Here is a 72089-nt window from a genome sequence, read left to right as displayed (position 1 = left end):
TCATAACGAATTTTTGAAAATCCGTATGGAGGGAACACAAAGAAGGGGCGCAGCAAGAGCTGCGCCTCTTGGAAGAGGCGCAGCGCCTGCTGCGTCTATTCCCCCAAAGTGTTATTTCTGCGTAAAAACGCGATAATCAGAGGTTTATGTTCATTATTTCGAAACACAAATCACACAATTTCTCTCTCAAATCTTCACCATTTCCGCCAAGGTTTGATCCAAAAGCTTTCATTAATCATGACTAATCAAGGTATGTGTCTCATTCTTGCATTAATCGTCTACATTTACTCAATTTTGAGCCGAAAAAATTAGGGTTTATGACCCATTTGATCGAAATTTTGGGGCTTTTCCCCCAAACGCATTTGCCTTGTCAAATTGACATTAGAAATGGATAGTAGGTAATATTAGGAACATAACCATGTATTTGTCTCGGATTTTTTGTTGAGTTTTGAGCCTTTGAGTGAGATTTGAGACGGTTTCACAGCTAAACCGTAAATTGCTTCGAAAATAGCCTTAGGATTGCCCATTTGCGACAAAACTTGATATTTGGGATCCTTGAATGATGGGTAAACTTTCTACCATCTCGTAATTTTGGTTTGTGACAGCTTTTCCAGGACACTTTTCTAGGGCATAATCGCCGTTATAACGAAATGCTGCCGAAATTTCGACTCGAACCCGAGACTAGGCTTCAAATTAGGCTTGACTTGACCTAAATTACCACATGAGTGATCGGGTTGGTGGGAATATGGCCAAGGATGGCAAGAAAAGAGCGATTTCAGGGCTTCCGAAGGCTCGAAAATCCCTTAACCAAGGCTTGTCGTCACGTGACGCGGCCTAAACTTGCTTTAATGTTGCAGGTGATGAGGCTTCTACTTCTGGTAGAGCTCCCATGGAGATAGACGTTGCTACTGTCGAGGAGGCTTTGGAGCAGGCCTTCACCGCCGCGGTGATGGCTGCTGGGGACGAGGTTCACGAGGAGGAGGCTGTTGAGGAGGAGGAGGCCCCGAGACGGGCCAACGTCGGACGAGGAGGTCGTCAGCTGAGAGGAGCTCCTGCGTGGGCTGAGACTTGGGAGAGCAGGCACCTGCTGTGGGCTGCAGAGGGTCACCTGTCCTACAGGACGGTGAAGAGTTTGGTAAATAGGAATTCACTACTCATTACTCATCCTCTTTCATTCATTTGTTCAAATTCCTTTCAAATTTTATTCAAAACTAAAGATAGCTTTTGTTTCAAGTCACAATAGGAGGCCGGGAACATCAGGTTGTTCTCGAGTTACACGACAGCGATGGAGCACTACGAGCGGCTGTCGGCGGAGGAGCGGGCCATGATCGAGTGTGGAGCGTTCGGTCCTTTGGTGTAGGTCTGGAGGGACATCGCGAAGAGGAAGCTGCGGGCTAACCTTAGCCTGGTCCGCGCTTTCTTGGACCGATTCTGGGATACGACTTCCACGTTCCACATGCCTTTCGGTGAGGTGAGAGTCACTCTGGAGGACTACGGCATAATTTCTGGTCTGTCGTGCGGGACCAAGGAGGTGGAGTGGCCAGAGACTGCCATGAGGGTGGACTCGGCCGAGGAGAGGAGATTGATCGGCTGGAACTTGTCGCCGAAGGCTGTTCTGATCTTAGGGTTTGATACCCAGTTCCTACGTTCGAGACTACTTTGCGGGAAAGACCCGGCGGTGACGACGATTGACGGGAGGGAGACGGCTCCTCCTCCTGTACAGGTGAGCGAGAGGGCTCGTTTGTGGCTCGGTGGTTTCGTCTTCGATTTACCTCCGAGACAAGGGCGAGAGGCTGTCGACGAAGCTTCTTCCCTTCCTTTCGACCTTTGAGTTCCCTAGGGCGTTGGGACCGGGTCACTTTCTTGGTTTCGCGGTCCTCATCCGCTTCATGAGGGCCATGGTTCGTCTGGGAGGTTGATGGAGAAGGGGACTTCTCTTGGTGCTTTGTCGGCCTGGACTACTGCTGGAGGTATGAACCTTCCTTTAGACCAAAGTAAATTCCTTTCTTTATCAAATCACGAAAGATCGTCATTGATTATTCTGCTTTACAGGCGTGGGTGTACTCCTACTTCCCGAGCCTCGCGCCCAAGAAGACGGAGCCGGCTGGAGAAGGCCTATCCCGTGGTGAGGATTAGGTGATGTCTTGGGGACGAAGAGCAAGCGTTCTTCTCACAACGTCTACCGGCGGGACGTGAACGCTCTTCAGCTAGACAACGTGAGTATCTCACTTATATTCACTCGTGCTTCTTATATTTACTTTTAATTGATCATAGGAATGATCCTTTTTTATCTTGTCACAGTGGGTGCCCAGAGCTTGGGCGGAGTACGCTGGAGCGCCTCCTTTCGTGGCTGAGGTCCTTCGGCCTAGGAGCTCGAGCCGACTGCTGTTGAGGACGTCGATGGGTCCTGTGTGGTACTTGGGCGAGCGCTTGGCTCGTCAGTGTTTTCGGGACGTGTTGACGGTTCTCGTCGATCCTCCCAGGACGATGTTTAGGGAGCCTTCTGAGGCTGAGAGGGAGGCGGACTTGGCTGGTGCCAGTGGTGAGCATCTACGGGAGGTTGGCGAGGACTACTCCTGGCGAGGACTACTCGGTGTTCCTCTACGGGAGGTTGGCGTACTGGCCGGTAGTGGTGAGCATCTTTTATTTTTCCTCTTGATTTGATTTTGAGAATTATGATGAAAGATCATCGATTAGTGAGAACCATTTGACTTTGTAGGAGGTCGAGGCGGCGGGCATCGAGCCCCCAGAGTACCCCGAGACCCTCGAGTACACTGACGCGACCGGGAGGACGACGATCTCCGAGTTGCGTGACTTTGACGTAGCTGTGACGGATGCTGGCCTGGACGATTGGCAGCATCTGATTCGGAGGGTGAGCCTCTAACTTGTATAACTTTTGTGTAAGAACACATTTGATTGAGTTTGTTCAATTGTTGAGAATTTCTTTTTGAAAATGCAGGTTGCGCCGTCTCGGTTCGTGGCGCTATGGAGGGTGGCCAACCGGCTGCGAGCTACTGCCGTCGAGGCACTTGTCGGCGGTCGAGGTCGTCAGGTATGAACCTTACGCCTATTTCATTTTTGATTTTTGATTTTCCGATTTTGCTTGAATCGATTGACATGAGCCAATTTATTGTTTACATGGTGACCGCGAGCTGGAGCGAGAGTTGACCCAGTCTCGGGAGGAGACAGCTCGCTTGTCGAGGGAGCTCGAGGTTCGGGACGCCGAGATCGCCGTTCTTGCGGCAAGAGTTGCAGAGTTGGAGGGCGCCCAACAGTAGTTTTGTGTAGCTGTTTGACGTATTTTGTACATTTGTACATTTGGACATTGATTTTGAACATTTTTGGACTTTGTTTGGGGCTCGAGCCCCCAGTTTGTTGTACATTTCCTTTGTTTGGTGTATATACGACGGCCTGAGTGCCTTTGCTGTTGGGTTGTGTTGCTTGTATCTGCAGGTTAGTTTTGAACAGGTTTGGTAGATGACGGTTTACGCCGTCATGCTGCCGAAATTTACATAGAAAACACGCAAAGCATACATTTATATATACATATGGCCTTAATTAGCGCAAAACGAGTGACTCAAAAGGATGCAAAAATGCAAAATTTTTGCCGGAAATGACCGGACGGTAGGGAGGGTTACCCCCTAAAAAAGAAAAAAAAGAAGAAATCTATAAGTTAGAAATGTAGAAATGAAATTAAGAAATTGAAATTAATATAGAAATGTTGAGATTCGGTAAAATGAATTAAATGAGAAATATTAAAACGAAAATTACTCTCTAAAATGATGAATTAAAATGAAAACTGCTTCCTAAAATGAAAATATACAAGTGTGATAAAATGGCGAAAATGTCGACGTCGCCTCGAAATACATGCCCGCGAAATTAGGAAACCTGAAACATGGTAATTTTCTCGTATTTACCAAAATAATAACCCGTAGGAATAGGAAATTATTCGTCATGGAATTAGGAAAGATCCAACGCGAAAATCACGAAGTGAAGGCGAGGAAGAGGCGCGGCATGAGCTGCGTCCCTTTGAAGAGGCGCAGTGGCCGTCTTTGCTGTTCAAGGTGTTCTGCTCTGATGGATTTTTGGAAACTGAAATTAGTATAAATAGAGACGTCGACGGAGCTTTTATTCACATAATTCTTCCGTCTCTTCTTCGTCTACTTACATAAAATTCTCAAAAGAAATTTTTCATCATGAATACTTTGGAGATCCGCTTGAAGGAATGGACCAACGAATTTTCGAATATGGAGAAGCATGATATGGGTGCTTATAATTTTGGGTCTTTGTTGAGTTTAAAACTCATCAAGGTTGTTAAACCGTTCTTGGATGCTTGCCTTGACTATTGGGACCCGAATTACCATGTTTTTGCGTTCCCTGGAGGTGATATTTGCCCATTTCCTGAAGAAATTGCTGCTATTGGTGGATGGGATCCTGAACACTTGCCCGCCATTCCTTCTACTTCGCAAGGGTACAAGAGCAAATTTAGAGACTAGCTTGGATTGACTAGATTTGAGGTGGATCGTCTAGTTACCTCGAAAGGCGTGAGAATGTTGGACTTCATAGATCGATTCATCAACAGGGCCGACCCCACCGTTTCTCATGTTGCTAGGCGGAGGGCATTTGGCTTTTGCTTGTTGCATGTGTATGTCTTCCAAGGGCATGTTGATGAAGACTTGAGAGGTGATCCCCGTCTTGGGCCTTGTTGAGCGGATGGAGAGGCGCAGAGCCCGCTTGCTTATGATTAGGAGAGATTATTTTGGGCTTGGATAGTAGGAAATCCAACCGCGATCTACCGTATTTGGGAAGCCCCGTCCTTCTGCAGGTAAAAGACGTTTTTTTTTTTTTTTTTTTTTTTTTTTTTTTTTTTCCGTTTTTATGATGTCTAATACCCGCTTTTGGTAGGTTTGGCTTATGGAACGGCTCCGATTGATCGAGCCCCCAGTTCATGTGCTTTCCTATCATGCACGCTCGATTGCGATGAGGACGAGGTTGTACATGGTGGACTTCACTCGGGTCTGTGATTATTGGAAGAACAAGCTGAAGAGCGACAATGGCCCGTTGATTAGGTGGGTCGTACCGTGGTGGCACCTCAAATCCGTCACTGGAGTGTCTTCTTTGGATCCCACTAGGTCCGTGCGCATTCCTGGATTGGAGTTTATGGTGTGCATCTTCCCGGAAAGGCTGATGAGACAAGTTGGGCTGAAACAGACGATCCCGAGGCTTGACACCGTCCCGCAGACTGCTATGGCGCTTACTACAGAGAGCCGAAGAGAGTGGGCCATTAAATGGACCCAAAGAAACATGTGGTTCTTGAATTTCTCTGCCAATGCCTTGTGGGTGTCGGATTCTTATCTGAGATGGAGAAAGGCTACTACTCCGGAAGAGCGCGAGAGACTGAGGAAGCGCGAGCCCGTTGACTACAAGGTGCGCGAGGTAGAGAAAGAGAAAGAGAAGCACCTGATAGAGGGAGAAGAAGAAGCCGGGTTTCAAGTTGTTCATCCTTCGAAGAAACCAAAGACTACTCCTGTCGCGGAAATGGTGATTGACAAGAATGGAAAGTCTAGGCCTCGAGAAAGACCGTTGGTGATTAGGTCTGAAGTGGCGCAAGAGCGTCCGGCTCGAGGTCGTGACAAGAAATATGACAAGAACGACAAGGGCAAGGGGAAGATGGAAGAATAGCCCGAGTCTTTATTTATTATTTGATTATTATTATTATTTGTTGTTGTAATAAAAAAGGTGGGGTTTTTAGAATCCTAGCCTATTCTATTTTTTATTATGTAACGTACTATTATTATCAGAAAATGAATGAAATAAAAAGGTTAAATGGTTATGAAACCGTTGTGATTTTCTATTTATTATTCTTTTCGAATTTCAAATGCAATGCAAATGTCCTTCTATTTACATTTTAAATATAACGGGTTGAATCCTGTGAAGGATTGCCTACGTATTCACTTAAAAAAATGAAATCAAACCCTTGCGCGTAGTTCGAGTAAATGTAAAAGAATAATTGTTCTAAGCAAGAGCTTGTAATAAACTGAGAAAATAAGCATGAGCTTTTGCTTACTCTGAAGGTGCGAATTTAGTTTATTTGATGATACGAGGATGACAAATTTGTCAAAATGCAAGAGCACAGTGACATTAGCTTATTTCAGCTTGGCCAGGGGCCGTTTATTTAGTGCCACAAGAGCGACACGTGGGGTTACGCGAGGCGCGTTTTTGTTCCTATTCTAGGCATAGTATCGTTTTAGTTGGTCAAGGTTTGTTGGGTTCGAAAACTCATTCCCATCTAGGTCTGTGATTCTAACCGCACCCCCTGGGAGTATGGATTTGACTAGAAATGGTCCGGCCCAATTAGGTTTGAATTTTCCTCGTGGGTCAACAGGTAAAAGAGCTCTAACCGATTTGAGCACTAAGTCTCCCTCTTTGATGTTTCTTGGCCTAACCCTTTTGTTGAAAGCTCGTTTGATACGTGCTTGATATGTTTGTACATTATGTAAGGCGCGTAGCCTACGTTCATCTAGGAGGATGAGTTCTTCATATCTATCCTTCTTCCAATCGGCTTCCGGGATTTGACTTTCTAGTAAAATACGCAAGGATGGTATTTCTAGCTCGACTGGTTGTACAACTTCCATGCCGTATGTCAAATAGAAAGGAGTAGCCCCAGTGGGCGTCCTAACAGATGTACGATACCCCCACAAAGCAAAGGGTATCTTGCTTGGCCAATCTCTATAGTTGTCAATCATTTTCTTGAGAATCGTGACAACATTCTTGTTTGCCGCCTCTACCGCGCCGTTAGTCTGTGGCCTATATGGCGAAGAGTGGTGATGCTTAACCTTGTATTTGGCTAGCAATTGGTCGGTCTCAGCTTGGAAGTGTGATCCATTATCACTAATGATTTCGTGTGGGCAACCATATCGACAGATGATGTTGTTTTGTATGAACTTTGCCACATTTTTAGCTGTAAGACTAGTGTAGGAAGCCGCTTCCACCCATCTGGTGAAATAGTCGATTGCTACTAGAATGAAACAGTGACCTCCTGTTCCGGCTGGGGTTATCTTCCCGATTATGTCAATTCCCCATGCAGAAAATGGCCAAGGGGATGTCATTGTATTAAGTAATGAAGGAGGGACATGTTGTACATTCCCGAAGATTTGGCAATTGTGGCAATGTCTTACGTATTTGATGCAATCGGATTCCATTGTGGTCCAATAATACCCCAGACGGGTGATTTTCTTTGCCATCATAGGCCCACTCATGTGAGGACCGCATTCTCCATCGTGGACTTCTTCCATCACCTTTCGTGCCTGTGAATGATCAAGGCAACGTAGGATTACACCAAGAGGTGTTCTTTTGTATAATTTTCCTTTCATGAGAACGTATTGGGAAGCTAGTAGGCGTATAGCACGTTGTCCCCTCTTGTCCATATCCGGTGGATAGGTACCATTAAGCTTAAAATTCAGGATTGCTTGGAACCAGTGTTCCTGCGCGATCTCTTCTTCATCGGTGATTTGGTGGACATAAGCCGCTCGACCGACCGTCGTTCGATGCACAAAGGCATTTCCATCATGTGATCCGGCATATTAATCAGAGATGCAAGTTTCGCAAGAGCGTCTGCAAATTGATTTTCTTCCCGAGGTAGGTGTAGGTAGGTTACGTGATCAAAGAATTGAGCGACTTGGTCTATTCTAGCCTGATAAGGTGCGAGGCTTTCGCTTCGGATTTTCCAAGATCCTGTAACTTGGTTGATGATCAGTGATGAATCCCCATGTACTCGGAGGTTTTTAATGCCTAAGCTCACTGCCGCTTGTAGTCCAACGAGACAAGCTTCGTATTCTACAGCATTGTTTGTCACCTCGAAGTCGAGTTTGACAGCAATTGGTGTATGCTCGCCTTCAGGAGAAATGAGCAACACTCTTATTCCGAATCCTCTTAAGTTCGATGCTCCATCAAAGTATAGGTCCCAGGAGTCTACATCAGTTTGGAGTATATCCTCGTCTGGAAATGACCAAGTATCTATTGTTTGTGCGTCATTGATAAGATTTTCTGCGAAAAATTCGGCGACGGCGCGACCTTTTATAACTTTCAGTGGCACGTATTTGAGGTCGAATTCTGAGAGCATCAGGGCCCATCTTGCTAGACGTCCGTTGAGGACGGGTTTCTCGAAGAGGTATTTGACTGGATCCATTTTGGAGTATATTTTGACGGAGTAGCTAAGCATGTAATGGCGTAGCTTCTTTGTTGCCCACACAAGAGCGAGGCATGTCTTTTCGAGTTTTGAGTATTTGCACTCGTACCCCAAGAACTTCTTACTAAGATAGTAGATAGCTCTTTCTTCACTTCCTACAGTTTGAGCCAGCATGGCACCCATGGCTGTTTCGGTTACTGTGAGATATAAACCAAGAGGTTGATCTTGTTGTGGTGGCATGAGCACTGGTGGTTTAGCCAATATCTCCTTGATCCGGTTAAATGCCTTTTGACAATCATCATCCCACATGGTGTGGTCTGTTTTCTTGAGCTTCTTGAAGATAGGCTCACAAATCATCGTAAGTTTCGATATGAATCGACTTATATATTGTACTTTTCCCAGGAATCCTCTGACTTCTTTTTCTGTGTGAGGTTGTGGCATTTCGATCAGAGCTTTGATTTTGGAAGGATCTATTTCTATACCTCGTTGGCTAAAAACGTATCCCAGGAGTTTGCCAGATGTTACCCCGAATGTGCATTTCTGAGGATTGAGCCTCATGTTGTACTTTCGTAGCCTTGCGAAGAACTTGCGAAGGTTCGCAATATGTCCCTCTCTTTCCTTGGATTTGACAATCATGTCATCTACGTATACCTCAACTTCTTTGTGCATCATGTCATGTAGGAGTGTAGTTGCGGTGCGTTGATATGTAGCTCCGGCGTTGATCAATCCAAACGGCATTATCGTATAACAATAAGTTCCCCATTGGGTGACAAAGGCGGTCTTATGCATATCTTCCATGGCCATTTTGATTTGATTATAACCCGCATACCCATCCATGAAGGATAGTAACGCGTAGTCTGCAGTATTGTCCACCAATATGTCGATGTGAGGTAGAGGGAAGTCATCTTTTGGACTTGCTTTGTTTAAGTCCCTAAAGTCAACACAAACACGGATTCTCCCATCCTTTTTGGGTACGGGTACTATGTTAGCTACCCAGTCAGAATACTCGGAAACTTTGATGAACCCGGCTTTGAATTGTTTGTCAACTTCTTCCTTAATCTTTAGAGCCCATTCTGTTCTCATTCGTCGAAGCTTCTGTTTTACAGGTTTGAAACCTGGCTTAATCGGAATCCTATGTTCGGCGATATCCCTGTCGATCCCTGGCATGTCTTTGTAGGACCAAGCGAAAACGTCTTTGAATTCATTTAGGAGGTCTATGAAATCGGCCCTTTCGGTAGAGCTCAAGGTAGTCCCTATCCTAAGTTCTTGGGGTTCTAGTTCGGTTCCTACATTGATGGGTTCGGTGTCCTCTATTACTGGTCCCCCTTCCCCTTCCTGTAGTATTTCTTTGGCTACGTAGGAGGTATTTCGATCAAGTCCGGTCTTGGTCATCCTCGGTATCATCGTAAACAGAATTGCACTCAAGATAACACAAAGAGTAAGCAGAACCTGATTTATTCATATTAAAATTTGAGTAAAGTTGAAACAAAGAAGCCAACTGATCCATGGTCAGTGGCGGCAAAGGGACAGTGGTTGGGGCATTTCCCGAACTAATGTGACTACTTGAGGCTAAGCTAGGAGAAACAAAGGGAGTGGGGATGACGACAGGAGTAGACTCTCTAATGACTTCTCTAGACTCTGACTCTGACTCCGACTCCGACTCGAACTCATCGTCTTCTGGTTCTCCTTTGAACATCTCTCCTTCTCCAGTGGTGAGCTTGAAGAGTCTTCCTTGATGGTTGGTCCATTTGATTGATTTTCTCCATCCTTTCTGCTGTCTTGCGTTGGTTTCTGCACTCCCAAGCGTGGCAATGATCTCATCTATGATGCTTTCAGCGCTTTTGATTAAGGGAAGATCTTGGAGATAGACGTCCTCCTCACTATCCGTCCATATCCCATTAATGACCTCTTCTTTCGGGGAGATGAGATGCGAGCAATCTAAGGTAGATTCGTCACTTGTAATCACCAGAACTCCAAGAGGATTCTCAGTGTAGTTGGGCTTACCTCCTGGTGGTATTGGTAGTCAACCATCTTCAATCATGTCTTGAAGCACGTTTTTCAACTTGTAGCATTTTTCTGTGTCGTGTCCCTTGCCCCTATGGTATTCGCAGTACGAATACTCGTCCCAGAATTTGGACTTCCTTTCTGGTTCGGGAGTAGGTCCGATGGGTTGGAGTTTACCTTGCTTCATTAACCTTTTTAGAGCGTTGGAGTAAGTGTCCCCAAGATTTGCGAATTTCCTTAGTGGGGTGCTTTTCTTGGATGGCTCGAGAAGGTTAACTTCATCGGTCTTGCTAGTAGAGCCGTATGAACGACTTGTGGACCCTTGATATCCTCGACCTACTGTTTTGGACAAGAGTCCTTTACGGATGTCATCTTCAATCCTTTTCCCTAGTACGGTTAAGTCCTTGAAAGTTTTGATGTTTTGGTATCTCAAATGATTGGCATAGATGGGTTTGAGATTATCCACAAACTTCTCCACAAGGGTAGCTTCATCCGGGCGTTCAACTAGTCGGGTGCTAGTCTTCCTCCACCTACTTAGGAAGTCGGTGAATCCTTCTTTGTCATTTTGGGTAAGAACCTCTAGAGTACGCATGTTTACTTGGATCTCGACATTATCCGCATATTGTTTAGAGAACTCGATTGCGGCATCTTCCCAAGTAGCGACCTTCTTGTGATCCAAGGAGTAGAACCATTGCTTCGGGATGGTGTCAAGAGATGAAGGAAAGATCCTTAAGAACATCTCGGGTTTGATGCCTTTGATAGACATGTAATCCTTGAAGGCACGGATGTGGTTCAAAGGGTTCTCGTGTCCCTTGAATTTAGGGATATCCGTCATATTGAAGTTAGTTGGCAATTTGGAATTGACGGCCTCATACTTGCGATTATTCTCCCTATAAATGTCATCCCCCTTAAGGTACATCAATTGCTCCTCTAAGTATTGGAGTCTTTTCTCAGCTACAGTCATCCCCATGAGAGGATTTTCATCCTTAGATTCATTATCAGAGTCACCTATTACTTCACTTTCATGAGGAGGCAACCTTCCCTCTACGGTATAGATACGGCCTTCGATGAGCTCAAGGCGGTCATAGACTTGGTCTTGGGTGACTTGCATTTGGGCTAGCCGGCTAGGATTCGATCATTACCATCTTGAAGTTGGCGGAGGTTTGTTTCGCTGGATCCAGGCATCTTGAAATCTGGATAAGAGATCGGCGACGAATCAAAACACGATTGACCATTCTAACACACTCGCTTAAAAAAGAAATGTTTTGACTCGTGAAGTGGGTGTGTGCCACTTGTGTTGAGTGAGCTTTGAAGAAAGACAAGGTTTTTAAAAATGTGTGTCCTAGTCAACTATAGTGTTGTTGTAGGAGTGGACTCGAAGTGAGGTTTTGAAATGGGCTTGTGGCCTGAATTTTGACATGACAAACGGACAGAGTTTTGACCGGATTTTGCGCTAATTGAAAGCCTATTTCGAAATTTTGGTTGAAAATGGGTTTTGATTTTTGAAAGATCGTCATGGTTTTGTTTAGAAGTGGTGATCACGTAAGGTACAAACATTTATACAAGCATTATAACGGGATGCTGAGTGCATTTAAAAGGGTTTTGGTTTAAAGGGTGGGTTGCCATACCGAACCATCAAACCCGAAGTCTGTGGAGAGGCTCGTACCAAACAAGAGTAAGGCTGATTCCTAGTCCATTTCCTCAAGTAGTGAAGGCCCTTGGTACAAACAAGAGTAAGCATCATGGTATGGATGACGTCAATCGCTATCCATCCTTAGGCCCAAATAAGAATTAGGACCGTTTAGACGGGACGATTGGTCGAATGGGTTGGGTTGGGCCTAGGAAGGCCGAATCAAACGGTCTAGGAAGACCGAGTTATGAAAACCGACAATTGTCTTGTACAAACTATTCCCTAACCTTGTTCAAGTTTCACCCTTGCTACACGTAAGTGTATCGTCCCCAGCAGAGTCGCCAAACTGTGGACAGCGGGGGCCCACGGGGGCGCTTGGGAGGAAAAGAGAAACAAGCGTTTGCATTTTTGTATGGAGTCGCCATCAATTTTTATGGGAAATTGGAACCGTTCGAATACCTCGTGTCATGTCAAGACACAAAGTAGAGACATGAACACTAAGCAATCGTTACCCTTAGCATTCTATGTCTAGAATGACTCTCGTGGATGCCAATGAACACGGGTGTTCACGGATATCCTGGAGTAAGGGTGAGGTACATATTAGGAAGCTCTTTTGATCGAACACCTAATCCCGCACGCCTCGATAGCGGCCTCTACTAATGATTAGGGAAGTTATTCGTACTTGATATATCGTCGGCTATATGCATGCAATGCAACATCCAAGTTTTAATCCTAGCATGTGAGAATTAGACTAAGTCGGTGAAACGTAATTAGCATACAATTAATGTCGAAGTAGGATTTAGTGTTCAATTACATGAGAAAACATACAAATGGTAAAAGAAATAATGATAGATACAATAAAGAAAATTACAATAATTACATCGGATTAGGCGATTTATGTCGAAAATACCTTTAAAACGGATAATTTGAGAAAAAGGATAAAAGAAAGAATTACGAACAGAACAGAAGGTGATATTACGGTTAATAGTTAATTATACGTATGCTAATTAAACTAGGTCAAGGCAAAAACGGAGTTCAGGGACAGAATTCAACCCGGAACAGGCGCAGCAGAGCTGCGTCCTTTGAATAAGGCGCGGCCAGAATCTTTGCGTCTCGTTCTGGATCGAATTCTGGCTGTGAAGCCGGAATTGCGCGTTGTTAGTATTCGTTGGTGAATTTAATGATTGATTAAAATTATTTACTCGGATGGAAGTGATTAGTAGGTTATTTACATATGAATGGGTCATGAAAACGATAAAACATGAATAAGACGGAATTAAACGAATTAATATAAGATGGATTAATTACAGGAGTGAAAGATATTAACAAGCTAAATTAAATCAATGGATTAAGTTAAACACGATGGATTAATGACGAATATGTGATAAATATGACAAAGGACAGATGATATCAAAGACGAATTTCAGAAACCCAATATTGATGAATTGAATCTCTATAACCCGGAATTGAATTTAATTGACGAAAACCCACAAATATTGGATTATAAGGGATTTAAGTCGGATTTGTGATGATTTAAAACATATTAATGATGATGATTATAATATACATGTGAATTATATGCTATCACGATGAAGAATTAACAAACAAACGAAAACAAATAGACACGACGAATTACAGAGGACGAACGAAGAAGAAAGGAAGCAGGAACTGCGGCAGCCTCACGAAGAGGCGCAGCAGGTACTGCGCTCCTTCGAAGAAGCGCGGCGATTCTTTGCGTCCTTTCTCGACGGTTATCTACTGGAAATCCGTAAAAAGAGGTTTTAAAGCATGGTTTTAGAAATCGGTTTTAATGGTATTTTCGACATAAACCTTACAATTGATGATACAATAATTAAAATACAATAAATAAAAAAGAGATTACACCCTCAGACTTACATGTTGACGAAACGAGAAGGACTAAGATATCGATTAGTGATGCTCGACGCGAATGCAAAGAAAGTGCCCTCGTAAGAGGAAAACGATTAAGTTAATTAAGTTGATTGATGTGGAGTTGGTCAAATTGGTCGGTCATGCAAACGAGGCTGGTACTCAGAAGGATCCGAGCTTACGTGGTCGAATGTTCAAGCACGTAGACGCCAAAAAGTAAGAACAAAGTCTAGAATGCAAAGGGAGAAGAGAAGGGCGGACACTCGCGTGAGAAATATGAGGAGCGAAGGCTCCTATTTATACTAATCACGTGGAGGAATTAGGGTTTCGGAGACTCTTTGGAAGTGAATCTCGGAAAGATATGAAAAAGATACGAGAAATTGTGGACAGCGGGCCGCCCACGGGGGCGCTTGGTGAAAACGAAACAAGCGTTTGCATTTTTGTATGGAGTCCCCACCAATTTTTATGGGAAATTGGAACCGTTCGAATACCTCGTGTCATGTCAAGACACAAAGTAGTGACATGAACACTAAGCAATCGTTACCCTTAGCATTCTATGTCTAGAATGACTCTCGTGGATGCCAATGAACACGGGTGTTCACGGAGATATGGACTAAGGGGTGAGGGTACGTATTATGAAGCTCTTTTGATCGAACACCTAATCCCGCCCGCCTCGATAGCGGCCTCTACTAATGATTAGGGAAGTTATTCGTACTTGATATATCGTCGGTTATAATGCATGCAATGCAACATCCAAGTTTTAATCCTAGCATGTGAGAATTAATACTAAGTCGGTTGACACGTAATTAGCATACAATTGGGTCGAAGTAGGATTTAATGCTCAATTACATGTGAAAACATACAAATGATACAAGAAATGTGATAATTATGAACTACAATAATGAAAATTACAATAATTACAATGGAATAGGCGATTTATGTCGAAAATACCTTTAAGACGGATAATTTGAGAAAAAGAATAAAAGAAAGAAAGAAGGAATTAAATAAACTAACGAACAGAAATTAGCGTGATATTACGGTTAATAGTTAGTTAATACGTAAACTAATTAAACTATGTCATGGCAGAAACGGAGTTCAGGGACGAACTCGGCCCGAACAAAGCAAGAGAGCGTCCTTTGGAATAAGCGCGGCGTGAGACGCCGCTGCGTCTGTTCCTTGGCTCAGTTCTGGTTGTGAAGCCGTAATTGCAAGCCGTTAATGTTAATTGGTGAATTTAATTATCAATTGATGATATTTACTCGGATGAAAGTGATTAGCATGTTATTTAACATATGAATGGGTCGTGAAAACAGTAAAATATGAATGAGATGGATGCAAACGGATTATTACATGATGGAATAATGATAGAAGTGAAAAATATTAATGAGTCCTACGAATTAAATCAATTAACTACGTTAGATATGATGGATTAATGACAAATATGCGACGAACACATGAATAAACAGATGAAAACCATGTCAAAGACGAATCCCAGAAACTCAACATGAACAAATTGAATCTCTACAACCTGGATTGAACTTAATGACGAAAACCCGCAAATATTGGATTATTAAGGATTTAAGTCGGATTTATGACAAATTAGACATGAGAATGACGGTGATTATAACACATGTGGAATTATTATGATATTAAGACGAAGAATTAACAGACGAAGCAAGCAAAAGAAAGAATTTGAACACGAATTACATAGGGCAAACGAAGAAGAAAGGAAGCAGGAACTGCGGCAGCCTCACGAAAAGGCGCAGCAGGAACTGCGCTCCTTCGAAGAGGCGCAGCAGTTGCTGCGTCCTTTTTCGACGGTTATCTACTGGAAATCCGCAAAAACAGGTTTTAACAAAGGGTTTTAGAAATCGGTTTTAATGGTATTTTCGACATAAACCTTAAAATTGATGATACGAAAAGTAAAAAACAATAAATAAACAAGGATTATACACCCTCAGACTTACATGTTGACGAAACGAGAAGGACTAAGATATCGATTAGTGATGCTCGACGCGAATGCAAAGAAAGTGCCCTCGTAAGAGGAAAACGATTAATTAATTAAGTTGATTATTGGTGTAGTTGGTCAAATTGGTCGGTCATGCAAACGGAGAGGCTGGTACCCGGAAAGATCCGAGCTTACGTGGTCGAAAGTTCAAGCACGTAGGCGCCAATAAGTAAGAACAAAGTCTAGAATGCAAAGGGAGAAGAGAAGGGCGGACACTCGCGTGAGAAATATGAGGAGCGAAGGCTCCTATTTATACTAATCACGTGAAGGAATTAGGGTTTCGGAGACTCTTTGGAAGTGAATCTCGGAAAGATATGAAAAAGATACGAAAAACACGCAGAAAGGGCACGGGAAGAGGCGCAGCAGCCATGCGTCTCTTGGAAGAGGCGCAAAGACTGCCGCGCGTCTATTCCCAGAAGGTTTCCTCCTGCTGAAGAAAGATTTCCGCGTTTGAGTTATGGTAGGACAGAAATAATTCGATTTCCTTAATATCTTATATGAATATTACGGGATTTTATTTGCCAAAAGATAAAATTTGTGAAATATGGAATAGAAATATCTGGAACATTCCAGAACATTCCGACTCGGGATTTAACGGTTATCAGAAAATGGAGACGGTTTTAGGCCCGGACCCCGAATGTACTCTAATTACTGCCAAAACGACCGTATCGGGACGTAGATGACAACCATGAGGTAGACATTAATATTTGAGCAATCACTTGACGATAATCTTACGAACTGTCACAAATCATTCCGCGTATCAAACATGCGGCCCAATCATCACCGGGTGGTTTGCGGGAGGTGTAGAAATGAGGTATCTACAGAGCCCCCACTTTGACTGAGGCTTGGACAAGGTGAAAGTCAAAGTATAGCCATCAGGTCAATCGAAGATTACAACCTGACGACTATGGCGACGCGAGGCGGCTCAAGGGGTCTGAGCCAAGGACCTGTCGTCGGGAACATTTTAGAGTCTGTCGACTATCGGGGAGGGTCGTTTAAAGTCCATTAGACTACGTAAGGAGGCTCGCCAGCCATAAGAAGAGACCATACCTGAGACTTCTTCCTCGAGATGCTTCCGGAGTTGCGTAGGAGCTAAGGTTGAGCATGGGAGCTAAGGGTAAGACCTAAAGGATATATAAGGATTGTGCTAGGGTATGGGGCCCTAAAGGAAAGCATTGACGGGAAGGAGGTCAAATAGTAAGTTCGACTAAGGATAGCTAAAGTTTGGATACTTCTGGAGAACGACACCTTCGTCGAACTCCGCGGGGAAACACGAAATATTGCGGGTAGCAGGACACGGCTGGGAACTGCTGGAGGGAAAACTGTTTGGATAATCTTCGGGAAAATATTGCAAGTAGCAGGACACGGCTGGGAACTGCTGGAGGGAAAGATCTGCTTGGGTAGATGTTAATCCTCACGTCTTGAGAGAGACAAGATCGTCCGCTTACTCGCTTTGGAGACATCATGGGGAATTATTCTTCTTGTCATGAGAGGGAAAGTATATCCGCTTACTCTCGCTTGAGACATAATGAATGTGTGTCGAATTCTTGTGAATAAGTAAATGCTCGTTGCGACAAGCAAAAACGGGTCTTGAAAGGAATAAACAGTCTGCTGCTGGCTTGGAAATGCGAGTCGGAACGAAAGAAAATCGTCGAACGGACCAAAAAAGTAAAATAGCATCGGGGAAGAGGCGCACCAAAGATGGGCCCACAAATAACGAACTTATAACGAATTTTTGAAAATCCGTATGGAGGGAACTAAGGGAAGAGGCGCAGCAAGAGCTGCGTCTCTTGGAAGAGGCGCAGCGCCTGCCGCGTCTATTCCGCAATTTGGCTTTCCTGCGTAAAAACGCGAAAATCAGAGGGATTGTATTCATTTGTATTCGAAACACAAATCACTCATTTCTCTCTCAAATCTTCACCATTTCCGCCAAGGTTTGATTCAAAAGCTTGCTTTAAACATGACTAATCGAGGTATGTATCTCAATCTTGCATTAATCCTCTACAACTGAATTTTGAGCCGCAAAATCTAGGGTTTTCGACCCTTTTGATCGAAAATTTGGGGCTTTTCCCCCAAATGAATTTGCTTTGTCAAATTGAAGTTAGAAATGGATAGTAGGTAATGTTAGGAACATAACCATGTATTTTTTTCGAATTTTCATCAAGTTTTGAGCCTTTGAGTGAAATTTTGAGACGGTTTTACAACTAAACCGTAAATTGCTTCAAAAATAGCCTTAGGATTGCCCATTTGCGATGAAATTTGATATTTGGGATCCCTGGGTGATGGGCGAACTTTCTACCATCTCGGAATTTTGGTTTGTGACAACTTTTTCAGGACACCTTTCTAGGGCATAATCGTCGTTATAGCGAAATGCTGCCGAAATTTCGACTTGAACCCGGAACTAGGCTTCGAATTGGACTTGACTTGACCCAATTTATCACATGAGTGGTCGGGTTGATGGGAATATGGCCAAGGATGGCCAGGAAAGGGCGATTTCAGGGCTTTGAAGGCTCGAAAGCTCCTTAACAATGGCTCGTCGTCGTATGACGCGGCCTGAATTTGCTTTAACGTTGCAGGTGATGAGGCTTCTACTTCTGGGAGAGCTCCCATGGAGATAGACGCCGCTACTGTTGAGGAGGCTTTAGAGCAGGCCTTCACCGCTGCGGTGATGGGCCGCCGAGTTTCACGAGGAGGAGGCCGTCGAGGAGGAGGAGATCCGAGACAGACCAACGTCGGGCGAGGAGGTCGTCGGTGAGGGGAGCTCTGCGTGGTGAGACACAGGAGAGTAGGCACCTCGTGTGGGCTGCAGAGGGTCACCTGTCCTACAGGACGGTGAAGAGTTTGGTAAATAGGAATTCACTACTTACTACACATCCTCTTTCATTCTTTTGTCCAAATTTCTTTCAAATTTCGTTCAAAACTAAAGATAGCTTTTATTTCCAATCATAATAGGAGGCCGGGAACATCAGGTCGTTCTCGGGGTACACGACGGCGATGGAGCACTACGAGCGGCTGTCGGCGGAGGAGAGGGCCATGATCGAGCGTGGAGCGTTCGGTCCTTTGGTACAGGTCTGGAGGGATATCGTGAAGAGGAAGTTGCGGGCTAACCTTAGCCTGGTCCGCGCTTTCTTGGACCGATTACTGGGATACGACTTCCACGTTTCACCCGCCTTCGGTGAGGTGGGAGTCACTTTGGAGGATTACGGCATGATTTTCGTGCAGGTGCGGGACCGAGGAGGTGGTGTGGCGGAGACGCCATGAGAGTGGATTCGGCGAGGCGAGGAGATTGATCGGTGGAACTTGTCGCCGAAGGCTGTTGCGATCTTGGGTTTGGTACCCGATTCTTACATTCGAGACTAATTTGCGGGGAAGACCCCCGTGCGCTGGTGACGATTGACGGGAGAGAGACGGCTCCTCCTCCTTGTCAAGAGAAGAGGGCTCGTCTGTGGCTTTGGTGGTTTCTGTCTTCGATTTACCTCGGAGATAAGGGCGAGAGGTCATCGACGAAGCTTCTTCCCTTCCTTTCGACCCGAGTTCCCTAGGACGTTGGGACTGGTCACTTTGCTGGTTTTGAGTTCCTCATCCGCTTCATGAGGGCCATGGTTCGTCCGGAGTTGATGGAGAAGGGGACTTCTCCCGGTGTCTTTGTCGGACACGGACTACTGCCGGAGGTATGAACCTACCTTTAGACTAAAGTAAATTCCTTTCTTTATCAAATAACGAAAGATCGTCATTGATTATTCGCTTTACGGGCGTGGGTGTATTCCTACTTCCCGAGTCTCGCGCCCAAGAGGACGGAGCGGCGGAGAGGGCCTATCCTGTGGTGAGGGATTGGGTGATGTCTTGGACGAAGAGCAAGCGTTCTTCTCACAACGTCTCCCAGGCGGGACGTGAACGCTCTTGGTGAGCAGCGTGAGTATCCCATTTGTATTCATTTATACCTCTTATACTTTGCCTTTAATTGATCATAGGAATGATCTTTGCCTTATCTTGTCATAGTGGGTGCCCAGACCTTGGGCGGAGTACGCTGGAGCGCCTCCCTTCGTGGTTGAGGTCCTTCGACCTAGGAGCCCGAGTCGACTGCTGTTGAGGACGTCGATGGGTCCTGTGTGGTACTTGAGCGAGCGTTTGGCTCGTCAGTGCTCTCGGGACGCGTTGACGGTTCCGTCGATCCTCCCGGGACGATGTTTAGGAGCCTTCGAGGCCGAGAGGGAGGCGGACTTGGCCGGTGCCGATGGCGACGCCCTTCTTCTTACGCTTGGCGAGGACTACTCAGCATTCCTCTACGGGAGGTTGACGTCCTGGCCGGTAGTGGTGAGTATTTTTTACTTTTTCTTGATTTGATTTTGAGAATTACGACGAAAGATCATCGATTAATGAGAGCTATTTGTCTTTGCAGGAGGTCGAGGCGGCGGGCATCGAGCCCCCAGTGTACCCCGAGACCCTCAAGTACACTGACGCGACCGGGAGGACGACGATCTCCGAGCTGCGTGACTTTGACGTAGCTGTGACGGATGCTGGCCTAGACGACTGGCAGCATCTGATTCGGAGGGTGAGTCTCGAACTTGTACAACCTTCGTGTAGGAACACATTTGATTGAGCTTGTTCAATTTGCTAAGAATTTCCTTTGAAAATACAGGTCGCGCCGTCCCGGTTCGTGGCATTATGGAGGGTGGCCAACCGGCTACGAGCTACTGCCGTCGAGGCGCTTGTCGGTGGTCGAGGTCGTCAGGTATGAACCTTACACCTATTTCTCTTTTTGATTTTTGATTTTTCTATTTTCAATTTTGCTTGAATCGATTGACATGAGCCAGTTTATTGCTGTTTACAGGGTGACCGCGAGCTGGAGCGAGAGTTGACCCAGTCTCGGGAGGAGACAACTCGCTTGTTGAGGGAACTCGAGGTTCGGGACGCCGAGATCGCCGTTCTGGCGGCGAGAGTTGCAGAGTTGGAGGGCGCCCAGCAGTAGTTTTGTGTAGTTTTGTAGACTTGTACATTTGGACATTTTGATTTTGAACATTTTTGGACTTTGTTTGGGGCGCAAGCCCCCAGTTTGCTTGTACATTTGCTTTGTTTGGTGTATATACGACGGCCTGAGTGCCTTTGCTGCTGGGTTGTGTTGCTTGTATCTGCAGGTTAGTTCTGAACAGGTTTGGTAGATAACGGTTTGCGCCGTCATGCTGCCGAAATTTACATAGAAATCACGCAAAACATACATCACGCAAAACATACATTTTTTATACATATTGCTTTAATTAGCGTAAAATGAGACTCAAAAGAACACAAAAAAAAGCAAAAATTTTGCTGGAAATGACCGGACGGTAGGGAGGGTTACCCCCTAAAAAAAAAGAAAATAAATAAATCTATAAGTTAGAAAATGTAGAAATGAAATTAAGAAACTGAAGTGAATAAAAATGCTGAAATTTGTTAATAATGAAAACAAATGAGAATTATTTCCCAAAAAAAAGAAAATGAATTAAAATGAAAAGTACTTCCTAAAAGAGAAAATGAATTAAGATGAAAGTTATTTCCTAAAAAAAGAAAATGATTTAAGTGTGATGAAATGGCGAAGGTGCCGACGTCGCCTCGAAATGCGTGCCCGCGAATTTAGGAAACCTGAAACATGGTAATCTTCCCGTATTTACCAAAATAAAACCCCGTAGGAATAGGAAATCATTCGTTATAGAATTAGGAAAGGTCCAACGCGGAAATCACAGAAGTGAGACTGGGGAAGAGGCGCAGCATGAGCTGCGTCCCTTTGAAGAGGCGCAGCAGGTGCTGCGCCTGTTCCCAAGCTGGTCCGTTCTGACGGATTTTTGGAAACAGAGAATAGTATAAATAGAAGCGTCGATGGAGCTTTAATGCACATAAATCTTCCGTCTCTTCTTCGTCTATTCACATAAAACTCTCAAAATAAATCTTCAAAAGAAAATTGTCATTATGAATACTCTGGAGATCCGCATGAAGGAATGGACCAACGAATTTTCGAATATGGAGAAGCATGACATGGGTGCTTATAACCTTGGGTCTTTGTTGAGTTTGAAACTCATCAAGGTTGTAAAACCGTTCTTGGATGCTTGCCTTGACTATTGGGACCCGAATTATCATGTTTTCGCGTTCCCAGGAGGTGACATTTGCCCATTTCCTGAAGAAATTGCTGCTATTGGTGGGTGGGACCCCGAACATTTACCTGCCATTCCTTCCACTTCGCAAGGGTATAAGAGCAAATTTAGAGACTTGCTTGGACTGACCAGACTTGAGGTGGATCGTCTAGTTACCCCGAAAGGCGTGAGAATGTTGGATTTTATAGATCGATTCATCAACAGGGCCGACCCTACTGTTTCTCATGTTGCTAGGAGGAGGGCATTTGGCTTTTGTTTGTTGCATGTGTATGTCTTCCAAGGACACGTTGATGAAGACTTGAGAGGTGATCCCCGTCTTTTGGGCCTTATTGAGCAAATGGAGCTGCGCAGGAGCCCAGCTTGCTTATGCTTAGGAGAGATTATTTTGGGTTTGGATAATAGGAAATCCAACCGCGATCTGCCGTTCTTGGGGAGTCCCGTCATTTTGCAGGTAAAAGACACTTTTTTGTTTTTTTTGTTTTTTTTGTTTTTTTTGTTTTTTTTTTTTGATGTCTAATACCTGCTTTTGGTAGGTTTGGCTTATGGAACGGCTCCGATTGATCGAGCCCCCAGTTCATGCACTTTTCTATCATGCTCGTTCGATCGCGATGAGGACGCGGTTGTACATGGTGGACTTTACCCGGGTCTGCGATTATTGGAAGAACAAGCTGAAGAATGATGATGGTCCGTTGATTAGGTGGGTTGTACCGTGGTGGCACCTCAAGTCTGTCACTGGAGTGTCTTCTTTGGATCCCACTAGGTCCGTGCGCATTCCTGGATTGGAGTTTATGGTGTGCATCTTCCCGGAGAGGCCGATGAGGCAAGTTGAGGGGCGCACGATCCCGAGGCTTGACACCGTCCCGCAGACTGCTATGGCGCTTACTACCGAGAGCCGAAGGGAGTGGGCCATTAAATGGGCCCAAAGAAACATGTGGTTGAATCCTGTGAAGGATTGCCTACGTATTCACTTGAAAAGCGAAATCAAACCCTTGCGCGTAGTTCGAGTAAATGTAAAAGAATAATTGTTCGAAGCAAGAGCTTGTAATGAACGTAGAAAATAAGCATGAGCTTTTGCTTACTATGGAGGTGCGAATTTAGTTTATTTGATGATATGAGGATGACAAACTTGTCAAAATGCAAGAGCACAGTGACACTAGCTTATTTCAGTTTGGCCAGGGGCCGTTTATTTAGTGCCACAAGAGCGACACGTGGGTTTACGCGAGGCGCGTCTTTTGTTCCTATTCTAGGTATAGTATCGTTTCAGTTGGTCGAGGTTCGTGGGGTTTGAAAACTCATTCCCATCTAAGTCTGTGATTCTAACCGCACCCCCTGGGAGTATGAATTTGACTAGAAATGGTCCGGCCCAATTAGGTTTGAATTTTCCCCTTGGGTCGACAGGTAAAAGAGCTCTAACCGATTTGAGTACTAAGTCTCCTTCTTTGATGTTTCTTGGCCTAACCCTTTTGTTGAAAGCTCGTTTGATACGTGCTTGATATGTTTGGACATTATGTAAGGCGCGTAGCCTACGTTCATCCAGGAGGATGAGTTCTTCATATCTATCCTTTTTCCAATCGGCCTCCGGGATTTGACTTTCTAGTAGAATACGCAGGGATGGTATCTCTAGCTCGACTGGTTGTACGGCTTCCATGCCGTAGGTCAAATAGAAAGGAGTAGCCCCAGTGGGCGTCCTGACAGATGTACGATACCCCCATAAGGCAAAGGGTATCTTGCTTGGCCAATCTCTATAGTTGTCGATCATTTTCTTGAGAATCGTGACAACATTCTTGTTTGCCGCCTCTACCGCGCCGTTAGTCTGTGGTCTATAGGGCGAAGAGTGGTGATGCTTAATCTTGTATTTGGCTAGCAATTGCTCGGTTTCAGCTTGGAAGTGTGACCCGTTATCGCTAATGATCTCATGTGGGCAACCATATGGACAGATGATGTTGTTTTGTATGAATTTTGCCACATTTTTAGCCGTGAGACCAGTGTAGGAAGCCGCTTCCACCCATTTGGTAAAATAGTCGATTGCTACTAGAATGAAACAGTGACCTCCTGTTCCGGATGGGGTTATCTTCCCGATTATGTCAATTCCCCATGCAGAAAATGGCCAAGGAGACGTCATCGTGTAGAGCAGTGAAGGAGGGACATGTTGCACGTTCCCGAAGATTTGGCAATTGTGGCAATGTCTTACGTATTTGATGCAATCGGATTCCATTGTGGTCCAATAATATCCCAAACGTGTGATTTTCTTTGCCATCATGGGTCCACTCATGTGAGGACCGCATTCTCCGTCGTGGACTACTTCCATCACCTTTCGTGCCTGTGAATGATCAAGGCAACGTAGGACTACACCAAGAGGTGTTCTTTTGTATAATTCTCCTTGCATGAGAACGTATTGGGAAGCTAATAGGCGTATAGCACGTTGTCCCCTCTTGTCCATATCCGGTGGATAGGTACCATTAAGCTTAAAATTCAGGATTGCTTGGAACCAGGGCTTCTGTGCGATTTCCTCTTCATCGGTGATTTGGTGGACATAAGCCGGCTCTGACCGTCGTTCGATGCACAAAGGCGTTTCTATCATGTGATCTGGCATATTTATCAAAGATGCAAGTTTCGCAAGAGCGTCTGCAAATTGATTTTCCTCCCGAGGTAGGTGTAGGTAGGTTACGTGATCAAAGAATTGAGCGACTTGGTCTATCCTAGCCTGATAGGGTGCGAGGCTTTCGCTTCGGATTTTCCAAGATCCTGTAACTTGGTTGATGATCAGTGATGAATCCCCATGTACTCGGAGGTTTTTAATGCCTAAGCTTACTGCCGCTTGTAGTCCAATGAGACAAGCTTCATATTCTGCAGCGTTGTTTGTCACCTCGAAGTCGAGTTTGACAGCAATTGGTGTATGCTCACCTTCAGGAGAAATGAGCAACACTCCTATTCCGAATCCTCTTAAGTTTGATGCTCCATCAAAGTATAGGTCCCAGGAGTCTACATCAGTTTGAAGTATATCCTCGTCGGGAAATGACCAAGTATCTATGGTTTGTGCGTCATTGATAGGATTTTCTGCGAAGAATTCGGCGACGGCGCGACCCTTTATAACTTTCAGTGGTACGTATTTAAGGTCGAATTCTGAGAGCATCAGAGTCCATCTTGCCAGACGTCCGTTGAGGACTGGTTTCTCGAAGAGGTATTTGACTGGATCCATTTTGGAATATATCTTGACGGAGTAGCTAAGCATGTAGTGGCGTAGCTTCTTCGTTGCCCACACAAGAGCGAGGCATGTCTTTTCGAGTTGTGAGTATTTGCACTCGTACTCCAAGAACTTCTTGCTAAGATAGTAGATAGCTCTTTCTTCACTTCCTACGGTTTGAGCTAGCATGGCACCCATGGCGGTTTCAGTTACTGTGAGATATAAACCAAGAGGTTGATCTTGTTGTGGCGGCATGAGCACTGGTGGTTTAGCCAATATTTCTTTGATTCGGTCAAACGCCTTTTGATAATCATCATCCCACATGGTGTGGTCTGTTTTCTTGAGTTTCTTGAAGATAGGCTCACAAATCATCGTAAGTTTCGATATGAATCGACTTATGTACTTTTACTTTTCCCCAGAATCCTCGACTTCTTTTTTGTTTGAGGTTGTGGCATTTCGATCAGAGCTTTGATTTTGGAAGGATCTATTTCTATACCCCGTTGGCTAACAACGTATCCTAGGAGTTTGCCAGATGTTACCCCAAATGTGCATTTCTGCGGATTGAGCCTCATGTTATACTTTCGTAGCCTTGCGAAGAATTTGCGAAGGTTCGCAATATGTCCCTCTCTTTCCTTGGATTTGACGATCATGTCATCTACGTATACCTCAACTTCTTTGTGCATCATGTCATGTAGGAGTGTAGTTGCGGTGCGTTGGTACGTAGCTCCGGCGTTGATCAATCCGAATGGCATTACTGTATAGCAATAGGTTCCCCATTGGGTGACAAATGCGGTCTTATGCATATCTTCCATGGCCATCTTGATCTGGTTATAACCCGCATATCCATCTATGAAGGATAGTAATGCGTGGTCGCGATTGTCCACTAATATGTCAATGTGAGGTAGAGGAAAGTCATCTTTTGGACTTGCTTTGTTCAAGTCCCTAAAGTCGACGCAAACACGGATTCTCCCGTCCTTTTTGGGTACGGGTACTATGTTAGCTACCCAGTCAGAATACTCGGAAACTTTGATGAACCCGGCTTTAAATTGCTTGTCCACTTCTTCCTTAATCTTTAGAGCCCATTCTGTTCTCATTCGTCGAAGCTTCATTTCACTGGTTTTGAAACCCGCTTAATCGGAATCCTATGTTCGGCAATATCCCTGTCGATTCCTGGCATGTCTTTGTAGGACCAAGCGAAAACGTCGTTGAATTCATTTAGGAGGTCTATGAAATCGGCCCTTTTTCGGTGAGAGCTCAAGGTAGTCCCTATCCTAAGTTCTTGGGGTTCTAGTTCGGTTCCTACATTGATGGGTTCAGTGTCCTCTATTACTGGTCCCCCTTCACCTTCCCCGTAGTATTTCTTTGGCTACGTAGGGAGGTATTTCGATTGAGTCCGGTCTTGGTCATCCTCGGTATCATCGTAAATGCAATGCACTCAAGATAACACAAAGAGTAAGCAGAACCTGATTTATTCATATTAAGATTTGAGTAAAGTTGAAACAAAGAAGCCAACTGATCCATGGTCAGTGGCGGTAAAGGGACAGTGGTTGGGGCATTTCCCGAACTACCGTGACTACTCGAGACTAAGCTAGGAGTAACGAAGGGAGTGGGGATGACGACAGGAGTGGACTCTCTAATGACTTCTCTAGACTCCGACTCTGACTCCGACTCCGACTCGAACTCATCGTCTTCTGGTTCTCCTTTGAACATCTCTTCTTCTCTAGTGGTGAGCTTGAAGAGTCTTCCTTGATTGTTGGTCCATTTGATTGATTTTATCCATCCTTTCTGCTGTCTTGCGTCGGTTTCTGTGATCAACGCGGTGGGGTTGAAGCGATCGTCTTGAAGTATCATAGTAATGATCTCATCCTGCGCGGCCCTTACGAATCGATCTTCTCCAAACAATAGGCTAACAGCTTGTTCGTCTAAGCAAGGTGTTTGACGGGTTTTGGCGGTAGGAACCGTTTCTGGAGGGATGAAGTAGCAATCGTGAAAGATCTCGATTCCGGCTAACTTCCTCTCGAGATAATGCCAAGGTTCGGGAAATCCGTGAAAGAGTTCTGAACTTCCTTCTTGAACAAAATACCCATTTAAAGTAGGGAGATATGGTCTCATTTGGATTCCTACGTGCTTGCGGTTTTGGACTTGGGCAAGCATTTCGGGAACTTCCTCTTTTGTAGGTTTGTATCCTAGTCCAAGTGGTATCCTCGTTGATTTGCCTTCCTTGTATGGTGCGAAGGTATTTTTCCGAATAGGGTTCAAAGGCATTCCAGGGAAGTATCCCTGGGATTTGAGTATGTGGTTGACCACCAAGTTAGAGTAGGGATTATAGTATAAGGGTGCCAATTCGCTTTCTATGACCCTTACACTTTGGAAGCCCCCAAGTTCGTATACAGGATCCGCAAGGACTTGATTGTTCGACTGTTTTTCGATTATTGCCTTGATGGGTGATGAAGTGATCGTCACTACTTTGCCGTTTAGTGGGATCTTGATCTTTTGGTGAAGGGTGGATGTTACCGCTTTGGAAGCATGAATCCAAGGCCTTCCCAGAAGTATGTTGAATGAAGCTTCAATGTCCACTATTTGGAAGTTAACCTTTCGTTCAATTGGCCCCGTGGCTATGGTTAAGTTAGCAAGTCCTACCACTTTTCGTCGTGTACCGTCATATGCACGCACACCTTGATTGGTAGGGGTCCAATCCGACTCTTTCATGCCTAGCTTGTATGCCATTTTGAGGGGTATGACGTTGACCGCGGAGCCATTATCCACCAAGGTCATTGGCACATTCTTCTTTAGACAAATGACAGTGATGTATAGAGCAAGGTTGTGACTAGCGCCAAAAGGTGGCAAGTCTTCGTCTGAGAAAGTAATAGGATTACTTAGCTTAGGTGATTCTTGGAAGACCAAGTTGACTACATCTTCAGGAGTGGAGTTATGTGCTAAGCTTGGCCAACGCTTGCAGTAAAGCTTGGCGATGTGGGAATGAGCTTGCTACTAGTTGCCAGACTGAAAGATCACCTTTGTTTTTCTGTAATTGCTTGAGCAAATGATCAGTGGGGTCATCTTCGTTGTCATTTGGTGTGATGACGTTGGTTGGACCGTTTTGAGTAGTGCTTTGATATGGGCGACCCGAACGAGTTAGGTGATCCACATCTTGGTCTTCACCATTTTGGACTATTTCCTTGACTAAAGAGTTTTCAATGAGATATTCGTCCTCATCATCATCGGCCCAAACCCCATTGACTGCAGCTAGTTCCCTCATTCTCATGATATCACCTTCTAGCCGTATGATTTGATCGACTAGTTTATCAACCACGGTGATTATTTCTTGCATAGTGGCATTTTGAGAGAAGATCAATGGTACACGTTCTTCGGGTATTGCGTTGGGATTGCGTAAGGTTGTTACCATGCTTTCTAGTTCCCAAACTTGTCTATCTACACTCCTTGCCCATGTGATGAAGTCGGAAATGGTAGGGGAGATAGTAGAGTAGAGCCCTTCATTCTCGATTGCATGAATTTCATTTTCGGTGGGAGAAATGAGGTGCGAGCAATCTAAGGTAGATTCATTACTTGTGATCACTAGAACTCCAAGAGGATTCTGAGTGTTGTTGGGCTTACCTCCCGGCGGTATTGGGAGTCGACCATCTTCAATCATGTCTTGAAGCACGTTTTTCAACTTGTAGCATTTTTCTGTGTCGTGCCCCTTGCCCCTATGGTATTCACAAGACACAATTTTCATCCCAAAACTTGGACTTCCTCTCGGGTTCGGGAGTAGGTCCAATGGGTTGGAGTTTACCTTGCTTCATTAGCCTTTTTAGAGCGTTGGAGTAAGTGTCCCCAAGGTTTGTGAATTTTCTTGGTGGGGTAGTTTTCTTGGATGGCTAGAGAAGGTTAACCTCATCGGTCTTATTAGTAGAGCCGTATGAACAACTTGTGGACCCTTGATATCCTTGACCTACCGTTTTGGACAAGAGTCCTTTACGGATGTCGTCTTCGATCCTCGTTCCTAGTACGGTCAAGTCTTTGAAGGTTTTGATGTTTTGGTATCTCAAATGGTTGGCATAGATGGGTTTGAGATTATCCACAAACTTTTCCACAAGAGTAGCCTCATCCGGGCGTTCAACTAGTTGAGTGCTAGTCTTCCTCCACCTACTTAGGAAGTCGGTGAATCCTTCTTTGTCATTTTGGGTAAGAACCTCTAGAGTACGCATGTTGACTTGGATCTCGGCATTATCCGCATATTGTTTAGAGAACTCGATTGCGGCGTCTTCCCAAGTGGCGACCTTCTTGTGATCTAAAGTGTAGAACCATTGCTTCGGGATGGTGTCAAGAGATGAAGGAAAGATCCTTAAGAACATCTCGGGTTTGATGCCTTTGATAGACATGTAATCCTTGAAGGCACGGATGTGGTTTAACGGGTTCTCGTGTCCCTTAAACTTAGGGATATCCGTCATGTTAAAGTTAGTTGGCAATTTGGAATTGACGGCTTCATACTTGCGATTGTTCTCCCTATAAATGTCATCCCCCTTAAGGTACATTAATTGCTCCTCTAGGTATTGGAGTCTTTTCTCAGCTGCAGTCGTCCCCATGAGAGGATTCTCATCCCTAGATTCATCATCGGAGTTACGTAGTACTTCACTTTCAAGAGGAGGCAACCTTCCTTCTACGGCATAGATACGGCCTTCGATGAGCTCAAGGCGGTCATAGGTTTGTTCTTGAGTAGATTGCATTTGGGCTAGTGCGGCTAGGATTCGATCATTACTATTCTGGAGTTGGTTGAAGTTTGCTTCATCACTTGATCCGGGCATCTTGGAAACTGGATAAGAGATCGGCGACGAATCAAAACACGATCGACCATTCTATCACACTTGCTAAAAGAGGAAAAGTTTTGACTCGTGAAGTGGGTGTGTGCCACTTGTGTTGAGTGAGCTTTGAAGAAAGACAAGTTTTTTGAAAATGTGTGTCCTAGCCAACTGTAGTGTAGTTGTAGGAGTGGACTCGAAGTGAGGTTTTGAAATGGGTTTGTGGCCCGAATTTTGACACGACAAACGGACAGAGTTTTGACCGGATTTTGCGCTAATTGGAAGCCTTTTTCGAAATTTTGTTTGAAAAAAAGGGTTTTGATTTTTGAAAATTCGTCATGGTTTTGTTTAGAAATGGTGATCACGTAAGGTTTACACATTTATACAAGCATTATAACGGGATGCTGAGTTCATTTAGAAGGGTTTTGGTTTAAAGGGTGGGTTGCCATACCGAACCATCAAACCCGAAGTCTGTGGAGAGGCTCGTGCCAAACAAGAGTAAGGCCGATTCCTAGTCCATTTCCTCAAGTAGTGAAGGCCCTTGATACAAACAGGAGTAAGCATCATGGTATGGATGACGTCAATCGCTATCCATCCTTAGGCCCAAATAAGAATTAGGACCGTTTAGACGGGACGATTGGTCGAATGGGTTGGGTTGGGCCTAGGAAGGCCGAATAAACGGTCTAGGAAGACCGAGTTATGAAAACGGACAATTGTCTTGTACAAATTATTCCCTAACCTTGTTCAAGTTTCACCCTTGGCTACACGTAAGTGTATTATCCCCAGCGGAGTCGCCAAACTGTGGACAGCGGGCCGCCCACGGGGGCGCTTGGTGAAAACGAAACAAGCGTTTGCATTTTTGTATGGAGTCGCCACCAATTTTTATGGGAAATTGGAACCGTTCGAATACCTCGTGTCATGTCAAGACACAAAGTAGTGACATGAACACTAAGCAATCGTTACCCTTAGCATTCTATGTCTAGAATGACTCTCGTGGATGCCAATGAACACGGGTGTTCACGGAGATCTGGAGTAAGGGGTGAGGGTACGTATTAGGAAGCTCTTTTGATCGAACACCTAATCCCGCCCGCCTCGATAGCGGCCTCTACTAATGATTAGGGAAGTTATTCGTACTTGATATATCGTCGGTTATAATGCATGCAATGCAACATCCAAGTTTTAATCCTAGCATGTGAGAATTAATACTAAGTCGGTTGACACGTAATTAGCATACAATTGGGTCGAAGTAGGATTTAATGCTCAATTACATGTGAAAACATACAAATAATACAAGAAATGTGATAATTATGAACTATAATAATGAAAATTACAATAATTACAATGGAATAGGCGATTTATGTCGAAAATACCTTTAAGACGGATAATTTGAGAAAAAGAATAAAAGAAAGAAAGAAGGAATTAAATAAACTAACGAACAGGAATTAGCGTGATATTACGGTTAATAGTTAGTTAATAAGTAAACTAATTAAACTATGTCAAGGCAGAAACGGAGTTCAGGGACAGAACTCGGCCGAGAACAATGCGCAATGAGCGCGTCCTTTGGAATAAAGCGCGCAGACGCCGCGCCTGTTCCTTTGGCTCGATTAAAGTCGTGAAGCCGTTAATGTTAATTGGTGAATTTAATGATCAATTGATGATATTTACTCGGATGAAAGTGATTAGCATGTTATTTAACATATGAATGGGTCGTGAAAACAGTAAAATATGAATGAGACGGATGCAAACGGTTTATTACATGATGGAATAATGATAGAAGTGAAAAATATTAATGAGTCCTACGAATTAAATCAATTAACTACGTTAGATATGATGGATTAATGACAAATATGCGACGAACACATGAATAAACAGATGAAAACCATGTCAAAGACGAATCCCAGAAACTCAACATGAACAAATTGAATCTCTATAACCCGGATTGAACTTAATGACGAAAACCCGCAAATATTGGATTATTAGGGATTTAAGTCGGATTTATGCCAAATTAGACATGAGAATGACGGTGATTATAACACATGTGGAATTATTATGATATTAAGACGAAGAATTAACAGACGAAGCAAGCAAAAGAAAGAATTTGAACACGAATTACAGAGGACAAACGAAGAAGAAAGGAAGCAGGAACTGCGGCCTCACGAAGAGGCGCGGCGATTCTGCGTCCTTTCTCGACGGTTATCTACTGGAAATCCGCAAAAACAGGTTTTAACAAAGGGTTTTAGAAATCGGTTTTAATGGTATTTTCGACATAAACCTTACAATTGATGATACGAAAAGTAAAAAACAATAAATAAACAAGGATTATACACCCTCAGACTTACATGTTGACGAAACGAGAAGGACTAAGATATCGATTAGTGATGCTCGACGCGAATGCAAAGAAAGTGCCCTCGTAAGAGGAAAACGATTAATTAATTAAGTTGATTATTGGTGTAGTTGGTCAAATTGGTCGGTCATGCAAACGGGGAGGTTGGTACCCGGAAATATCCGAGCTTACGTGGTCGAAAGTTCAAGCACGTAGGCGCCAATAAGTAAGAACAAAGTCTAGAATGCAAAGGGAGAAGAGAAGGGCGGACACTCGCGTGAGAAATATGAGGAGCGAAGGCTCCTATTTATACTAATCACGTGAAGGAATTAGGGTTTCGGAGACTCTTTGGAAGTGAATCTCGGAAAGATATGAAAAAGATACGAAAAACATGCAGAAAAGGGCCTGGGAAGAGGCGCGGCAGCCCATCATGCGTCTCTTGGAAGAGGCGCAGCACCTGCTGCGTCTATTCCCAGGAGGTTTCCTCCTGCTGAAGAAAGATTTCCGCGTTTGAGTTATGGTAGGACAGAAATAATTCGATTTCCTTAATATCTTATATGAATATTACGGGATTTTATTTGCCAAAAGATAAAATTTGTGAAATATGGAATAGAAATATCTGGAACATTCCAGAACATTCCGACTCGGGATTTAACGGTTATCAGAAAATGGAGACGGTTTTAGGCCCGACCCCGAATGTACTCTAATTACTGCAAAAACGACCGTATCGGGACGTAGATGACAACCATGAGGTAGACATTAATATTTGAGCAATCACTTGACGATAATCTTACGAACTGTCACAAATCGTTCCGCGTATCAAACATGCGGCCCAATCATCACCGGGTGGTTTGCGGGAGGTGTAGAAATGAGGTATCTACAGAAATACGCAGAAAAGGGCCTGGGAAGAGGCGCAGCAGCAACTGCGTCTCTTGGAAGAGGCGCAGCACCTGCTGCGTCTGTTCCCAAGGGGTTTCCTCCTGCGGAAGAATGATTTCCGTGTTTGAGTTATGGTAGGACGGAAATAATTCGGTTTTCCTTAATATCTTATGTGAATATTACGGGAAATTGTTTACCAAAAGATAAAGATTGTGAAATATGGAATAGAAATATCCGGAACATTCAAGAACATTCTGACTCGGGATTTAACGGTCATCAGAAAATGGAGACGGTTTTAGGCCCGGACTCCAAATGTACTCTAATTACTGTCAAAATGACCGTATCGGCACGTAGATGACAACTAAGAGGTAGACATTAATATTTGAGCAATCACTTGATGATAATCTTATGAATTGTCACAAATCGTTCCGCGTACCAAACATGCGGCCCAATCATCACCGGGTGGTTTGCGAGAGGTGCAGAAATGAGGTATCTACAACACTACTCCAACAATCTGCACTTATCCGACACAAGTGTGCACTACCAATTCTCTTGACCAATAATATCTCCCACTCAATGCAAGATGTCTCTCGTGTCGTTCTTGCACGTGATCATATCATAAAGTGGTTTCCTCGATCCGGAGAATGACTGTCTGACCGAATAATCTACTATAGATCTCATCCGAGCGTGGCCACGCATTTCCAGCCACCTCTCCTCGAGCGGCCTTGAGATAAAATATGACATAAATGGACAATCCCGTTGACCTATTTTCTTCGTTCGATACAGATCACAATGACCCAGTAAATGCTCATCGGCCTCCTTTTACGGCGTGACCTAGAACAAAAACCTAAGTGTAGATACCTCATTTCTGCACCTCCCGCAAGCCACCCGGTGATGATTGGGCCGCATGTTTGGTACGCGGAACGATTTGTGACAGTTCGTAAGTTTATCGTCAAGTGATCGCTCAAACACTTGTGTCTACCTCTTAATTGTCATCTACGTGCCGATACGGTCGTTTTGGCAGTAATTAGAGTACATTTGGAGTCCGGGTCAAAAACCGTCTTCATTTTCTAAAATCGAGTCAGAATGTTCTGGAATGTTCCGGATATTTCTATTCCATATTTTATAAATCTTTTAATCTTTGGCAAAACAATTTCCCGTAATATTCACACAAAATATTAAGGAAAACAAAATTATTCCGTTATTCCATAAACTAAACACGGAAATCTTTCTTCCGCAGGGGAAAACCACTTGGGAAAGGACGCAGCAAGTGCTGCGCCTCTTCCAAGAGACGCAGTGCCTGCTGCGCCTCTTCCCAAGGCCTTTTCTGCGTATTTTTCGTATCTTTTCATATCTTTTCGAGATTCACTTCCAAAGTTTCTCCGAAAACCCTACTTCTTCCGCGTGATTAGTATAAATAGAGACCTTCGGTCTCACATATTTCTCACGCGAGTGTCCACCCTTTCTCTTCTCCCTTTGCATTCTAGACCACGTTCTTACTTTTTGGCGTCTACGTGCTTGAACTTTCGACCACGTAAGCTCGGATCTTTTTGAGTACCAGCCTCGTTTTGCATGACCGACCAATTTGACCAACTCCACCATAATCAACTTAATCAATCTTAGTCGTTTTCTTCTTACGAGGACACTTTCGTCTACATTCGAGTCGAGCATCACTAATCGTTAACTTAGTTCATCTCGTTTTGTCAAACTTGTAAGTCTGAGAGTGTAAATCTCTCTTTTATTTATTGTTCTTTATTATTGTAATCATATTGTAAGATTTATGTCGAAAATACAAATAAACCGATTTATAAAACCCTTTGTTTAAACCCTTTTTACGGATTAACAGGAGACAGACGTCGAGAAGGGACGCAGCAACTGCTGCGCCTCTTGTAAAGGACGCAGCACTTGCTGCGCCTCTTCCTGGGGTTGCCGCCGTTCTTGCTTCTCTTCTTCTTTCTTCGTCTTCTGTTGGTTTCGTCCTTTTGTTTTCTTTCGTATTTGTTTGTTCTTATTTCATTTACATGATAATTTAACATATTATTCATCATAATTAACATATAATTTATCATTAAATCCCGACTTAAATCCCAAATAACCAATATTTGCGGGTTTTCGTCATTAAAGTCAAACCGGGTTGTAGAAATTCGATTCATTCATATTGAGTTTCTGGAATTCGATCTTTGATATATTCTTACCTGTTTATTATCATATTCATCACTAGTCCATCATTAATTCATCATATTTAACCTAATTAGTTTGTTCAATTCATTAATTAACCTTATAATCTTGTAAATATTCGTATTAATCGGTTTCATCCATGTTTATTGCTTTCGTGACCATTAATCACATGTAAATAACCTGCTAATCACTTCTATCCGAGTAAATATTATTAATCAAGCCTTAAAATCACCAATTAACATTAACGATTTGCAATTCCGGCTTCACAGCCAGAATTGAGCCAAGGAACAGACGCAGCAACTGCTGCGCCTCTTCCAGAGGGCGCAGCTCTGCTGCGCCTATTCCTGGTTGATTTCTGTCTCTGAACTCCCGTCTTGCCTTGACTTAGTTTATTAGTTACGTATTAACTAACTATTATTCGTATTATCACCCTAATTCCGGTTCGTTAATTTCTTTATTCTTTCTTTTCTAAATTATCCGTTTTAGAAGTATTTTCGACATAAATCAATTAACCCAATGTAATTATTATAATTTTCTTTATTGTAATTTTCTTCTATCATATTGTTTGTATGTTTTTCACATGTAATCGAACTTAAATCCCTACTTTGACTCAATTGTATGATTAAATTACTTGTTCACCGACTTAGTTAATTCTCACATGCTAGGATTAATCTTATGGATGTTGCATTGCATGCATATAATCGACAATATATCGACTATAGACGATTTTCCCTAATCATTAGTAGAGGCCGCTATCGAGGTGGGCGGGATTAGGTGTTCGATCAAAAGAGATTCCTAATACGTACCCTCACCCCTTACTCCAGATCTCTGTGAACATCCGTGTTCATTGGCATCCACGAGAGTCATTCTAGACATATAATGCTAAGGGTAACGAGTTCTTGGTGTTCATGTCACTATTTTGTATCTTGACATGGCACGAGGTATTCGAACGGTTTCCAATTTTCCACATTAAATTGGTGGCGACTCCACAAATGCAAACGCTTGTTCTCCCAAGCGCCCCCGTGGGCCCGCGTCCACAGTTTGGCGACTCCGCTGGGGATAATACACTTACGTGTAGCCAAAAGGGTGAAACTTGAACAAGGTTAGGGAATAGTTTGTACGAGACAATTGTCGGTTTTCATAACTCGGTCTTCCTAGATCGTTTCATTCGGCCTTCCTAGGCCCAACCCAACCCATTCGACCAATCGTCCCGTCTAAACGATCCTAATTCTTATTTGGGCCTAAGGATGGATAGCGATTGACGTCACCCATACCATGGTACTTACTCTTGTTTGTATCAAGGACTTTCACTACTTGAGGAAATGGACTAGGAATCGGCCTTACTCTTGTTTGGTACGAGCCTCTCCACAGACTTCGGGTTTGATTGTTCGGTATGGCAACCCACCCTTTAAACCAAAACCCTTCTAAATGCACTTAGCATCCCTTATAATGCTTGTATATTGTTTGTACCATATGTGATCACCATTTTCTAAACGAAACCATGACGATTTTTGTAAAATCAAAATCCTTCTTTAAAATGTAAATTTTCGAAATTTGGGCCTAATATTAGCGCAAAACAAGCCGAAACTCTGTCCAATTGTCAAGTCAAAATTCGGGCCTCAAAACCCATTTCAAAACCTCACTTCGAGTCCACTCCTACAACTACACTAAAGTTGACTAGGACCAACATTTTTCAAACTTTGTCATTTCCTCAAAACTCACTGACACAAGTGGCACACTCCCACTTCACAAGTCAAAACATTTCTTTTCAAGTAAGTGTGCTAAAGTGGTCGATCGTGTTTTGATTCGTCGTCGATCTCTTATTCAGTTTCCAAGATGCCTGAAACAAGCGACGCGAACTTCAACCAACTCTAGAATGGTAATGATCAAATCCTAGCCGCGCTAGCTCGTCTCCAAGTTACTCAAGACCAAGTGTATGATCGCCTTGACACCATTGAGGGCCGAATATATGCCGTAGAAACGAGGATGCCTCCTCGAGAAAGTGAAATTGCCGATGACTTCGTGAACAACTTCAGTGACGAAAACCCTCCCATAGGTATGACTGCAGCTGAGAAACGACTCCAATACTTAGAGGAACAATTGATGTATCTCAAAGGGATGACATTTATAGGGAGAAAAACCGCAAATATGAGGCTGTGAGTTCCAAGTTGCCAACCAACTTCAACATGACGGATATCCCGAAATTCAAGGGACACGAAAACCCTTTGAACCATATCCGTGCCTTTAAGGATTACATGTCTATCAAAGGCATTAAACCCGAGATGTTCTTAAGGATATTTCCTTCATCCCTTGACACCATCCCAAAACAATGGTTCTACTCGCTAGAACACAAGAAAATCGCTACTTGGGATGATGCCGCAATCGAATTTGCTAAACAATATACGGATAAAGCTGAAATCCAAGTCAACATGCGCACTTTAGAGGTTCTTACCCAAAATGACAAAGAAGGTTTCACCGATTTCCTAAGTCGGTGGAGGAAGACTAGTACTCAACTTGTTGAACGCCCGGATGAAGCCACCCTCGTGGAGAAATTCGTGGACAGCCTAAAGCCCATCTATGCAAATAATTTGAGGTATCAAAACATCAAAACTTTCAAAGACTTGACCGTACTAGGGACAAGGATCGAAGATGACATTCATAAAGGGCTCTTGTCCAAAACGATAGGTCGTGGATATCAAGGCTAAACAAGTCGTTCTTACGGCTCTACTAGCAAAACTGATGAAGTTAACCTCCTCGAGCCATCTAAGAAGAGTACCTCTCCAAGGAAATTCACAAATCTAGGGGACACATATTCCAACGCTCTGAAAAGGTTGATGAAGCTGGGCAAACTTCAACCCATAGGCCCTACACCCGGACCAGAAAAGAAATCCAAATTCTGGGATGAGAATTCGTCTTCACGAATACCATAGAGGTAAGGGACATGATACAGAGAAATGCTACAAACTGAAAAATGTACTTCAAGATATGATTGAAGACGGTCGCCTACCAATACCACCTGGAGGTAAGCTTAACAACACTCAGAATCCTCTAGGAGTTCTGATGATCACAAGTGAAGAATCTACCATAAATTGTTCACACCTCATTTCTCCAGTCAAAGATGAAATTCATATGATAGAAAATGAAGGGAACTACTCTACCATTTCTCCAACCATCACTGATTTCATTACATGGGCAAAGAGTGTGGATAGGCAAGTCGTGGAACTAGAGAGTGCAGTGGCAACCTTACGTGGCCCCAACGCCACACCTAAAGAACGTGCACCACTAGTCTTCTCTCAAAATACTACAATGCAAGAAGTAATAGCCATGGTTGATGAACTAGTCGACCAAATTATCCATTTAGAGGCTGAAATCATGAGAATGAGAGAGCTTGCTACTGTCAATGGAATATGGGCCGATGATGATGAAGACGAGTATCTTACTGAACACTACTTAGTCAAAGTAAGCGAGGAAATAGTCCAAAATTGTGAAGATCAAGATGTAGATCACCTCACTCGTTCAGGGCGCCCATACCAAAACACCTCTCAAAATGGTCCCATAGCAAACGGTCCAACCACTGTAGTCGTACCAAATGATAACGAAGAAAGTAATGTGTGTCCAAAATACGATGTTTTACACCCTATTTTACACGCATTTCAGAGCTCAATTGTGTAGTTTATCCTACGATATTCCCTATTTCCGTCTACTTTCGTGTTTTTGTGTATTATTGCAGAAATGTGAAGAATTCAGCGGAAAATGAGCCGAATCCATCCCCGAGTATTTATCATAGGACATGACATGAAGTAGTGACTCGAGAGATGAACTTGGTGCGCGTTTCAAGGCCTAAAAGATAGCAAAAGCATGGTTGCGTACAAGTTGCAAAGCTTAAACAAGCGAAGAAGTGCTTCTCGACATTGCAGCTTTATTAAGATGGCTATATCTCGTGTTCTATAGTAGATAATCGACTGATTCCACTTGGAGGTGAAAGATTATCCTCTTAGCTTTCCAACGCCGCATAGAACGCCTGATTTGACCAAGTAAAAAAGAAATGGCAGCTGTTTTAAGATCAGTGCGCGGTGTAGGAATCGTCAGAATGCATTACTGTACAACGCCTGTGGTCGATCGACTGGTCCCTGTGGTCGATCGACCACCCCTCGACTCTGACGCAAATTAAGAACGAGAATTAGAAAGCCCAATTGTAATTAGTTTTTAGGTTTTTGCGTGACATCTCTATAAATAGGACCTCGAACATCAGTTTTGGAGACGCATTCTGTAGGGGTTAATCCCGTCTACTGATTTGACTTTATCGTTTTAGATTCAATTATAATTAGTTTAGAGTTTTCAATAAAAGTTTCCTTTTGCAATCGGATTCTTCCTGCCTTTCTTTTATTCGGTATTTTTGCTCTTTATTTCAGTATTATTTCAATTCATTCAGTAGTTAGATTGTTAGTTTAGATCCCAAACCTTTAATTCAATTGTTGCAAGTTTATAATTCAAGTAGTTTAGTTATGCCTTCGCTATTCGTTTTTATCGCTTTATTAGTCATAGTTAGAATTAATATGCGTAGTTAGAAACCCCGTGCTAAGATGTGAGGGGACCCGCGAAGACGACGCGAATAAGTGACCGATGTCGGCCTTTGGTCGATCGATTTGATTAGTCGATCGATCGATTGGACTGTTGGTCGATCGACTAGCTTAGCAGGTCGATCGACCGACGCGATAGTTTAGCTTTCGTTTCAATGTTTTAATTGCAATATTTGACAACGAGACCGAGAGGAGACTTGTTAAATACTTAGGAATTGACCAACCCACAGATCGAGAGATAGGGAAGAGAAATTGACTAAATTGAAACGAATAATTTTACTAAGATCGAAAGATAGGTAAAGTTTAGGCACTAGGAATCACTTTTCAGGGCGAGAGCTAGTATTAGTGAGACCTAGGGACCAGTAGCATAGGCTGAGAAGCGCTACTAGTTAAGAATGGACCGAGAGGACTTCTTATTTTCCCACCTATCGTGATTATTCAGACTTACTTAGGAACCCATCGCCGTGGCTGCAGTGAACCAGCCGTCTTAGCATTCTTTTTATTATTGTTTACATCTCTTTAAATTACCTGCTTTAAATTACCTGCATTTAGTTTAGATTTATTTTATTTGCACTTAGATTAGTTTTAATTCAATTCAACCCCCCTTACCCTATAGACTAAATTAAACAGATGAATCTCATTTGCCTCCCTGTGGTTCGACCCTGCTTACCGCTAACTTCTGTTAGTAGTAATTAGGTTTATAAATTTAACTTTGATACTAAACGACGGTATCAAATTTTGGCGCCGTTGCCGGAGAGGCAGCGTAGTTTTATCTGTTTTTATTTAGTTTATTTCTTGTCTCAAGGAGCTTCGGTTCCTTGAGACCGTTCTCATGTCGTTGCTTCTGAGATTTCCGCAGGGAGAAGACGAGATTTTTGGTGGTTATTTAGCCAGGTTTTTGGTGTGGCTCGAACCCAGACGGGGAATTCATACTGGACTCCAACTATGCTGGACTATCATCCATGGAGTGAATGACCCTACGCGAGCATACCTTGAATCTATTGGTAAGTGGGATTTCGAAGGAGTCCCCGTGAATGAGGTATTAGAAGTTTTTGATTGGTTTGCTGCTGAAACTCGTAAACCTGACTTTTCTCTTCATGTTAACTTAAATGAGGGGGTGGGTGAGACCTTAGAAACCAATCTAGGAAATGCTGACGGAGACATAGAGGAGACCACTAGCGTGGTTGACAATCCTTTTTATGAGGATAGTCAACAACCCCTTCATGATTCTTACACAAATAGTGAGGATGATTTGGAGTCTCTCTTTGAGAATTGTCTCGTGTTGAGAATATGTTGGTGAAATGTTGAAGAGAAAGAAAAGAAAAGGATAAAAAGAAAAGAAAAAGGAAAAAAAATGATTCAAAAAAAAAAGAGGATCAGTCGATCGACCGTCCCACTTGGTCGATCGACTGCTTGCTGCAGTAGCGAAAGAAAATTCGAAAAATCACATGGTTGTTATTATTATTAGATAGTGATTTTATTCCCATGTATTATTTATATCAATTGGGGAATTAATATTTTATGGAGATGTTGAGAATTGTGCTAGTATAAGCACCGTTTTGATTTATTTTGAGTATGAAGTTGGGATGTTGTTATAATTTGGTTTTCAGTAATTACTAACTTGGCTATAACTCTGCTTTCCCAAATTCATTTTAGCCCCTTCTTACCCATACCTCACATATCCAAAATTGCCTCGGCATGTGTCATGGTCTTTTATGGTTGGAATGCATATGTACGGTTGTAGAGATTATTTTCATATTAGATTGCAGGCATGTTCTTATAGGTCGTAGTCAGGTGAGAGTCATTACAAAATTACTTCTTTATATCTTTACATATATTCACCTGTGCTTATGTGTGATTTGAGCGACCCGTGAGAGTCCATAATGATAAGTCTATATAATTGACGGTTCAGCAGTTTTTTTTACGACTACATAACTCGTTTGCATGATTCATATTGCTAATAGATTGTTAGTTGTTGCATTAAACTGGTTTAGGCTTTATAGTTGCATTTCGCTTTGAGATTGAAATCGTTCCAATAGGTTTTAGGATCGAGTCTAGTTCTTGCTTGGGGACAAACAAAGGTTTGGTTTGGGGAAGTGATGCCTGACCAAAATATGATGTTTTACACCCTATTTTACACGCATTTCAGAGCTCAATTGTGTAGTTTATCCTACGATATTCCCTATTTCCGTCTACTTTCGTGTTTTTGTGTATTATTGCAGAAATGTGAAGAATTCAGCGGAAAATAAGCCGAATCCGTCCCCGAGTATTTATCATAGGACCTGACATGAAGTAGTGACTCGAGAGATGAACTTGGTGCTCGTTTCAAGGCCTAAAAGATAGCAAAAGCATGGTTGCGTACAAGTTGCAAAGCTTAAACAAGCGAAGAAGTGCTTCTCGACATTGCAGCCTTATTCAGATGGCTATATCTCGAGTTATATAGCAGATAATCAACTTATTCTACTTGGAGGTGAAAGCTTATCCTCTTAGCTTTCCAACGCCGTGTATGACGCCTGATTTGACCAAGTAACGAAGAAATGGCAGCTGTTTTAAGATCAGTGCGCGGTGCAGAAATCGTCAGAATGCATTACTGTACAGCGCCTGTGGTCGATCGACTGATCCCTGTGGTCGATCGACCACCCCTCGACTCTGACGCAAATTAAGAACGAGAATTAGAAAGCCTAATTGTAATTAGTTTTTAGGTTTTTGCGTGACATCTCTATAAATAGGACCTCGAACATCAGTTTTGGAGACGAAATCAGTAGGGGTTAATCCCGTCTACTGATTTGACTTTATCGTTTTAGATTCAATTATAATTAGTTTAGAGTTTTCAATAAAAGTTTCCTTTTGCAATCGGATTCTTCCTGCCTTTCTTTTATTCGGTATTTCTGCTCTTTATTTCAAAGTTATTTCAATTCATTCAAAAGAGTTAGATTGTTAGTTTAGATCCCAAACCTTTAATTCAATTGTTGCAAGTTTATAATTCAAGTAGTTTAGTTATGCCTTCGCTATTCGTTTTTATCGCTTTATTAGTCGTAGTTAGAATTAATATGCGTAGTTAGAAACCTCGTGCTAAGATGTGAGGGGACCTGCGGCGAAGATGACGCAGAATAAGTGACCTGATGTCGGCCTTTGGTCGATCGATCGATTAGTCGATCGTCGATCGATCGACTGTTGGTCGATCGACTAACTTAGCTGGTCGATCGACTGACGCGCGATAGTTTAGCTTTCGTTTCAATGTTTTAATTGCAATATTTGACAACGAGACCGAGAGAAGACTTGTTAAATACTTAGGAATTGACCAACCCACAGATCGAGAGATAGGGAAGGGAAATTGACTAAATTGAAACGACTAATTTTACTAAGATCGAAAGATAGGTAAAGTTTAGGCACTAGGAATCACTTTTCAGGGTGAGAGCTAGTATTAGTGAGACCTAGGGACCAGTAGCATAGGCTGAGAGGCGCTACTAGTTAAGAATGGACCGAGAGGACTTCTTATTTTCCCACCTATCATGATTATTCAGACTTACTTAGGAACCCATCGTCGTGGCTGTAGTGAACCGACCGTCTTAGCATTCTTTTTATTATTATTTACATCTCTTTAAATTACCTGCTTTAAATCATCTGCATTTAGTTTAGATTTATTTTATTTGCATTTAGATTAGTTTTAATTCAATTCAACCCCCCCTTACCCTATAGACTAAATTAAACAGATGAATCTCATTTGCCTCCCTGTGGTTCGACTCTACTTACCGCTAACTTCTGTTAGTAGTAATTAGGTTTATAAATTTAACTTTGATACTAAACGACGGTATCAGAAAGCTCTACCGACCATTTGCAAAGCAATTACAGAAGACAAAGGCTGATCTTTCAGTCTGGCAACTAGTGTCAAGCTAATTCCCACATCGCCAAGCTTTACTGCAAGCTTTGGCCAAACTAAATGTGGCACATAACTCCACACCCGACGACGTGGTCAACTTGGTCTTCCAAGAATCACCAAAGCTAAGTAATCCTATTACTTTCTCGGATGAGGATTTGCCACCCTTCGGTGCTAGTCATAACTTGGCTCTTTATATCACTGTCATTTGCTTAAAGAAGAATGTGCCAATGACTTTGGTAGATGATGGCTCCGTAGTCAATGTCATACCCTTGAAAACGGCATACAAGTTGGGCATGAAAGAATCAGATTAGACCCCTACCAACCAAGGTGTTCGCGCATATGATGGTACACGACGAAAGGTGGTAGGACTTGTTAACCTAACCATAGCCACATGGCCGATTTAGCGAAAGGTCAACTTTCAAATAGTGGACATTGAGGCATCCTTCAACATACTTCTGGGAAGACCCTGGATTCACGCTTCCAAAGCAGTAACATCCACACTGCACCAAAAAATCAAAATCCCACTAAATGGTAAGGTGGTGACGATCACTTCGTCACCCATCAAGGCAATAATCGAAAAGAAGTCAATTAATCAAGTCCTTACAGATCCAGTACATGAACTTGGGGGCTTCCATATCATAAATGTCATAGAGAGTGAGTTGGCACCGTTATACTTCAATCCCTACTCTAATTTAGTGGTCAACCACATACTCAAAACCCAGGGATACTTCAGGGGAATGCCTTTGAATCCTATCCGAAGGAACGCCGTTGCACCCTATAAAGAGGGCAATTCACAAAGAATACCCCTTGGACTAGGATACAAACCCACCAAAGAGGAAGTCCTCGAGATGCTCACTCAATTTCAAAACCGTAAGAATGTGGGAATCCAAATGTGACCTTCTCCCTACCTTAAATGGATATTTCGTCAGGGAAGGAAGTCAAGCACTCTTTCACGGATTTCCCGAGCCTTGGCACTATCTCGAAAGGAAGCTAGCCGGAATCGAGATCTTTCACGATTGCTACTTCATTCCTCCAGAAACGGTTCCTACCGTCAAGACTCGTCAAACACCTTGCCTAGACGAACAAGCCGTGAGTCTACTCTTTGGAGAAGATCGATTTGTTAGAGCCGCGCAGGATGAGATCATTACCATGATACTTCAAGACGATCACTTCAACCCTACCGCGTTAATCACAGAAACCAACACCAATCAGCAGAAAGGATGGAGAAAATCGATCAAGTGGACAAACAATCAAGGAAGACTCTTCAAGCTCACTACCGGAGAAGGAGAGATGTTCAAAGGAGAACCAGAAGACAATGAATTCGAATTAGAGTCGGAGTCAGAGTCAGAGTCTAGAGAAGTTCCTAGAGAGTCTCCTCCTGTCGTCATTCCCACTCCCCTCGTTTCTCCTAGCTTAGTGTCTAATAGCAACAGTAGTTCGGGAAATGTCCCAACCGCTGTCCCTTTACCGCCACTGACCACAGATAAGATGGCTTCTTTGTTTCAACTTTTCTCAAATCTTAATATGAATAAATCAGGTTCTGCTTACTCTTCGTGTATCTTGAATGCAATTCTGTTTACGATGATGATGAGAATGACCCAGACCCTGACTCAATCGAAATACCTCCCTACATAGCCAAAGAAATACTACAAGAGGGGGAAGGGGGACCAGTGATAGAAAATACCGAACCCATCAACGTAGGAACTGAACTAGAACCCCAAGGACTTAGGATAGGGACAACCTTGAACCTCACCGAAAGGGCCAATTTCATAGACCTCCTACACGAGTTCAAAGACGTTTTTGCTTGGTTCTACAAAGATATGTCAGGGATCGACAAGGACATTGCATAGCATAGAATCCCAATCAAACTAGGTTTCAAACCCGTGAAACAGAAGCTTCGACGAATGAGGACAGAATGGGATCTCAAGATCAAAGAAGAAGTCGATAAAAAATTCAAAGCCGGGTTCATCAGAGTTTCCGAGTACTCAGACTGGGTAGCTAACATAGTACCCGTACCCAAAAAGGATGGGAGAATCCGTGTTTGTATTGATTTTAGAGACTTAAACAAAGCAAGTCCTAAAGATGACTTTCCTCTACCACATATCGACATATTAGTAGACAATACGGCAGACCACGCGTTGCTATCCTTCATGGACGGATACGCGGGATATAACCAGATCAAGATGGCCTTAGAAGACATGCATAAGACCGCCTTCGTCACTCAATGGGGAACCTATTGCTACACGGTCATGCCGTTTGGGTTGATCAACGCCGAAGCTACGTACCAACGCACCGCAACTACACTCTTACATGACATGATGCATAAAGAAGTTGAGGTATACGTAGACGACATGATTGTCAAGTCCAAGGAAAGAGAGGGACATATTGCGAACCTTCGCAAATTCTTCTCAAGGCTATGGTAGTACAACATGAGGCTCAATCCTCAGAAATGCGCATTCGGAGTAACATCTGGCAAACTCCTGGGATACGTAGTCAGTCGACGAGGTATAGAAATAGACCCTTCAAAGATCAAAACTTTAATTGAAATGCCGCAACCTCAAACGGAGAAAGAAACTAGGGGATTCCTAGGCAAGGTACAATACATAAGCCGATTCATATCGAAGCTCACCATGATCTGCGAACCCATATGCAAGAAGTTAAAGAAAACCGATCACACCGTGTGGGATGATGATTGTCAGAAGGCTTTCGACCGAATCAAGGAAATACTAGCCATGTAACACCCCAATATCCAGAGGAGACTTAACTAGGCCTTCCTTAGCATATAAGGGCATTACCATCTCGGTTGCCCGAGGACAGTAATAATCAAATGTCGATAAAAGAACTATTATGTTATATTACAAGTGAATTAAAACCAACTGATGATATAAAAGATGCAACTCAAAGGCTACTCGCTATAACTATCAAATCCCGTGAAGACTCATCCCTGCCCGGACTCCAGCTATCAACGATATCAACACCTGCTAAGACAGACTGCTTGTTGGGAAATGTGTCCTCAACAATAGTGCGATCACATGATTTAAATATCATTATTAAATCTCATTTTAAGAATACATGTGGGATGTAATATTTTACAGTCAACTGGTCCACACATATCGGTAAAGATTGGCTGACTAGAGTTTGACATTACTGTCGTGCGACGGTGGTGATCAGTTGATCCCCTTAGGTCATACCTATAGGGAAATACTCTTAATTGATTATTTAATTGATCGTATACCGATACGAGTTAATTAAATTGCTTAAAATTGACGAATGATTTTGTGAGTATAATTTACGTATCTTATTGTAAATATGATTAAATGAGACACGGTCTAAGTAATCGAATTATTTTATTACTTAGATGAAATTATTGTTTACAGAAACAATTGAAACGGAATGAATAAATTATTATAAATACAGAATGTTGTAGTTTATAATTTGGAAACATTTTTGGTACAAGTAATTATGAATTACTAGTCGATTTTGTAAATGACATATTTTATGAGTATGTTGATTTTTAATATGTTAAAAATACATTACATTGTGACATGTCATGTAACATGTTACATGTGACAAAATTGACAAATGACAAGGTAAAATGGACCTCCCATTTTATATACATGTACCGAAATATTGGAGGGAGTTAGTGGAAAAATTGTGTAAATTGTTTTAAGTGGAAAACACAATCATGAAAGCTAACTACTAGCCTTGCATGCCTATCATTTTCTTGGGTAGAAAAACTTGCCCATGCATTGGGCACAAATACTCCTCCAACCGGTTTCACCAAAAAAAAAGAGAGTGTTCCCTCTACAATTAATTCATTCACATCTTTCATTTTTCTAGTGTAAGAAAAATGATATTCTCTACAATCTTATAAAAATTCTAGAGAAATAAAACCTCATAAAATACTCCCTCTTGACCGAAACATTCAAGAGAAAAAATACAATTTATTTTGTGTCAATTTTATAGTAAAACATATATTATTACTAGATCATAATAATATTTGTTATTGAGAGGTTTCCTTGGGTATTCAGTTTTGGGAGAGATTCTATACTTGAATCTTTGTTCATCCATTATTTGGGATGCTCAAGAACTAACAAGAAGGAGATCTTGTTGGTGCCCATATAACCGAAATCTTCAATGTAAGATGATGATTTCTTCTTTATATTGTTTATTAGTTTGCATGCATAAGATCACTTATTAATTTTATGACAAATTAAATTAAAACATATATGAATATGTTGAGTATATATATCTACCTTTCCTTCAATCGGTATCAGAGCCATGGTTGTTTGCATGCAAATCGGTTAAAAGTTTTTCCGAGTTATAAAGATTAACATATAAAACTTGTATAATTTGTGTTATTATGATATATCACAAAATTAATTTTTGCATGTTAAAGTTTCTGATCCTAAAATGTATTTAGGATATTTTGGTTAATTTATGGATTTTATTGTTCATTTTATATAATATTGGCATTAAAATGTGATTTTTATGATAAAAATGTCATTTTTGGACGAAAATTAGCTAAACTTCGAATTTTCAGGTGGTTTTTGGATATGTTTTCACATATATTATTTTTAGATGATCTGGAAATTTTCATAATTTTATGAGTTCTTATGCTCGAAAAATGGATTTTTCATGATAAAAATCGGATTTAAATGAAAAATAGGTTAATATGAGATAAATTTCGAATCTGGTCATAGAAATTTAGTATGTTGTCACATGCAATTTTACAAGATGTGTGTAAAATAATAGGCTATATTGAAGTCTTTGTGCATGATTTATGGATTTTTGATGAAAAATAGCATAAATAGTGACATTATTAGTGAAAAATTAATAAAACATAATCTATGACGAAGGAAAAAAGTCACATGTTGCATTTTATTGTCTTTTTCAGATCTAAAATTGAAAAGTTGATGAATATAATTTTTCCATGTTTTTATGATTATTTTAGTCAAAACCGATAAACCGCAACATTGTTTTTCCGAAAAAAATTTCGAAATTTTTAACCTAAGTTTTTGAACATTATGAGTGTCATGGTATTTTTCCAGAATGTTCATGAGTTTAAATTTCAAATTTCAAATTTATTTGAAATTTTGTGATTTATTTGAAGTTTATAGCTTATTTTTGTAATTTTTAGTCCATTAATGAACAATTTTATAAATATGAGTTAATTATGGTCAAATTATTAGTGAATACTAAATTTTGAGTCCTAAGAGGTTAGGGTAATTAATTTATGCATAAATATTAATTTATGTAATTTTTGTGATTGTAAAATGTAGAAATCACGCAAATCCGTAAAAACCGAGTAATATACGATATTGGCTAATTAAAGGCGATTTAGCATAAAATTGGGCATGTTCATACATATTATAATGCTGCATTTTCTTTATAATTGTCATAATTTTAATTTATGTAATTTTTGAATTATGTAATTTTACTTAGTATGGCCTTAGATATTAATTTGTATTTCCCGAAATGTATGGGAATATCGATTCGGTTGTAATTTTATTGTGATCTCGTATCACCGTTTTGTAATTTAATAGATTTATTTTGTTTTAGTTACAAATGTATAATAGGAAATTATGTAATTTATTATGTAATTTAAATTCATCTCGGAGTTCCCAAAGACGGATTTCTTCAAGATGGCGATACATAAAGACGGTGTTACCTCGAGATGCGTGCCACAACCGAAGTTCAAGGGACCAATGGAGTTGGTTTCCGAATATGTAATAGTTAAATAGTTTTTCTATTTTAGGAAAGGCCATACTAGGATTTATTTATTTTTATGCTTGCATTTTATTTTATGTCGCATGCATCGCTAAATCGCCATAACTAAAACATGCATCTTCTTTTATCGAGTTTATCGACCGTGTCAATTAGAATTATCGTAGTTCACCGCTTTAGTTCACTTAAAACGTGATAGATAATAAATTGACATGACCTCTCGTTAAAACAATTAATTGAGACATAGCCTTACCAAATAGTAGAAACATGAAAACCTATTTCGCGAGGGAGTGCGTTATTTACCGGGTACAAACCTTGTTACGTAGGGGAAGTGGGTGATAAATGTCTATCCACCGAATTCATGTTGATAAGGGATGTATCGGCCACACCGTGCCCAAGTTAATGTGGGTTTGGATCATGGACACATTTATTCGAAATTTGGATTGAACTCAACAAAAGTTTTTGATAAGGGATGTATCGGCCCCACCGTGCCCTTGTCGGATGTGTTTTGGGCTAAAGATAAATGTTAATGTAATATTATCGACCAAGAGTTCTAAAAGTAGAATCGATTTAACGTTAATCCACCGAGTTATATTGATAAAGGATGTATCGGCCCCACCGTGCCTAAGTCAATATGAATTTGGGTCTTGGAATCATTTATCATAGTTGGGTAGAGGTCACTATGTAAATGCTATACTTGTTTTTCAAGTATTAATAAAACGATAAATGTTAAGTTTTCCACTATTCCGTTGTTATATTGTTCTATTTCTTTACCACAATTCATATACGATATCATTTCGATTCAAAACTCCATTAAAACATCGTATCTAAAGACAAAATTTGAATTTTCTTCTAAAGACCTCGAATGAACCATTGCTAAGGATCTCTTGTAAAGAGTATAGATTAAAGTTATTCATTATCAAACAGGTTTTTGATTCTTGACTAACACTTCTACTTACAATGGATTATGTTTCATATACTTAATTGAATTAAGTACCTTGAAACGATAAATTGTTTTGGTAATTAGTTTTGTCAGAATTCGTAATTGACCAAAATAACGCAACCACTTCAATGAAAGTTTTAAGACTAAAAAGATTGAATTGAAGAGTAATCTTTATAAGATTCATCTTTGCTTCTCTAAGTAAAGACTCATTGAAATGAGTGGGAGCATTCTCTTAAACCGTTAAGATGAGGACGAGGTTAAAGAAGTAAAATTAGAATGGAATTGATACAAGGTTATGTTAAAGGTAAAGTTGTTGAGAATAGCGATACTAAACCTATCAATTCCGACCGATAAAGTTTCCACTGTCTTAAATGTTGGACACTAGAAAGGAAACTACCCCAAATTATTGAAGAATCAACAAGTTAGTTGTGGGACATCTAATGGGACCTTCTTCGTTAAATGTTTATTTGATTAAACATAAATTTTGCTAGTACTACTTCGTCAATATTAGAAACCGGTGGTGGTTTTCATCATTATGTTTGATACATAGGATGATTAGAATATGACGACTAGCAACAATGAAGTCAAGAGATAGAGTCATTGTGTACTAAATCTAGTTTTCGGGTTTGGAGTTGTACTTAATTGTGACTATTAAGTACATAAACTCTAAATAAGAATACATACTTGTTAAGATACAAAAGAGGTTTCACTTTTGTGACCCTTTACACCATGATTTGATATATGGCTAGCCCATTATCAAGGTGATAATATTCTAAACCAAACTAGAACGATATATCATGAAGATGATGCAAGACTCAAATTGGTAACCCAAGATTAAACCTTAAAATTTTGGAATGATGAACGCAAAGAGTTATCGAGTACTCTTGAAACCATTAGATTGTTAATGGTATATGCGTATCTTGTATTCAAAGCAAGATGTCTCATGCCTTTTGGTTGAAAAGGAGATCGAGGTTGTAAATCATTGATCCATAATAGGTTGATCATTCTCTTTTACCAACGATTTAAGTTGACCCTAATGTGAAACTTAATAAGGTAAATAGAAAAATCTTTAAAGAAGTTTAAAGAGTTAAAGAAATCACGATTTAGTCGTGATGGAATTATCAAAGTGAAGACTTTGATATAAGCCAATGGAAATGTGATCTAATATCACAAGTTAATCTCTCTTAGCACGCATTATGAAATAATGTGTGATTGGATAAGAATTCAAACGCTATTCGATAAGGTTTGGACTTTGATCAAGTTACTTTGAGTTACTTGATCCTTTTGGGGATTTTATCATTTTGTCTAAATTATTTTTCCACTAAATCGAATCATATGAGATATGAAATGGTAAGGGTACCATGTTTGTAAGTTTTCACAAGAAACAAATGCTCATTTTTCCCTCTTCAATTATCACGAGTACGACGGATTTGCGGCTCATGAAGCTGTCTTTCTAAAATACAAGTTTATTTTTAGAAGACAGAGTGGGATAAATTATTCAAGAGCCACAAAGAATGCCACAGAGAATGTTATGTCGCAAGAAACTGGTCTTTCTTGGCTACATGAGACGTTTTGTGTAAGACATTATACATTGTTTCTTCAAAACCTAGGAGGTTAAATTCGTCACTTGTTAAAAATGATGAATTCATGCTACTTTTAAGAAAGTAAAGAGCTTATAACTTACAAAAGAAATTGTTTGATTCAAGTTGATTACTTCTAGAAAGTAATGAACATATGACTTACATAAGAGTATTTAAGTCACAACTCAATACAAGGCTTAGAGCCATGAGAATCCGAAATAAAAGGCTTGATTAGTGACAAAGGGTTTTGCACTAATAAAGAGATATTTCAAAGCAAGTTTGGTTGCAAAGGGTTTTGCACTAATTGAAATGCTTAAGTCTATTTGGATCTTCTTAGGGATTGTGTTTCATTATGAGGTTATGAAATACATAGCGAGTGAATCTAAAACCCACTTCTTCAATAGAAGGAATGTATTCAATACATATCATGAGTTTAGTAGATTCTTGCAATCCTAAGATAATGTGAAACTTAAGAGAGGGTCTTAAGTAGGACATCAATGAGTTAGAATCAACATTTTGATCATGTGATAAAACATTTCTCGATAAGTCGAGAAGTTGTGTTTATACATGAAGTTTAGTGGGAGTTACGGAAATTTTAATTAGTCCGATATGTGGATGACATATTGATCATTAGGAATGATTTAAGACTTTTGGAGTATTACAATACATCTTTAATATCCAGATTTATGAAGATAAATCCACATGATATTAGCGTCAATAAGAAGTCTTATGTTGATAAGATTCATGACTAGTTCAATTAAATTGAACATATTTGATTGATTTCATTTGCTTCCGCTGCCGAATCAATTAAAAAGAAATGATGTATAACACTTCATATGCTTTGAGTATGATGAATTGTTTTCAAAAATCGAATTTAAGTAATCTTTACCAAGTAAGCCATAAAGATTACCCTTAAGTGCTTGCAGAAGCATTAAGGCTATGATGCAAAGTGTTTATGATGCAATTTTGTGTAAGTGTGTTACACAAGTGACAATTGACAATTGAGATTGCGCGTGGTTTCCGACAAAACCATAATCAAAACACATTAAGATGGTTAAGATACCATTGTGGCTATGTTAATTAAGAAGTAGATTTTCTAGAATCGTTCTAGGCAATAAAGAACAATGAGAGATATTTATAACGGAAATTGAGTACACTTGCAATCATGAGATGTGCAAGAGAATGAGTCCCGCACACTGTGAAAACAGTGGGAGCTATTCTAAGGCTAGAGGGACTATGTCTTGATTGGATCTCGACACGTACTCAGAAAGTTTTGTAATGCAAATGTATACATTACAAAGGAAAACGAGTATGTAGTAAGGTTGAGTAAGGTACAAGAAGTTGATAAAACCTACTAACCAAAGCCTTCTCAAAGGCTAAACATGATGAGTCATGTCATTTCAATTGAATTGAAATGAACAACTACATACAAGATCAAATTAGATTATAGAACATGAATAGTAATCAGGCATTGACTATTCATATGAGATAATCGCATTTGTCGTTCGAGTTTTACTTTAAAACTCTTTTATTATACTTTGTTACATCCAAACGGGTTGTAGAGACAACGTTGAACCCCGTTAAAGTGAACCCGGATTAACATAGTATTAGCCCATAGTCGCTTGTATGAGGTGACGTCTCGAAGTGACTAGAGTGTGATGCGATTGATGGCAAGTTCAAGTGCCATAGAGTCATGTAAGATGACTAGTCGATCACATAGGCATCGTTAGGAACACTTTGTCGGGCCTTATGACCGCTTATAGAGTTCGGCAATTTATATAGCCTGGTCGTGGCAAGAGTCGCTATAGTATTCTAATGAGTCGATTCTTTTGACTAAAGACTGTTCGCCTAAGATGGCACAGTTTCAGATTAACTTTGATTTGTGTTACTACGACCTTCGTAAATGGGGTCAAATGGGCATATTTTGGGTTATGATGGCTGTGGCTAGTCGAAGGGAATAAGTGCGATAGGAATTGTCCACCCCCTTGTCAGGGTTAAAACAATATCTCAGGGCCACTCGAGGAGTAATGAACTGGAAATGCGTGGCCACGCTCGGAAGGTATCTATGATAGATAAATCCGGTCAATCAGTTATTCTCCAGATCGAGGAAACCACTCTCGATATGATCACTTGCAAGTACGACCTAAAAGACACCTTGCATTGAGTGGGAGATAGTAAGAGGACAAGAGAATTGGTGACGCACACTTGTCGAGGACAAGTGGGAGATTGTTGGGAAATGTGTCCTCAACAATAGTGCGATCACATGATTTAAATATCATTATTAAATCTCATTTTAAGAATACATGTGGGATGTAATATTTTACAGTCAACTGGTCCACACATATCGGTAATGATTGGCTGACTAGAGTTTGACATTATTGTCGTGCGACGGTGGTGATCAGTTGATCCCCTTAGGTCATACCTATAGGGAAATACTCTTAATTGATTATTTAATTGATCGTATACCGATACGAGTTAATTAAATTGCTTAAAATTGACGAATGATTTTGTGAGTATAATTTACGTATCTTATTGTAAATATGATTAAATGAGACACGGTCTATGTAATCGAATTATTTTATTACTTAGATGAAATTATTGTTTACATAAACAATTGAAACGGAATGAATAAATTATTATAAATACAGAATGTTGTAGTTTATAATTTGGAAACATTTTTGGTACAAGTAATTATGAATTACTAGTCGATTTTGTAAATGACATATTTTATGAGTATGTTGATTTTTAATATGTTAAAAATACATTACATTGTGACATGTCATGTAACATGTTACATGTGACAAAATTGACAAATGACAAGGTAAAATGGACCTCCCATTTTATATACATGTACCGAAATATTGGAGGGAGTTAGTGAAAAAATTGTGTAAATTGTTTTAAGTGGAAAACACAATCATGAAAGCTAACTACTAGCCTTGCATGCCTATCATTTTCTTGGGTAGAAAAACTTGCCCATGCATTGGGCACAAATACTCCTCCAACCGGTTTCACCAAAAAAAGAGAGAGTGTTCCCTCTACAATTAATTCATTCACATCTTTCATTTTTCTAGTGTAAGAAAAATGATATTCTCTACAATCTTATAAAAATTCTAGAGAAATAAAACCTCATAAAATACTCCCTCTTGACCGAAACATTCAAGAGAAAAAATACAATTTATTTTGTGTCAATTTTATAGTAAAACATATATTATTACTAGATCATAATAATATTTGTTATTGAGAGGTTTCCTTGGGTATTCAGTTTTGGGAGAGATTCTATACTTGAATCTTTGTTCATCCATTATTTGGGATGCTCAAGAACTAACAAGAAGGAGATCTTGTTGGTGCCCATATAACCGAAATCTTCAATGTAAGATGATGATTTCTTCTTTATATTGTTTATTAGTTTGCATGCATAAGATCACTTATTAATTTTATGACAAATTAAATTAAAACATATATGAATATGTTGAGTATATAGATCTACCTTTCCTTCACTGCTCACCATAAGGGATCACGGCAGACACATAAAACAACAAGACAACCACACAAGGTCAGTACTGAGACAAGACACAACAATGCCAACAACACCCAACAATACAATACAACACAATCAGTCACACACAAGCACACCCACACCAATCAATCTCCGTCACCGACTGTCCACTGGACCAGCCCTGCCAGTGGGGGACCGCAGTTGTACCCACCAAATCCCCGCTCATCATACCGAGCGATAACCCTGTCCCATTAATGTGCACATTCCCTCCCGTGGCGGGTTCCACGGAGGGCGAAACTAGGGCGTGAAGCCACTCCCGCAAGTGACTCCACTCAGCCGAGAACGCATCTCGAGAACCAGAGACAAACAATCACAACCATCAACAATAATCAATCAACAACCGTATACACGCTGCCACACAAACACAACCACAACGACACAACGATCGACACACTAAACTATCTACAGAAACTGAGTAAGCGAACCTACCTTTAAGCAACTGCAACCAATCCATGCCAACATACGACATATCCAGCAATCAAGCAATGCCTATAACCACAACACAATCATCTATTACTATCAAGCAAACCCTAATTGCAAAGACAAGGATACGGATGATGACGACATACCTATAAAGAGAAACCCGGCAAAAGACCGCTACCCGACTCAAGCTATGCTCTCCTAAGGCACAAGGACCTTCAAAAGGCTTCCATGGAGGTTTTATGGTGAAGGGAAGGGAAAGAGGCGACTAAAGGATAGAAGGAATGAGGCGGAAATGATTTGCGGAATTAAAAAAACGCGATTAAAAACCCTCGCTGAAAACCCGATACTCGATCGAGTATCCCACATACTCGATTGAGTGACCCCCTACTCGATCGAGTAACCACGCTACTCGACCGAGTACCCTCTACTCTATCGAGTACCACCCCTAACTCGTCACCTAAGATAGCTTTGGCACGCACATCTAAGAACTATTACCGCTCCTAAGGTTAGTCAACGCTGGTCAAAGGGTCTCTAAAAGGGCGGGTATTACAGTCTTCCCCCCTTAAAAAGAACTTCGTCCCCGAAGTTCAACTCACCTAACTCAACGCACTCGACACGGAAACACAACGACCTCACTCCTCTTTCGACACAAGTCACTACTCCCCGGAAATACCATTCCCCTATGTCATCATCATCAACTGTCACTCTATATGTATGTATCAACTCTTACAAACTATCATATATAAAACATCAACCTCGCAATACGAACCAGCACAAACAACGATCACCCATCATATATGAGATTACCCCACTCATTAGTAACCACTATCAACACGAAACATATCTCATATCAACTTCATGCCGCACGACTATACCACCATGTTACTCAACAACGCAATTCTACTATGACATATTGCACCACAACTATCTCTTTATGACCATCTTTTAAACATACTATCAATTTTCACTTCAACGTATGAATTACTCGACGAACTAAAATAACCAATTACAACTTCATACCATCAAAGTGACCCAGGTAAAAGAAAACTTTGTAAATAAACAACAAAACATTATAAACAAACAACAACATAGTCTCAAAATCAGCCTTTTTATTTTGCGACATTACTCTTCCCCTCTAAAAAGGAACTTCGTCCCCGAAGTTCACCACCAATATACCACACATGTAACTTATTACTTGCATCGTAACATAAATTAAACCATATTATTTATTATGGACATTACTCACTAATCATATACTCATTAAATTAGAAAACATACACAACCACCTGAATGACTAGCCGCCGTCGAAAAAAACATGTTAAGCGTATCATCTGAATGTGTATATATATATATATATAGAATTCGGTGAAATATGACTTGTAAACAAAACGGATGTAAAACGAATGCAATTAGAATAATCACAACTCCACTATTCGTTGCAAATACGCCTTTAAAACCAAGCACGACCTCCAACAATTGAAATAAACGATCCGAACATGTTAATATTCGCTAATAACCACGTTAGACACCAAACTTGCAATTATATAACAATTAAACAATTTTAATTTTCGAAAAGTTACTGTAACAGTGCTACTCGATCGAGTGTCTTGGCTACTCGATCGAGTGGCTCCGAGATCAGAATGCATCAATTCTGTCATACCTGCAGCTACTCGACCGAGTATGGGGTACTCTGTCGAGTACCTACAGGTAAAATGCCTTGGAAAACCTATCATAACCCACATATATATATACATACTCGTCACATAACTTGAGTCGGGATGACCCCCCGACCCACAAAATCCTGCAACAAAGTCAACTAGCAAATCCGGCCTTATGGCCAAGCATACAAATCCGAAAAATAAAAGTTCTGACAACCAACAACTACCATAACTAACGACGACTACCATCAACCGATCACAACAAGGATAAAGAAATAGGAGTATCACTCCTGCTGCTGATGCTGCTCCTCCTCCTCCATCACCTCATCACCACCACCATCGCCTCCCGAGGTGCCCGCTCCCGATGACCCGATACCTACATCAACTCCCGCTCTAGCTCCCGGACCTACGTACCATGGGGTCAAGCCACCATAGGCAAAGGACTGAGGCGTCCCCCAAGCTGACTGATCCACCCCATAAGAGTAGAAAACCCCACTATAGTCCCCAACTCCACTCCACCATACCGGATGCGGCCCCTCTGTCCCAATCCCCTGAGTGTACGCCATCTCGTGCATATTCCTGAGTGTCAAAGTAGATGACACTCTCTCTGCCAAGTAACTCGATCGCGTCTCTGGGGTGTCAAGGTAGGGGTAGCACGGAAAAGGGTGCTGCTGTGGTGGTGCTACCAGCCGTGGTCTAGTCTCAGCGGTCCTCTCTCTCACTCGACGGGGTCCTCTCCCCAACCTGGGCCTCCCATCCGCTACCGCCGCGTTTTCCCCCTTCCTCGGCTCGGGCATCACCTCGAGAATCGTGTCACCGATGAGGTAGGTCTGCAACTGGCGGGGCACGTCATCATCCTCCTCCTCCTCGTCGGAGTCAACAACTATCACCACCGGCTCTAACGGCTCGGTCGGTGGAAGATTCTCAGGAGCCAGGATCCCCATCCAACTCATCCCCCACACTCTCCAGGCTAGGATACCGTCAGCCAAAGTTCTCAACCATTTCAGGTTGAGATAGTAGTCACGATCCATCGTGGGCACCGGTGTAGCTAGAGGCACATACTCCGAAGAAGCCTCAAAGGAGGTTAGCTTTTCAGCTAACCGAGTGGCGATGGCGCCACAACTCAGGTACCGGGAAGTGGCAGTAGCCATCAAAGCAAGGCTAGCGTAGACGATGGCAGGAGCATTAAAGACCACCTTCCTGGCCCGCTTCGGGTTGACATAGGACATCAGAAGTAACACCTCATGGTTGTTCAGTTTACTGATATCCGGTCTATCATAAAGGAGGTTCGAAAGAGAACGAAGAAAGATCCTCAATGTAACATGCTGAACATCATTAATCAGCATGTTGCTTGAGGTGGAGTCAAGCTTTCCGGTCAGACAAGGCATTAGGCGGCATACACCGCACTCAGCAGGAATATCAGTGATAGAATCCTTGGGAGGCTTGGCCAACCCAAGGTGAGAAGCGAAAAGGTCTATAGTAAGCAAGAAACTGGTGTTCATCAACCGAAACTCAACGGTTTGGGCAGCTGGGTCATAACTAAAGGAGCTCATAAACTCCAAGGTAAGGAAAGGGTAGGAATGTTTCCTCAGCCGGTACAACCCCGTAAAGCCCAAGGTCTCAAATATGTGACGGACATCCGTCTCTATTCCCAAATCAGTCAGAAGTGTGGTATCCACACACCTCGTTGGCCTCATTTTGCGTTTTTGCAAAGCTACAAAACGCTCTCTTTGTTTGAAATCTACACACACTACCGAAGGGTATTCCGGTACCGCGGGTACCACGGGTCCACTCCCTTCCCCAATCTCAGGATGTGTCACCCTTCCCCGTTTACTCTGACGGATCCCTACGTTCGGTCTCGACATCTGTTTCAGCATATAACTTAAACAAACTCGTATAGACATGTGAAGCACGTAACTCATACAATCGAACTTTAAATGCTCAGCTAGGTACACACATTCACCAACAAGTTCCCAATTTGATATATATAACCTCAATTTATGGTAATTCAGATTCAGACGATCTCCATAGTTGAATGATTTAGCATGATAACACTATCGACTCAACTAGTTCGAATATTACTTACTGACTCAATATTCTATCTCGTATAATTACTTAACATCATGTTAGGCATTCATATATACTCATAGGAAAGAAAATTTAAACATATCATCCTTAACCTTCAATATTAGACACAAACAATTCAATTAGTTTTGTCAGACGGTCTTTACAGCTGTAACAATTTTGACATATTCACCATCAATTAACATCACTACTATCATATTGAAGTTTATCCCTTACCTAAACATTCATATTCAACACCAAATTTCAAATATAGAAGACGAATTTCAATTTGGGGCACTTTTAAGACGGAGTTTTAAGACAACTTTTAAGGTGAAAATTACTAAAATTCAACTTTCAACATGATATGTACCACATATAGTGTCCAATTTCATCATATAACATGTAAAAACAACCCAAAATAAATTTTGATTTTGGTAACCCTAGAAAATTTCGGCCCTAATTTGGCAATTTCTAGCCTATTTCTACAGCAATTAACCACCAACATTCATGAAAGGAAGCATGTGAATCTTATTACAACAATTAAAAGCAATAGTTTGCCCCTATGAATCGAAAATTTCAGATTACATCATTACTCTAACATATCCAAATCAATAAATCACGTAAATTGGGAAGAAAATCATACCTTGATTAAGTAGGAAAGTAAAAGAACGAAATTAAACAAAGAAAACAACCCCAAGAATCACCACCAACACAAGATGAGGAAAGCTTTTGAGAGGAATTTTAGGCTTAGGGTTCGAATTATAGAAGAAAGAATGAGAGGGATAAGAAAGAATAGGGGTTTTAAGAAACCCGTAAGTGGCTCTGTACTGTAGCCTACTCGATCGAGTGTCTAGGGTACTCGATCGAGTGCCCTCTACTCGATCGAGTAGGCGCTATTTCGTCGAGTATCTACGGAAAATTTCCACATCCCGACGCCATAGCTTCCTAACGAGATCGAGTGAGGTCTACTCGGTCTAGTAAGCACTCGCACTCGGTCAAGTAAGGTTGAGTACTCGGTCAGAAATACGAGATAAATCGAAGATTCCTGCAAAACAATATCGCGTGTCGATTCCAAATTGAGTTCGGAATTCGCCACTAGTCATCACACTTACTCACGCATTACCATTATTACTCAAGCATACCATATCGTCTTAACAATTAAGGCTTAAGTCATATTATGCTACAACAAATTACCCAACTCGGTGTACCTGCTACCGAGTCATTCATAAGCATAATCACGTCATCCTACCTTGCTTAAACTTATCTTACCACATTACTACCAAACTCGTGTTCACATCAACATGAAACATATAATTGACGATAATTCATTCTTTCATATGTCATAAAGATATAATGTATACTCTACATAGCAATTTAAAGCTTATCACGTTCAAAATCAACACAAACAAAGTTTTACTACACAAATCGATCGTCACGCAGCGAAAAGTTTCAACTAATAAACAAGGCATTTACGCATTATTATCTGCTATGTCTCATATTATAACTCATATATGATTACCGTTATTAACAACTTGAAGCAAACACTAACATGAGCACCTTCATATCACAGCATACACTTTCACATTTTCACCACTATCAAATATACCCTTGCCACGTTTCTCATAACCATCGTATAAGCCCACTAATCATGTCAATTCCTCATTATACACCATCCAATCGCAACTACTATGCCCATCTCTACGTTAGCAAAGGCTCAACCATAAATAACTCCGACACAACTAACATATACATCACATATATACACACGGACTCCACATTCCCATACCCTGTGACTGGCTTAAGTATCATGGGGCCAAGATTTTGAAATGAGGGCGCCTACTCACCCAAAACCTAACATCAGCTGGGGCTCCCATTATACATACACCAGGTTCATTTTATTAGACTCACTACGTTCATTATTTTTATTGGTTACAGGTTCCAAAATCGTCGCCCTGATACCACTTTGTAACACCCCCATATCCAGAGGAGCCTTAACTAGGCCTTCCTTAGCATATAAGGGCATTACCATCTCGGTTGCCCGAGGACAGTAATAATCAAATGTCGATAAAAGAACTATTATGTTATATTATAAGTGAATTAAAACCAACTAATGATATAAAAGATGCAACTCAAAGGCTACTCGCTATAACTATCAAATCCCGTGAAGACTCATCCCTGCCCGAACTCCAGCTATCAACGATATCAACACCTGCTAAGACAGACTGCTCACCATAAGGGATCACGGCAGACACATAAAACAACAAGATAACCACACAAGGTTAGTACTGAGACAATACATAACAATGCCAACAACACCCAACAATACAATACAACACAATCAGTCACACACAAGCACACCCACACCGATCAATCTTCGTCACCGACTGTCCACTGGACCAGCCCTGCCAGTGGGGGACCGCAGCCGTACCCACCAAATCCCCGCTCATCATACCGAGCGATAACCCTGTCCCATTAATGTGCACATCCTTTCCCGTGGCGGGTTCCACGGAGGGCGAAACTAGGGCGTGAAGCCACTCCCGCAAGTGACTCCACTCAGCCGAGAACACATCTCGAGAACCAAAGACAAACAATCACAACCGTCAACAACAATCAATCAACAACCGCATACACGCTGCCACACAAACACAACCACAACGATCGACGCACTAGACTATCTACAGAAACTGAGTAGGCGAACCTACCTTTAAGCAACTGCAACCAATCCATGCCAACATACGACATATCCAGCAATCAAGCAATGCCTATAACCACAACACAATCATTTATTACTATCAAGCAAACCCTAATTGCAAAGACAAGGATAAGGATGATGACGACATACCTATAAAGAGAAACCCGGTAAAAGACCGCTACCCGACTCAAGCTATGCTCTCCTAAGGCACAAGGACCTTCAAAAGGCTTCCATGGAGGTTTTATGGTGAAGGGATGGGAAACAGGCGACTAAAGGATAGAAGGAATGAGGCGGAAATGATTTGCGGATTTAACAAAACACGATTAAAAACCCTCGCTGAAAACCCGATACTCGATCGAGTATCCCACATACTCGATCGAGTGACCCCCTGCTCGATCGAGTAACCACGCTACTCGACCGAGTAGCCTCTACTCTATCGAGTACCACCCCTAACTCGTCACCCAAGATAGCTTTGGCACGCACATCTAAGAACTGTTACCACTCCTAAGGTTAGTCAACGCTGGTCAAAGGGTCTCTAAAAGGGCGGGTATTACAAGCCAAACCACCAGTGCTCATGCCACCCCAACGAGATCAACCTCATGGTTTATATCTCACGGTAACTGAAACGGCCATGGGCGCCATGCTAGCTCAAACTGTAGGAAAAGAAGAAAGAGCCATCTACTACCTTAGTAAGAAGTTCTTGGAGTACTAGTGCAAGTACACGCCACTTGAGAAGACATGCCTCGCTCTTGTGTGGGCAACAAAGAAGCTACGCCATTACATGCTTAGCTACTCCGTCAAGATATTCTCCAAAATGGATTCTGTCAAATACCTCTTGGAGAAACCCGTTCTCAATGGACGTCTAGCAAGATGGACCTTGATGCTCTTAGAGTTCGATCTCAAGTATGTGCCTTTGAAAGTCATAAAAGGGTGCGCCGTTGCTGAATTCTTCGCAGAAAATCCCATCAATGATACACAAACGATAGACGCCTGGTCATTTCCGGACGAGGATATACTCCAGACGGATATAGACTCCTGGGACCTCTATTTTGATGGGGCGTCGAATTTAAGAGGATTTGGAATAAGAGTGTTGCTCATTTCTCCTGAAGGCGAGCATACACCAATCTCTGTTAAACTCGACTTCGAGGTGACAAATAATGCTGCAGAATACGAAGCTTGTCTCATTGGATTGCAAGCGGCAGTAAGTTTAGGCATCAAGAATCTTCGAGTACATGGAGATTCCTCTTTGATCATCAATCAAATTAGGGATCTTGGAAAATCCGAAGCGAAAGCCTGGCAACTTTCCAAGCCAGAATAGACCAAGTCGCTCAATTCTTCAATCAAGTAACCTACTTACATCTACCTCGAGAAGAAAATCAATTTGCGGATGCTCTTGCAAAACTCGCATCTTTGATTAATATGCCGGATAGCATGGTAGAAATGCCTTTATGCATCGAACGACAGTCAGAACCAGCTTATGTGCACCAAATCACCGATGAAGAGGAAATTACAGAGGAGCCTTGGTTCCAAGCAATCCTAAACTTCAAACTTCATGGCACCTATCCACCAGAAATGGACAAAAGGGGACAACGCGCCATCCGTTTGCTAGCTTCCCAATACGTCCTCATGTAAGGAGAGTTATACAAAAGAACGCCTCTTGGTGTAATCCTACGTTGTCTTGATCATTCACAGGCACGGAAAGTGATGGAAGAAGTCCATGATGGAGAATGTGGCCCTCACATGAGTGGACCCAAGTTGGCAAAGAAAATCACACGTTTAGGATATTATTGGACCACGATGGAATCTGATTGCATCAAATATGTGAGACATTGCCATAATTGTCAAATCTTCGGGAATGTGCAACATGTTCCTCCTTCATTGCTTTACACCTTGACATCTCCCTGACCATTTTCTGCTTGGGGAATTGGCATCAAAATCACTCCAGCCGGAACAGGAGGTCACTGTTTCATCCTAGTAGCAATCGATTATTTTACCAAATGGGTAGAAGCGGCTTCCTACACCAGTCTTACGGCCAAGAACGTGGCAAAGTTCATACAAACCAATATCATCTGTCGATATGGTTGCCCACATGAGCTCATCAGTGACAATGGATCACATTTCCAAACTGAGACTGAACAATTGCTAGCTAAGTACAAAATTAAGCATCACCACTCCTCGCCATATAGACCACAAACCAATGGCGCGGTAGAAGCAGCAAACAAAAATGTTGTCACGATTCTCAAGAAAATGATTGACAACTATAGAGATTGGCCAAGCAACATACCCTTCGCTTTATAGGGATACCATACATCCGTTAGGACGCCCACTGGGGCTACTCCTTTCTATTTGACCTACGGCATGCAAGCCGTACAACCAGTCGAGCTAGAAATACCATCCTTGCGTATTTTACTCGAAAGTCAAATCTTAGAAGCCGAGTGAAAGAGGGATAGATATGAAGAACTCATCCTCCTAGATGAACGAAGGTTGCGTGCATTACATAATGTGCAACCATACCAGGCGCGTATCAAACGAGCCTTCAACAAAAGGGTTAAGCCAAGGAACAGCAAGGAAGGAGATTTGGTCCTCAAATCCATTAGGGCTCTTTTACCTGTCGATCCACGAGGAAAATAAAATTACGCCGGGCCTTTCCTAGTCAAGTCCATACTTCCAGGGGGTGCGGTTAGGATCACAGACCTAGACGGGAATGAATTTTCCAACCCAACAAACCTTGACCAACTAAAACGTTACTACGCCTAGAATAGGAGCAACAAAACGCGCCTCGTGTGACCTCACGTGTCGCTCTTGTGGCACGAAATAAACGGCCCCTGGCCAAGCTGAATCAAGCTAATGTCATGCACTTTGACAATTTGTCATTCTCATATCATTAAATAAACTAAATCGCGTTTTAGGAGTAAGTAAAGCTCATGCTTATTTTCTAAAGTTCATCACAAGCTCTTGCTTAGAACAATTATTCTTTTAGAATTACTCGAACTACGCGCAAGGGTTTGATTTCATTTTTTTAAATGAATATGTAGGCAATCCTTCACGGGATACAACCCATTTCATCATTTTAAATGTAATTTGAAGGACATTTGCGAATGCATTTGAAATTCGACAAGAATAATGAAAAGAAAATAACAACGGTTTCATAACCATTTAACCTTTTTATTTCATTAATAATAATAGTACGTTACATAATAAAATCGTAATAAAAATAAATAAGCTAGGATTCTAAAAAACCCCACCTTCTTATTTCAATAATAATAATAATAATAATAAAGACTTAGGCTACTCTTCCATTTTCCCTTTGCCTTTGTCATTTTTATCATACTTCTTGTCCCGACCTCGAGCAGGACGCTCTTGCGCCACTTCAGACCTAATCACAAATGGTCTCTCTCGTGGTCTCGCTTTGCCATTCTTGTCAACCACCATCTTGACGGCAGGAGAAGTCTTCGGTTTCTTCGAAGGATGAACAACTCGAAACCCGACTTCTTCCTCTCCTTCAGTCAGATGCTTCTCCTTTCCCACCTCGTGAACCTTGTAGTCGACAGATTCACGCTTCCTCAATCTCTCGCGCTCCTCCGGAATAACAGCTTTCCTCCACCGCAGATAGGAGTCTGACACCCATAGAGCACTGACAGAAGAATTCAAGAACCAAATGTTCCTCTGAGCCCATTTGATGGCCCACTATCTTCGACTCTCAGTAGTAAGTGCCACGGCAGTCTGCGGGACAGTGTCTAGCTTCGGAATCATCTGCTTCAATCCAACCTGCCTCATCAGCCTCTCCGGAAAGATGCATATCATAAACTCCAGGCCGGGAATGCGAACAGAACGGGTAGGATCCAGGAAAGATACCCCAGTGACAGATTTAAGATGCCACCATGGTACGATCCATCTGATTAAGGGGCCATCTTCGTTCTTCAGTTTATCCTCCCAGTAATTGCAAACTCGAGTGAAGTCCACCATGTAAAGCCTGGTCCTCATTGCAATTGAGCGAGCATGATAAGAAGGAACATTAACTGGGGGCTCGATCAATCGAAGACGTTCCATAAGCCAGACCAACCAAAAGCAGGTACTAAAAAAAACAAAAAAACAAAAACGAAAAAAAAACGAAAAAAAAAATAGAGAAATAGAGTTCTTTTTACCTGCAAAATAATGGGACTTCCCAAATAAGGTAGGTCACGATTGGCTTTCCTGTTATCCAAGCCCAATAGGATCTCTCCTGACACGTACAAAGCCGGGCTCCCGCGACTCCATTTGCTCAATCAAGCTCAAGAGACGAGGGTCGCCTCTCATATCCTCATCAACATGCCCTTGAAGGACATACACATGTAATAGGCAAAACCCGAATGCCCTTCGCCTCGCAACATAAGAGACAGTGGGATCAGCCCTGTTGATAAAGTGATCGATGAAATCCAACATTCGCACTCCTTTAGAAGTCACAAGACGATCAACATCAACTCTGGCCAATCCAAGCAAGTCTCTAAATTTATTCTTATACCCTTGAGAAGTGGAGGGAATAGCAGGCAAATGTTCCGGATCCCATCCACCAATCGCAGCAATCTCCTCGGGAAATGGGCAAATGTCGCCTCCAGGAAAGGCAAACACATGATAATTCGGGTCCCAATAGTCAAGACAAGCATCTAGGAACGGTTTGACTACCTTGATCAACTTCAAGCTCCAAAGTGCTCCAAAATTATAAGCACCCATGTCATGTTTCTCCACGTTGGAGAACTCATTTGTCCATTCTTTTAGACGAATCTCAAGAGTATTCATAATGTATGCTTATTTTGGGAAATTTGTGCAATAAGACGAAGAGAGACGGAAGAATTATGTGAATAAAACCTCCCTCGACGTCTCTATTTATACTAAAAGTTGTTTCCTAAAATCCGTCAGGACGGATGCACTGGGGAACAGGCGCAGCAGGTGCTGCGCCTCTTCGAAGGGACGCAGCTCTTGCTGCGCCTCTTCCTCAGCACCCTTTCTGTGATTTTCCACGTTGGATCTTTCCTAAATTCCTCAACGAATAATTTTCTATTCATACGGGTTATTATTTTGGTAAAGGCGCCAGGTTGCCATATTTCGTGTTTCCTAATTTCGTGGATGCGCATCTCGAGACGATATCGACATTTTCGTTATTTTAGCACACTTGTACATTTCTTGTAATTTTTTTTTTGGGGAATCATTTCACCAATTTAATCTAATTTATTCTTTTTTTCAAATCTATACATTTTTTTGTATTTAATTCAATTATATCATTTTTTCCAACTTATACATTTCTTTTTACTTTTTCTTTTTGGGGAATCATTTCACACCCCACTTCAAACTTATATGTTTTTATTTTTTTTTTCTTTTTTAGGGGGTAACCCTCCCTACCGTCCGGTCATTTCCGACCAAATTTTTGCAATTCCCGACCAATTTTTTGCATTTTCATTTCTGGTCATTTTTTTTGCTTTTTCTCAAGTCATTGTTTGGCGCTAATTTCGGCCATATGTCCAAATATATGTTCTATGTGATTTCTGTGTAAATTTCGGCAGCATGAGGGCGTAAACCGTCATCTACCAAACCTGTCCAAAGCTAACCTGCAAATACAAACAAAGCAACCCAGCAGCAAAGGCACTCAGGCCATCATATATACGATCAAAAAGGGATATGTACACCAAACTGGGGGCTCGAGCCCCAAAACAAGATCCAAATGTCCAAAAGTGGGTCCTAAAATGTATAAATATACAGAAATACAACCAAAAAACAAGAAGCAACACGGAAGCTACTGCTGGTCGCCATCTAGCTCAGCAACTCTCGCCTCGAGAGTAACAACCTCGGCGTCGCGGACCTCGAGCTCCCTCAGCAGGCGAGCCATCTTCTCCCGGGACTGGGCAAGCTCTCGTTCCAGCTCACGCTCCCTCTGCAAACAACAAAACTGGCTCATGTCAATCACTCTAAACATAAAGGAAGATTAGAAAATTCAAAAATGAAGTAAACGGAAGGTTCATACCTGACGTCCTCGACCACCAGCAAGTGCCTCGACGGCAGTAGCCCGTAGCCGGTTGGCAACCCTCCACAGAGCCACAAACCGGGATGGCGCAACCTACATTTCAAAAGAAAGATTCTTAGCGATTGGGCAAGCTTGAGCAAATGCGTTCTTACGCAAAAAAATTACACGAGTTAGAAGACTCACCCTACGAATGAGATGTTGCCACTTGTCCAGGCCAACATCTCTCACCGCCACGTCAAAGTCGCGTAGCTCGGAGATCGTCGTCATCCCCGTCGTGTCGGTGTACTCAAGGGTCTCGGGGTACTCTGGGGCTCGATGCCCGCCGCCTCAACCTCCTGCAAGGTCAAATGACTTCCGTTAACCGATGATCTTTCATCACATGCTCAAACAATCAAAAAATGAAAGTGGATAGGGCACTTACCACAACCGACCAGTACGCCAACCTCCCGTAGAGGAACGCCGAGTAGTCCTCACCAGGAAGAAGGAGGGCGTCGCCACCGACGCCGCCCAGACGTCGGCCTCCCTCTCGGCCTCGAAGGCTCCCCTAAACATCGTCCGAGGAGGATCGATGGGAACCGTCAAGACGTCCCGAGAGCACTGACGAGCCAAGCGCTCACCCAAGTACCACACAGGACCCATCGACGTCCTCAGCAGCAGCCGGCTCGAGCTCCTAGGTCGAAGGACCTCATCCATGAAGGGAGGAGCGCCAGCTTACTCCTCCCAAGGCCTGGGCACCCACTAGAAGAAGCAAACGAAGGGTCATTCTTATGATCAGTTCTAAAAGTAAAGGAAGAGAGACAAACAAATGTAAAGTGGAATACTCACGCCGTCCAGCTGAAGAGCGTTCACCTCCCGCCGACAAACGTCATGGAAGGAACGCCGACTCCTCGTGCGGCATATCACCCAATCCCTCACAACGGGATAAGCCTTCTCCACCTGCTCCGTCCTCTTGGGCGCGAGGCCCGGAAAGTAGGAGTACACCCACGCCTGTAAAACAGATAATCAACAACGATCTCTCGTGATTTGAAAAGGAAATGATTTTTCATGAGAAGAAGCGAAGGTTCATACCTCCAACAACAATCCAGGGCTGACAACAGCAGGAGAAGTCTCCTTCTCCATCAACTCCGGACGAACCATGACCCTTATAAAACGGATGAGGACCGCAAAGCCAGCAGTAACCCAGTCCCAACGGCGTAGGTCGCTCAGGTCAGAAAGGAAAGGAAGAAGCTTCGTCGACAGCCTCTCCCCCTTGTCTCCGAGGTAAATCGAAGATAAGAACCACCAGAGCCACAAGTGGACTCTCTGCTCTGCAGTGCAGGGAGGATGAGCCGTCTCCCTCCCCTCGATCACCACCGACGCCGGGGTCTTCCCCGCGAAGTAGTCCCGCACGTAAGAACTAGGCACCAAGCCAGGTACCGCAGCCGCCTTCGGCGCCAAGTTCCAGCCGATCAGCCTCCTAGCCTCCACCGAGTCAACCCTCATGGCTGTCTCTGACCACTCCACCACCTCAGTCCCACACGACAGACCCGAAATCATGCTGTAATCCTCCAACGTGACCCCCACCTCACCAAAAGGCATGTGAAACGTGGAGGTCGTGTCCCAAAACCGGTCCAAGAAAGCTCGGACGAGACTGAGGTTAGCCCGAAGCTTCTTCCTTGCAATATCCCTCCAATCCTGCACCAAAGCGCCGAACGCTCCCCACTCGATCATGGCTCGCTCCTCAGCCGACAGCCTCTCGTAGCACCCCATCGCCGTCGTATAGCCCGAGAACGACCTGATGTTCCCGGCCTCCTATGTTAATTTTAAACAAAAGCTATCTTTAGCTTAAATGAAGAAGAAAAGGAATGACAAACAGAAATGAAAGAAGATGAATGAAGAGTATGAATCCTATTTACCAAGCTCTTCACCGTCCTGTAGGACAGGTGACCCTCCGCAGCCCAAAGCAGGTGCCTACTGTCCCAGGTCTCAGCCCATGCAGGTGCTCCCCTCAGATGGCGGCCACCCCATCCAACATTGGCCCGTCTCGGGGCCTCCTCCTCCTCAGCAACCTCCTCCTCCCGAACCTCGTCCTCAGCAGCCATCATCGCAGCGGTGAAAGCCTCCCCCAACGCCTCCTCAAGCACATGAGAAGGGTCGACAGCAGTGTCCACGTCAATGAGATCTCTCCCAGATGTAGAAGCCTCATCACCTGCAAAATTAAAGTAAATTTAGGCCGCGTCAAGTGACGACAAGCCTTGATTAGGGGATTTTCGAGTTTTCGGAGCCCTGAAATCGCTCTTTTCTCGCCATCTTTGGCAATTTTCCCACAAACCCGTCCGCTCCTGTGGTAATTTGGGTTGAGTCAAGCCTAGGTTGAAGCCTAGTCATGGGTTCGAGTCGGAATTTCGACAGCATTTCGTTATAACGGCGATTATGCCTTACAAAGTGCCCTGAAAAAGTCGTCACAAATTAAAATTCCGAGATGGTAGGAAGTTTACCCATCACATAAGGATTCCAAATATCAAGTTTCGTCGCAAATGACCAATCCTAAGGCTATTTTCGAAGCAATTTACGGTTTAGCTGTGAAACCGTCTCAATTTCACTCAAATGCTCAAAACTTAACGAAAATTCGAAACAAATACATGGTTATGATCCTTATACTACCAATTGGCCATTTACAAAGTCAATTTCGCAAGGCAAAGTCGTTTGGGGGAAAAGCCCCAAATTTTCGACTAGTTAGGGTCGAAAACCCTAATTTTGTCGATCCCATTTGATCAAATACGGAAGATAAATGCAAGATTGATACACATACCTCGATTAGTCATGGCAAATGCAAGCTTTTGGATCAAATTTTGACGGAAATGGTTGGAATTTGAAAGAGAAATTGAGGAATTATGTTTCGAACAAATGAAATGAACCCTCTGTTTCATCGGGTTTTTACGCAGAATTGCCACATCCAGGAATAGATGCAGCAGATGCTGCGCCTCTTCCAAGGGACGCAGCTCTTGCTGCGCCTCTTCCTCAGCTTTCCTTCATATGAATTTTCAAAGATTCGTTATGAGTTCGTTATTTTGTGGGTCCATCTTTGGTGCGCCTCTTCCCTGATGCTACATCACATATTTGGTCCATTTGACGTATATTCTTTGCCCGGATCCACCTCTTCCAAGCCAACAACAAATCATCGCCTTATTTTTATCCAAGATCTAGCTTGTCACAACGAGCGTTCCTTCTTTGACAGGTGTTTCGACACACCTTTATTCTGTTCCCCCAGCGAGAGTACACGGATAGACATTCCCTCTCGAGACATGGAGATCAGTTCCCGATTATGTTCCTCCAGCGAGAGTACACGGATAGACATTCCCTCTCAAGACATGGAGATCAGTTCCCGATTATGTTCCCCCAGCGAGAGTTCACGACCGACAGTCATTCCCTCTTGAGACATGGAGATCAACATCGACCCCAAACCCTTCCGAAGTTTGTTTGAAACCGAACACAAGTAGATTTCTCCCAGCAGTTCCAGACTATGTCCTGCTGTCTTCTCCCAATATAGTGTTTTGTTTCCCCTTGGAGTTTCAAGGAATTTCAGGTATGGTCTCTTCTTATGGCTGGCGAGCCTCCTTACGTAGTCTAATGGACTTTAAACGACCCTCCCCGGTAGTCGATAGACTCTAAAATGTTCCCGACGACAGGTCCTTGGCTCAGACCCCTTGAGCCGCCTCGCGTCGCCATAGTCGTCAGGTTGTAATCTTCATGTGACCTGATGGCTATACTTTGACTTTCGCCTTGTCCAAGGCTCAGTCAAAGTGGGGT

Source organism: Silene latifolia, chromosome 4 (assembly GCF_048544455.1).
Source record: "Silene latifolia isolate original U9 population chromosome 4, ASM4854445v1, whole genome shotgun sequence".
Taxonomy (NCBI): Eukaryota; Viridiplantae; Streptophyta; class Magnoliopsida; order Caryophyllales; family Caryophyllaceae; genus Silene; species Silene latifolia.
Note: the sequence above shows the minus strand (reverse complement) of the source record.